This window comes from Muscardinus avellanarius, assembly GCF_963383645.1.
Source record: "Muscardinus avellanarius genome assembly, chromosome: 2".
In the NCBI taxonomy this organism is placed as follows: Eukaryota; Metazoa; Chordata; class Mammalia; order Rodentia; family Gliridae; genus Muscardinus; species Muscardinus avellanarius.
This window is the reverse complement of record NC_137787.1, coordinates 9,529,944-9,601,824: the sequence shown is the minus strand read 5'-3', so window position 1 is coordinate 9,601,824 and position 71,881 is coordinate 9,529,944. Positions and strand designations below refer to the sequence as shown.

The 71,881-nt window shown below is 47.2% G+C and overlaps 1 pseudogene across 1 annotated transcript; it reads right to left on the bottom strand.

Moving 5' to 3' along the window:
* Positions 1-51,691: 51,691 nt before the first annotated feature.
* Positions 51,692-71,320, bottom strand: LOC308258618 (large ribosomal subunit protein uL29m-like; annotated as a pseudogene). Its single transcript has 3 exons — positions 71,286-71,320; positions 68,767-69,330; positions 51,692-51,696 (listed from the first exon to the last, which is right to left on the bottom strand). The product of its transcript is annotated as a large ribosomal subunit protein uL29m-like (transcript).
* Positions 71,321-71,881: the final 561 nt, after the last annotated feature.

Sequence of the window (71,881 nt, the reverse complement as noted above, 5' to 3'; positions counted from 1 at the left end):
CGTGCGCCACCACACCCAGCTTATTTATTTATTTATTTATTTATTTATTTATTTATTTATTTTTGGTGGTACTGGGGTTCCTGGAAGCCCCTCTACCTCCGGGCTACACTCCCAGACCTATTTTTACATTTTCATTTTTGGAAACAGGGTCTCCTAAACCAGCGCGCGCGGCTGGCTTCGAACCTGCGCGATCCTCCTGTCTCCGCCTCCCAAGCGCGGGGATTACAAGCGTGCGCCACCACGCCCGGCTCATTTATTTATTTTTACTTATTTATTTTGCCTATTTATTTAGTACTACAACAACAACTATTAGTAGTAGTATTATTAATATAGTTTAGAGTGCTGGGGACTGAACTCAGGGCTTCCTCCACACGAGGCAAGTGCTCTACGGCTGAGCTACACTTACAGCCTTGTTTTCATTTGTCTTGCACCTTTTTGTTTATGAATAAAAATGGATGAAAGTCCTTAATCACATTTATGGTAAGGATAAGGTTATCAGAAAATGATATGCTTATCAGTGCTTTTTGGGGCTTTTTAGCTATTGGTTTTAAAACATTCAGACAGTAAGTTTAATCATGATAACACCATATCAGTAAAAGAAGATATCAACAAAAACAAACAAACCTCAAATTGTAGCTGGATGGTTCATGTGCCTGTCATCCCTGTACTTGGGAGGCTGAGACAGGAGGAGTCTACGTTCCAGGCCAGCCTCAGCAATTAGCCAGACCCTGTTTCAAAACAAAAGATAATCTTGGTCTGGGGGGGTGTAGCTCGGAGACGGAATGCCCTGGGTTCAATCCCCAGCATCACAAAAACCAACCAACCAACAAGCTCAAATTGCTTTTGCTTGTTAGTAGCCCTCATCTCCCAGCCCCACAGGTTCTGAGTGCTAGGGGCCAAGTCATGAGTGGGAGCCTCTGGGAAGCACCGAGCGTGACGAGGGTACCTGTGACACGAGTACCTGTGAACTGCTGGGCGACTCACTCCGCGGGTGGGCGTGCCCGAGGCTCCCGCACTGACCTGGGGGTGTTGGCCCGTATCCTCTGGTTTGCTGATCTTGTCTGTCCAGAGTTTTCTCTGGAATCCCTTCCCGTACCCACCCAGATCCCAGAGATGATCAGGGGCTGGGGCTGAAATCTGAGAGCAAGGCTCTGTTGAAAGTCTCAGACCCTTGGACATTCAAAGAAGAACCCAAACGGAGCTTTCATGACCTTTCTGCACATCATTACACTCCGCAAAAGTTGCTGACAGATGCTCTGAACTCTATCTTTCTGAGATTCAGCTAAGCAGTTCTGCAGATCTACTAAAAGAAAAGCTCTGGGCCCGGCACTGGAGGTGTTTAGATAATGAAAGCTCTCTGGATTTTGGGGGGACAACCTAGTCATTACAAGAGGGACCTCAGGGGTTCTTTAGATTTTTCCACTACCCCCACACAACACCCCCCACCCCGGAATCTATGAGCACTCAGAGCTGAGAGGGTCCTCTAATCTCTCTAACCCATGGCTCTCTTCCTTCAGGACCACCATCCTGGTCCAAGAGGCAGACATCTTTGTCTGTGGACACTGGCGACGGCTGGTGATGATCTCCTCGGCTCCGCTCCCGGCTCTTGGACAAGGTGAATAACCAGGTCCTGATCCTGTGAAGCAGGGTAGGAGAAATAAAATATTAGATAGAAAGGAGATGAATTGGGAAGGAAAGGGAAAATATAGTTTTTTTTTTTAACATTTCCAAAGTTTATTATCCACATATTGTTACACTAGCAAATGTGATACATTAGCAAAAAGCATATAGTTTTAAAATCTAGAAACTTCATAATCCTTAACTTCACCGCACAGGGTCTGCTCTTTCTTAGACCAAAGCCCTGCATGGGCCACACTTTTAATTATTATAACCCATCTGGTCTGTTCTTTTCATAGGCCCTCAACAGGCCAGGCCTACTGTTTTTAATCATAATGGCCTATTTATACCTAAATTCCTGAGCTGCTTCACAAAACAAACAAATCCCAAAGCATTGTCAAGCCCAGCATCCTATCTTCATATCTCAATTTCCCGGGATGCTTCACAAACAACAACAACAAAAATTCCCAAAAGGATCTGGGTGTCATGGTGCACACTTGTAATCCCAGTACTTGGGAGGCTGAGACAGGAGAATTGCAGGTTCGTGGCCAGCCTCAGCTACTTGTGAGGCCCTTTTGTAGCTTAGTGAGACCCTGTTTCAAAATAAAGAATAAAATAGAGCTGGGGGTGTAGCTTGGAAGTAGAATGCCCCTGGGTTCCATCCCCAGTGCCACACACACATACAAATTTCCCAAAGGGAGTCTCACCTTTTATCAAACCCAGCCACCATCCAGCACCCACCAATGAAATGGGGAGAACCTGATGATTCAAAGAAAGGAGACTGCCCACCCCATGTCACTCCGTCCCCGCCATGTGCCCCAGCCACCCCCTGATGGGGGTCCCCTATAAGAGAAAGATTACAAAGACCCCAAGGGCCTGCCACATGCTCAAGGTAGCCCATGTTCTCCCTTGAATGGGTATCCCCACTTTTCCTCTGTCTTTGTCTCTGACTGGCGTGTGTTAAACTTCTTTTCGCCATCGAGGCCAAGGCCCCCGAGGCCCCTCAGTTGAGTTTCCCATCCCCAAACTTGGCGACTCCTCAGAACTCTTCACAGAATTAGTGTGTTTTCCCATGACACTTAGAAGCATCCGTGTGAGTTTATGCAGTGGCAGGATCCTTGCACACGTGAAGACTCTCAAGGGAGAGGTCGTTCTGGATCACCGAGGCAGGCCCTAAATGCCCCCACAGCTGGCCTTGGAAGAGAAACGAGCTTGGACACGGAGCAGAGAGGGCACCATGTAAGCTGATTCCATAGGTGGTAACCTGCCCCGACACAACGAGAGTCCCGCCGAAGCTGGGCGGAGCCTTTCGATGTGAATCTGCTGAGCGGGCGCCCACACTCACCGAGCATTGCCCTCTGCGAACGGCCCTGGGGTCCCGCTTCTCTGTTTGAGAATCTTGCATTATGCCAACCCTAGATTTTGGCCCATTGATACTGAGTTTCTTCTGGCCTCCAGAACCAAATGGGAATCAACTCCTTTTGTGTTAAGCCACCGAGTTTGCAATACTTTATTTATTATTTTGTGGTACTGGGGATGGAACCCAGGGGCATTCTACCTCCCAGCTACACCCCCAGACCATTTTTTTTTAATTCTTTATTTTGAAACAGGGTCTCACTGAGTTGCAGAGGACCTCACTAAGTAGCTGAGGCTGTCAGCGAACCTGCGATCCTCCTGTCTCAGCCTCCCAAATGCTGGGATTCCAAGCGTGCGCCACCACGCCTGGCTGAGTTTGCAATACTTTATTACGGCATCTTGTGTCATGCTTGTTAGGAAAAAAAAAAAAAAGAGGATAGTGACATAAATACCATGTCCCTGAAATGCCCCTTTCTGTTCCCAAGAACTTAATTAAGTCAAGGTCACCATGGAAGTGGCCACATGTAAGGTAAGTAGTATCTGGAAACACCTGGCTCCTTCACACTTGCTGGAAAGGAGGGTTATCTCTAGAGACTGCTGCCTTGCGATGACACCCAGGGAGGAGCTGCTTGGAATGCTGGCCACGACATGGACCAGCGTAGCCATGCTGCCCCTGCTCACGCAGCCTGAGTGCTAGAGCCCTCTCCCTGCAGTACCTGGTGGCGGCGAGCCCTCTTCCTGCAGAACAGAGCACGGCGGGGACCACAGGTGCTGTTTTCCCATCTGTTGCTACGGGACCTTCCCCACGTGGATACAGGTTTCACTGCTGTCTCCGGGCATTCTCCTTGGTCTATCAGCAGCCTATCCCGCCGCCTCAGCCTCACGGGCTGTGAATCTGACACATCCCTGGGAAACTGAGATACTCCCCAGTCCACTCTCTACACTGGGGTCAGCGTGAACACCTAAACGTGAAAATCAGACCAACTCGATCTCTGGTTAAGACCTACTTTTTTTTTTTTTTTTTTTTTTTTTTTTTGTGCTACTGGGGATGGAACCCAGGGGCATTCGACCTCTGAGCTACACCCCTGCCTTATGTTTTATTCTTTATTTTGAAACCGGGTCTCACTGAGTTGCAGAGGGCCTCACTAAGTAGCTGAGGCTGTCCGCGAACCGCGATCCTCCTGTCTCAGCCTCCCGAATGCTGGGATTACAAGCGTGCGCCACCACGCCTGGCTCTGTGAAGCCATTACAAACCCACCGTCACTTCTGCTCAACTGTGCTGTCCACGCAAGCCGGTCCCAGGCAGTGTGAAGGGTGTGAACACCAGGTGTGAACACCAGGCAGTGTGAAGGGTGTGAACACCGGGTGTGAACACCAGGACGCGAGGACCATCGGGACCGCCTTGGATGCTGGCTAGCGTGCTGGGGAAAACATCAGGCCAAGCTAATCGTAGAGAAACCCCGTACTCTAGCTTATCAAGTCTTGCACAATCTGGCTCTCCTGCACATCTTTCCAAAGAGTCCTTGTCCCCTCTGGTGTAGTCACGCTGAATCTGCAGTTCCCTGGACCTGTCAGGCCTCTCCATCTCTCAGTCAGTAGCTCTTCCTCCTCCTCACTGCATGAGTCTCAGCGTTACCGTCACCTCCGCAGAGGGCTCCTCCCTCGTTCTAAAATAGCCACCTGATGCCACCTCTCTTCCATTCTCTGCACCGTACGTCGCTCTTACTGTGTGATTGGTTTCTGCCATTCTGTTGGTTTTGTTTGTCTTTCCCACTCACATGCTGTGAAAGTGCTTTGGTGTTGATGTCTCTGGATCCCCAGCACCTGAAACGGCACCTGGCACAAAGCGGCACTCCAGGATACCTGTGGGATGACAATGAGCGGAGCGAAAGGGTCCCGGCGGCAGTTTCCCAAGAGTGAACCAGCAGCGGCGGTACCGTGGGGGCCCAGACCACAGCGCGTTGTCCACTTTCCTAACGCTGATGCTCCATCGGGTCATTGCTTCCTGGAGCTGCCACAGGAACTAGATGGATGAACTGCCCTCAGGTGCCCTGTCGCTGGGTCTGACAAATCTCAGGCAGAGCCTAAAGACAGCACAGTCTTTCTGCCGGCAACCATCTGTCGCTACTTGCCACCGGAAATCCTTTGTATTTTCGAGGTGGTCTGGAACCCACCTTGGTCTCCAGCTGCGAGGCGCAGCTGCAGCCCTCTTGACCGGCTGCGGTTTCCTGCTCCTCCCCGCAGCTGAGGTCGCAGATGGTGGCCCTTCAGTTGTCAGGGAGATAGGCATTTTTACACCCTTTAGTCCACAGATACACGCCCACCAGGGGAAGCCTCTTGAGTTTCTAACTCCAGCGACACCCTTAGAGCTGCTGGAGGTAAGAGTCCTTCTGTAGGCTGCCTGGAGAACCACATCTTGGGCAGGGGTCCCTGGGCTAGTTCATTCTTGCTCCAGTCAACAGAGGTTTGGCAGTCTGTGTGTGCCTCGAGCCTGCAGGGGACTCTGAAAAGAGGCTCTTGCTTTCCTAGAGGGGTCTGCATTGGACGGGCGCTGTTGGCAGGAGCTCATCAGGACGGCAGGATCCCAGGCTCATGCAGGAGTCCGCATTTGTGCTTGGTCCCTGGCCAGCTCATTCGAGCATCACAGCACGAGGCGACAACTAGAGTAAAATGCACTGTGAAGCCAGGTGGGGTGGCGCACGCCTGTGATCCCAGGCTGAGACAAGAGGATCAGGCATGGTTGTGATCCCAGCATTCGGGAGGCTGAGACCGGAGGATCATGGTCTGAGGACAGCCTCAGCTACTTAGTGAGGCCCTCTGTAACACAGTGAAACCTGGTTTCAAAATAACAAATAAAAAATAGGGCAGAGGGTGTAGCAGGGAGCTCAAATGCCCCTGGGTTCCATCCCCAGACCCGCACACAAAAAAATTAATTAATTAATTAAAAAAAGCCGGGCAGCCGGGCGTGGTGGTGCACGCTTGTAATCCCCGCGTTTGGGAGGCGGAGACAGGAGGATCGCGCAGGTTCGGAGCCAGCCTTGCTGGTTTAGGAGACCCTGTTTCCAAATAAAAATATAAAATAGGTCTGGGAGTGTAGCCCGGAGGTAGAAGGGCTTCCAGGAACCCCAGTACCACCAAAAAAAAAAAAAAAAAAAAAAAAAAAAAAGCCGGGCATGGTGGCGCACGCTTGTAATCCCAGCATTCGGGAGGCTGAGGCCGGAGGATCACGGTGCGCGGACAGCCTCAGCTACTTAGTGAGGCCCTCTGCAACTCAGTGAGACCCGGTTTCAAAATAAAGAATAAAAAATAGGGCAGGGGCTGTAGCTCAGAGGTAGAACGCCCCTGGGTTCCATCCCCAGACCCTCAAAAAAAGAAGAAAAAAAAAAAAAAAAGGATCAGGGCTTGAGGACAGCCTCAGCTACTTAGGGAGACCCTGTTTCCAAATATAGAATAAAAAATAGGGGTAGGGGTAGAATGGCTCTAGGTTTCACCTTCAGTACTGAAAAAAAAAAAAAAAAAAGCGCTGTGAAGCTGTCCTCTGCCATGGGTTCGTTCCCGGTTAAGGGCTGTCCCCGGGGGAGGGGGACATCTGGCTTACCAGTGCAGTGGGTGGTGGTCCTGCAGTCTGGGGGCACCTCCAACACAAAGACAAATCCTGGCTGCTGGGAGGGGCAGCCATCGGTGAGAAGAGCAGAATGGGAACAGAGACAGCGTGGGCAGAGCGTGGGTCCTGCAGCCACCCTCCTCAGACTCGCCGCGTTCTCTCTCGCTGAGTGACTCGCTACTGCCCCCAGCAGCCTACTCTGAGAAGTGGAAACACTTCAAATACCTGCCAGCCTTAAAACACGTGCGACCAGGTTGGGAGAAGGAACAGGGAGAGGCCATCATAGCAGAGCTGATTTCGTTCTTTAAAAAATGGTGGTGTGCGAGTGTTCAGAAGAGCTGTGATTGTGTTTTGGCAAATCAAGAGTACTTTTTTTTTTTTTTTTTTTTGGTGATACTGGGCATGGAACCCAGGGGCATTCTACCTCCGAGCTGTATCACCAGCCCTATTTTTTTATTCTTTATTTTGAAACAGGGTCTCACTGAGTTGCAAAGGGCCTCACTATATAGCTGAGGCTGTTCTCGAACTGTGATCCTCCTGTCTTAGCCTCTAAGAGTATGGGTTTTGAGGGAATAAATGTAGATGATTATTCTTCGCCTTTATGGGAATCCTCCTGAATTTCTTTTTAATGCATTTCAGTTTTGCTTTATTTATTTATTTATTTATTTATTTATTTATTTATTTATTTTTCTTTTGTAGGGATATATTCAGGTACTGTATTGTTTATTTATCTAATTTTTTTATGGTATTGAGGATTGAAACAGGAGCATTTTACCTCTAAGCCATATCCCTGTAATGGGGGCTGCTTCTGATTCTGGCTGCTAACAGAGGGTTTCTTTCTTTTTTTTTTTTTTTCTTTTTTTTTTTGTGGTACTGGGGATGGAACCCAGAGGCATTCTACCTCCAAGGTACACCCCAGTCCTATTTTTTATCCTTTATTTTGTAATAGGGTCTCACTGAGTTGCCAAGGGCCTCACTAAGTAGCTGAGGCTGGCCATGAACCACGATCCTCCTGTCTCAGTCTCCTGAATGTTGGGATTACAAGTGTGCCACTACGCCTGGCTTCAATTGTTATAAAATTTTAAACAAATAATTATTAAAAGTCTATAATTTCCTCTGAAACTTCTATAAACCCAATATCTTTTTTTCTTCAGTTGCGTTTAACTTTCTGGGCGTGCTTTTATTGGTGCGTTAGAGTCTCACATTATAATGTAAATCATGTTGAAAATGACACCCGTACATGCTCACACGCTTGGTGCCCCTCCCCCATCGCCCTCCCCCCAGTGTGGAGTACCCAGATTATAAACCTAATCTCTTAATGTTAAATTTGCTCTGTAGTTTTTCTGCCTTCTTTTGTGGTGAGTGAGTGAGTTTGTGTGTGTAAAATGGGGCCACACACTTTTATTTTTATTTATTTATTTTTGTGGTACTGGGGGGGGGGAACCCAGGGGCTTTCTACCTCTAGGCTACACTCCCAGACCTATTTTATATTTTATTTGGAAACAGGGTCTCACTAAGTTGCTGAGAGCCTCGCTAAGTAGCTGAGGCTGGCTTCGAACCTACGCGGTCCACCTGTCTCAACTTCCCAAACACTGGGATTGTGTGTGCCAATCCCACAAGTGTGTGCCACCATGCCCAGCTGGTTATGTACTTTTATAAAAATGTCTAAGTGACTCATTTAAGATGCATTCAGTTACTACGCCTGGCTTCAATTGTTATAAAATTTTAAACAAATAATTATTTTAAAGTTTATAATTTCCTCTGAAACTTTTATAAACCCAAACAAGCAAACCTATTGGTTCATACACCTAGAAACTCCAGAAACAAGATTTTGGCATCAGCTTAACTGAGCATCTCAGAAGATTCTTTAAGGACCTGATTTCTTCTTACATCTCTTTTCTGCCTTTTGAAGCATCTTTTTCATTCCAAAGCTGCTTGCTCTTGTGGTGTGGCAAGGCGGTGGCCGATAGCATGCAGGACCACCTGCTCCAGACAGAGGAGTCCTAGGCTTCCCTCTGATTGGATGGTTTTGATACAGGCCTTTCAATGCCATGCAGTGATTGGCTGAGGTCTGGATTAGATGCTGGTCCCTAAACAAACACTGCTTTAAGAGCATGATCTTCTGCTGGGGATGGGGATAGAACAAATTCCATCAAAACTACCCAGATGTTCTCCATGGGATGGATGTAGAGAAGTTCACCCTAATATCCACATCAGTGCTTCCCCCCAAAAAAGGCTGGAAGGATGAACAGCCGTTATCTTCAAGCGGTGATATTTTTTATGATTATATGGAGAGAGAGAGAGAGAGAGAGAGAGAGAGAGAGAGAGAGAGAGAGAGAGTGTCCAGGGACTGAACCCAGGGACATTCTGCCTCTGAGCTAGGCACTCAGCCTTATTTATTTTATCTTATCATATCTTATTTTATTTTATGGTACTGGGGATGGAACCCAGGGGCATTCTACCTCGGAGCTAGATCCCCATCCCCATTAAAAAAAAAAAAAAATATATATATATATATATATATATATTTGTATATATATATATATATATATAATACAATTTTTTTTTTTGCGGGTCTAGAGATGGAACTCAGAGGCATTTGACCTCCGAGCTACACCCTCTGCCCTATTTTTTATTCTTTACTTTGAAACAGGGTCTCACTAAGTTGCGGAGGGCCTTACTAAGTAGCTGAGGCTGTCTGCGAACCTTGATCCTCTGTCTCAGCCTCCCAAATGCTGGGATTACAAACGTGTGCCACCACGCCCGGTTATTCTTTATGTTTTGAAACAGGGTCTCACTGAGTTCCAAAGGGCCTCACTAAGCAGCTGAGGATGGCTGTGAACCAAGACCCTCCTGTCTCAGCCTCCCGAATGCTGGGATTACAAGCGCGCACCACCATGCCTAGCTCCTATTTTGTTTTTTATTTTGAAATAGAGTCTTGCTAAGTTGCTGAAGATGGCCTTAAGCTTACGTTCCTCCTGTCTCAGCCTCCCAAAGACTGAGATTACAGGCATGTGCCACCACTCCTGGTTTATCTGCATTGTATGTGTGCGTGTGTGTGTGTGTGTGTGTGTGCGTGTGTGCGTGTGTATGTAGTGGCGGGGAGGGAACCCAGGGGCCTTCTACCTCTGGGCTACATTCCCAGACCTATTTTATATTTTCTTTGGAAGTAGGGTCTCACTAAGTTGCTGAGAGCCTCACTAAGTAGCTGAGGCTGGCTTTGAACCTATGTGATTCTCCTGTCTCAACCTCCCAAGTGCTGGGATTATAAATGTGTGCCACCACGCCTGGCTTATCTGCATTTTTTTTCTTTTTTGCAGGTCCGGGGATGGAACCCAGGGGCATTTGATCTCTGAGTTACATTCCCTGCCCTATTTTTTATTCTTTATTTTGAAACAGGGTCTCACTAAGTTGCAGAGAGCCTCTCTAAGTAGCTGAGGCTGTCCGCGAACCGCGATCCTCCAGTCTCAGCCTCCCGAATGCTGGGATTACAAGCGTGTGCCACCACACCTGGCTTGCATTTTTTATAATAAGCGCGTTATTTGAACACTTTCAAAGAGAAACGAAGGCTATGAATGTGAGGAAAAGCTGGTGTCAAACACTTGCGATGTAATTAGCAGCTTGAGGGATTGAATGCAAATGTGTTAGCAAACAGAAAATATGACTTTTCAGAACAGTACCAACCACGTCTTGCAGAAGCTCCCAGCTGCTTTCCCTTGTCTCCGTTATCAAATTACGGCCTCGTAACAGACCTGATCTGAAAGCGGCTTAAAACCGCATAGGTTCCAGGGCCTTGAATTTTCCCCTTAGGTCAGGGTGGGGAAGACACTTGAGCTTTCCCCAGAGAGTCATCTTTAAACACCAGAGAGTGGGCCCAAAGCCCAGAAGGGCTCAGTGAGCACGCGCCTCTTTACAGAGGGACCCTGTGTGCAGAAGCGGGGCCTGGCTCCGAGTTCCTCTACTTTCTTCTTGGACAGAAGACATCGAATGCTCTTTCAGGAAGAAACCACCATAAAGAGCCTGTGGCTCGTCTGTCCTGCTCTCTCCATGCTTGAAGCCTAGCCTGACTGCTGGCAGCCGGCACGGTGGAAGGGACCCTTGACTCCAGGCCTCAGGGTCCCTGGGCAAACGCCAGGCGGAGTGTGCTTTTTGGCCCGCCACCGGTACATGCTGGGTACTGGGAGCTCTTCCTGGGATTTGCGAGAGATTCCTGCAACTCTTCCATGGATTTTTTTTCTGCAAAAGAGAACTCATACTGGCAGAAAAGACCTCCATTGGGGAATTGAGGTAAGGATGTCTCGTGTCAGGCTGGACATTAAATTCCCGTTTTGATTTCTGCTGGGAGTTGATTCTCTGCTTGCCTTTCTGGGAACTTGACTGTATCTGCCCTTCTGAGTTATTCTGCTGTGATGTAAGCAGTGCATTGGCATCTTAGTACCATTAGGACAGTGATATTTACCAAGACTGAAGTACTCCAGGTCTCAGTAGGAAGACATCTGTGGGGAGGGAGCTGAGGACAGAAGGTAGCTATAGAATGGTCTTTTTTTTGGGGGGGGGTGGTACTGGGGGTGGAACCCAGAGGCTTTCTACCTCCGGGCTATACTCCCGGATCTATTTTATACTTTATTTGGAAACAGGGTCTCACTAAGTTGCTGAGAGCCTCACTAAGTAGCTGAGGCTGGCTTCGAACCCATGCGATCTTCCTGTCTCAGCCTCCCAAGCGCAGGGATGACAAACGTGCGCCACCACGCCCGGCTTAGAATGGTCTTTAAAGAGCCATTCTGAAGCTGGGCGTGGTGGTGCACACTTATAATCTCAAGACTTGGGAGGATAGCAGGTTTGTGGCTAGCCCCAGCAACCTCATAAGGCCCTCTGACACTCAGTGAGACAGGTTCAAAGTAAAAAAATAAAAGAAGGCTGGGGATTTAGCTCAGAGGTAGAATGCCCTTGAGTTCAGTTCTTAATTATCCCCCCTTCCAAGAAAAGCCATTCTGTGTTTCTGCTGGTAATGCCAGCTGCCCCATGAGAATGTAAACTTCAGGAGAGTCAGGTCTTCACAGATCTTGTTCAGTGTTGCTCCACAGCATGTGGACCAGTCAGAAATACTCAACATGTGCGTGATAGGTGGATGACCGCAAGGCCGGGTAGCTGATGTGCGTGATAGGTGGATGACCGTAAGGCCGGGTAGCTGATGTGCATGATAGGTGGATGACCGCAAGGCCGGGTAGCTGCTGTGCGTGATAGGTGGATGACCGCAAGGCCCGGTAGCTGTGTGGATAAATTGTTCATAATTCTTGAAGGTCCTCCGGGAAATCTTCTCAGCCCTTCTAGGAAGATTAGATTTCCTCTTCTCAGTTTTTGACAGCACTTGAAGTTAAAGCACTTAACTCATGGTATTGAAATTTGTTTTTGCTTCTCTATGTGTCTTTTTCGAAGGACCACGAGCCCCATAGCGGCAGCAATCCTGCCTTGCTTTTCCATCTACCTATGGGCGCTCTGTGAAGGGCCTGGGACGTGGCCGATTCTCCTGGAATCAACTCACATTCCTGTGTTCGGGTTGTAAATCTCTCTCACCTTGTGCAATGGACTTGTCTGCTGGTCGGGCCGTTGTGTTCACCAGGCCCCTTTGCGGTAACAAGCTGCTGCTCTCTGCGTCTCGTGGATTTTAGGGGAACAACCATACCACAAATTTAAGCTGTTATTCTAACACTCTCTATTTGTTTGAACCCACAAAATGTGCAAGATGGTTTCAATAAATTTCGTTCTGAGATCACACTGACCGACCCCTGATGCTACAGAAAGAGGTCCCTTAATCCTAAGAGCAAATGATAACATATCCCAAGGTAGGGTATGTTATTTCCAGGAGGGCCTCCTTGGGCTAGGAATGTTGTTCTTGGGTTATGTGGATTCTTACAGCTTTGGTCCTGCAAGTTGAAGGCCCTCCCGAATCTCCCCACCACTTGGCTCATGCCTTTCCCGGCCTTCGTCCTGGTCCTCGGTCCACAGCCAGTACGTCCTGTGATGTGCCGCCTTGTCCTGACCACATCACTCTTCTTGGGGTTCAGGTGGGGACTTGCATGTCAACACTGTGACTTCCCTGAAAAAGCAGTTGGGAAGCAGGGGCGGGGAGAGGGCTCCAAGCACAGTCTGAATGTGTCCATTTTCAATAAGTGCCACATAAAAATAAAAAATAAATTAAAATAAAAAAAGCAAATGGCTTATGACCCCAGTCTTAGGTCATACAGAAACAATATTCAATGTCTCAAGACTAGTAATCAAAGAATCAAGACATATAGTATGTAATAAACACTGTTTACTTATTAATTTTGGTGGTACCGGGGATTGAACCCAAGGGTGTTCTGTCTCTGATCTACATCCTAGTAACTTAGTTCCAAATCCTGACATTGGCCAGGCTCAAGATCTAGCTAACCATACCCTTAGAACCCCCATGTGTCCTCCAGTTGGGTTCCTTCTTGACCATTTCCCTTCTGCTGGCAACATCTTCGAGTTCTCCTTTACCACACTGGCTCTCAGCTCCTCTCCACAGCCAGCCTTTGCACAGCTGGAGGTCTCCAGAGGCCTCCCCGCCTGCTCTGTCTTTCTCCAACAGCTTTACTGAACTCCCTGGGGCCCTGGGCTTTTCCCAGCAGGTTTCCTTGGCTAGCCCCAGGTCTGTACCAACTAGGATTCATCTCAACATCTCCTGCCTGTGATTTTCCTGAAAAAGAAGGAAGAATCCCTCCCCCAGATCCTCTTCTTGGGAAAAAGAGAAACGAACTTGCCTTTCTCTAATCAAAGATTTCTAGTTCACATACGTTTCCTCTGATTTGAAATCGATGAAATTGGTTATGTGTTTGTCTTCTTTCTTGATAACTGTTCCAGTAATTATTTACTTCTGCCCAAGACAGTGAAGGACCGAGGTCTTGTCTCCGCAGGTCCAGCATTTATCTCAGTGCCTGGCCGTGGTAGGGGCTCAGTGCACGTCTATTGAATGCATGAGTGAGTTAGTGAGGACTGTAAAAGGGACAAGTCAGAACATGAAATGAAAATTCAGATTACCAGTGATTTTCTCATTCAAAAGCAACTTAGCGAGACCGTAGTTGGTTTTCAAAGTTAATGACATTTTTTGTCATCATTAGTTAGAATGTAAGTTCTTTGGCAAAATACAAACTATAGTTTCAAGTAATGTTTGCAAAAATATCATTAATAAAACTAGCATCAATATTTATTTTCTATTTGGGATATCCATTAAATAAAAAAGATTAGATGCCGGGCGTGGTGGCGCACGCTTGTAATCCCCGCGCTTGGGAGGCAGAGACAGGAGGATGGCGCAGGTTCGAAGCCAGCTGCGCATGCGCTGGTTTAGGAGACCATGTTTCCAAATAAAAATGTAAAAATAGGTCTGGGAGTGTAGCCCCGAGGTAGAAGGGCTTCCAGGAACCCCAGTACCACCAAAAAAAAAAAAAAAAAAAAAAGATTAGAATAGCCAGGTGTGGTGGCACTTGTCATCTCAGTACTTGAGAGGCTGACACAGGATGATCACAGGTTTGTAGCCAGCCTCAGCAACCTTGTGAGGCCCACTGCAACTTAGCCAGATCCTGTTTCAAAATAAAAAATAAAATTGGCCTGGAGGTGCAGCTCAGAGGTAGAAAGCTCCTGAGTTTGATCCTCAGTAACACACACACACACACACACACACACACACACACGCACACAATATAGTGGTTGAATTAGAAAAAAGTCACAAAAGATAAGTATTGAAAGAGCCACTTGCTCTATAAATGTGATTTGAACTTTTATGCTAATTCTAAAAGGCAAATATAAATGCTAATGAGAATATCCAGTACTTTAATAGCTGGGCATAAGTGGATTGCACTATGGGAAATTCATGCCCATCCTCACGGTAATAGAATTTGTGGTGAGAGGTGAGCTTATATCCTTGCCAAAGTAGCTTTATATAGGCTTCTTACAATGGGGAGAAATGGCCAGTGGGACCCTGTTTCAAAAATAAAAAGACTGACAAATCTCATTTAGGATTCAAAATGGCAACCGAGGGACACAGCACTTCTCAGTAGCTGAAACAAATAAAATTCAACTACTTAGAAGGCAGCGTCTTAATCAACAAAATAAATATATCCCAGGAACCAAAACAGATCCAGGTATCTCAGCGGAAACCCTGAACTCTAAGAAGAAGAACAAAGATCGGGCATCAGACCTGCTGCAGATACAATCAGGCAGCCCGCCGGCGTCAGCGTGGAGTGCGCGGGCTGCCCGCCCAAACTGCATACCCTAGTCCTGACTGATACCACCGCGGTGAAATAGCCAGAGACTGGAAACGGTCATAGAGCCTCATCTTAAGCAGCGAGCGGCGCCCACGATAGAATCCTGTGCGCCCAACAAAGACTGGACCACAGCGACACAGGGACTCCCACGGACACCGGGACCAAGGAAGCCAGGTACCTGAGTGCATCCAGGGAAGCTGCGGGTTCTATCGTGCACCCCAGATCCAGCACTGGCCCTGGGCTTCTGTCCCACACCACAGAACCCAGCACTGTCCTCGTGCACCCTGTCTGCGCCCTAGGACCCCCGCTAGTTGCCTGAGCCTGCACCACCCTCACCCCTAAACTTGGCGCTTACCTTGTATGCCTAGTCCCTGCACCCTGCTGAAGCTCAGCAGCTGGAGCCCGGGCATTTACCTTGCTGGCGGCCTGCTTCCCAGGCGGCGAAAGCTCTGTGCACCCATATGATCTCCTTGGGCCCCAGCTTGTACGCCCCACTGGAGGCAGAGACCATTGCTGGACACTGCACAGCTCCTGTGCCCCCAGACCTGTGTGCGCCTACGCCGCATCCCTGGCCCACCGCTGGGAGTTTCTGCCTGCCCTGCAGCCTGAGACTCAGCTCTAGTCTAGAGCACAGCCCAGTGCACCCTGGTGGAGCCTAGCAGCAGGCACTAGGCATCTGCACCCACTCACACTGGGGCCAAGTAATAGCAGTACACCCAACCTGCACTCTTGGATCTGGCAATGCTCTGGCATTGCCATCACCCACCCTCAACATTGGAAAAGCTCTGCTGACTGGCCAAGACCTCTAAACTCCTAATACTAAGATTGGTCTAAACGTAATACTCACAAACGATGGGTAGAAATCAGAAAAATAAGACAGAGAACGCTATAAATATGAGAAGCAGGAATAATGAAGAGACAACAGAAATCACGAACACTGACCTACAAGAAATGCAAGAAGGGGAGTTCAGAATCTTGATGTACAATATGATGAAAGGATTTAAAACAAGTATAGAGGAGATGAAAGATGAGATAGAAACACTAAGAAAGAATCAGAAAGAGGTCTGGAATGAAATGAGAGAGTCAATTAGTGAAATGATGACAGCAATAGAAAGAAATTCTGGAAGATTAGATGAAATGGAAAACAGAATATCACTGTTAGAAGACAGTACATCCAAAACTGAAAACACGGTCAGTGATATACAGAAATCTTTACAGCAACAAAACCTAAACATCCAGCAAATATGGGATAATATGAAGCGTCCTAACTTATGGATAGTAGGCATTGAAGAAGGGATAGAGGTACAGACCAAGGGCATCTGTAATCTCCTCAAAGAAATAATCTCAGAATTTTCCAAACATGGAAAGAGACTTGGATCATCATGTGCAGGAGGCATACAGAACTCCATTGAGACAGGACCAAAAAAGGACCACTCCATGCCACATAATGACCAAAATGACCAACATAGAGGCCAAGGAAGGAATCTTAAAAGCAGTGAGAACAAAAGGACGAGTGACATATAGAGGCAAAACAATAAGAATCACCCCAGACTATACAACCCAGGTCAGGAATGCTAGGAGAGACTGGTACGACGTGATTCAGACCCTGGAAGAAAATAACTTCCAACCAAAGCTTATTTATGCAGCAAAACTACTATTAAAAATCAATGGGGAAACAAAAGTGTTTCAGAATAAGCAGAATCATAAAAAATTCATGAATTCAAAGCCTACACTAGAGAAAATTCTAAAAGAAATAAACCATAAGGAAGAAAAAAGAAGCAGACTTCAGAATCAGAGAAGAGAGGAAGTTAATAAGTGGGCCATTTAAGTAAAGAAGAAAGATCACACCACCCAAGAGTAGACAGAACACAAAATGGCAGAAAAAAAATCATATTTCAATAATATCTCTTAATGTCAAAGAACTTAACTCACCAATCAAAAGGCATAGACTGGCAATGTGGATTAGGAAACATAATCCAAATATATGCTGTCTGCAAGAAACTCACCTTACAGCCAAAGACATTCACAGACTGAAAGTGAAAGGATGGAAAAAGATATACCATGCCACCAGTGACCAAAAAAGATCAGGGGTAGCAATCCTGATATCCAACAAAACAGACTTTAAACTAAAACACATCAAAAGAGACAAAACAGGGCACTTCCTTTTATTGAAAGTAACAATACACCAAGAAGACATAATGATAGTAAATATTTATGCCCCAAATGTGGGTGCAACCACATTTGTAAAACAAACCCTTCTGGACATCAGATCCCAAATAGACCCAAATACAATAATTCTGGGAGACTTTAATACACCTCTCACACCACTGGATCAATCTTCAAGGCAAAAGATGAGTAAGACTCTTTAGAACTAAAGGAAACCATAAACCAAATGGACCTAACAGACATTTTCAGATTATTTCAACCAGGAACTACAGAATACACATTCTTCTCAGCAGCCCATGGAACCTTCTCCAAAATAGACCACATCCTGGGACACAAAGAAAGAACCAGCAAATTCAAAAGATGTAATATAATTCCTTGCATCTTTTCAGACCACAACGGAATAAAGGTAGAAATCAACAACAGGAAACTCAAAAGAAATTATTCAAATACATGGAGATTGAATGATACACTACTGAATGATGAATGGGTAAGAGCAGAAATTAGGGAAGAAATAAAGAAATTTATGGAAATGAATGAAAACAGAGACACAACCTACCAAAATCTATGGGACACTATGAAAGTAGTATTAAGAGGAAAATTTATTGCATTGAGTGCCCACATAAGAAGGACAGAGAACCACCAAGTAAAGAAACTAATGACACAACTCAAGGATCTAGAAATTCTGCAACAGTCTATTACCAAACCCAGCAGAAGGCGAGAAATCATTAAAATTAGAGCAGAAATAAATGAAAGAGAACAAAAACACAATTCAAAGAATCAATAAAACAAAAAGTTGGTTCTTTGAAAAGATTAATAGCATTGATAAACCCCTGGCCAACCTAACCAAAAGAAAAAGAGAATCAACTCAAATTATCAAAATTAGAAATGAAAAAGTAGATATCACCACAGATAGTGAAGAAATTCAACAGATTATCAGAAACTACTTTCAAAATTTATACTCCAATAGACTTGAAAACCTGGAAGAAATTGACAGATTTCTAAGCACAGTTAACCTTCCTACACTCAGCCAAGAGGACATAGCAAGCCTAAACCAACCAATAGCAACCAAAGAAATAGAAATGGCAATAAAAATACTTCCACCAAAGAAAAGCTCAGGCCCAGATGGGTTCCCAGCTGAATTCTACAAAACCTTCAGTGAACAACTAATACCAATACTTCATAACTTGTTCTGGGAAATTGAAAGAGATGGAACTCTCCCAAATTCCTTCTATGAGGCCAGTATCACATTAATCCCCAAACCAAATAAAGATACCTCAAGAAAGGAAAACTACAGACCAATATCCTTAATGAACATAGATGCAAAAATTCTAAACAAAATACTAGCTATACGCATTCAAAACTATATCAAGAGAATAATACATCATGACCAAGTTGGGTTTATCTCAGAAAAACAAGGCTGGTTCAACATACACAAATCAATACATGTTATTCACCACATAAATAGAACAAAGAACAAAAACCACATCATCATAGCAATAGATGCTGAAAAAGCATTTGACAAAATCCAACACCCATTTATGTCAAAAACACTCCAGAAAATTGGGATAGAAGGAAAGTACTTCAACATCATTAAGGCAATATACTGTAAACCCAAAGCCAGCATTATATTGAATGGGGAAAAGCTGCAAGAATTTCCGCTACAGTCAGGAACAAGACAAGGATGCCCACTATCACCACTCCTTTTCAATATAGTCCTTGAGACTCTTGCTGCAGCAATAAGACAAGAGAAGGAAATCAAAGGAATTCACATAGGAAGAGAGGAATTAAAATTACCTTATTTGCAGATGACATGATCCTTTATCTGGAAGACCCAAAGAACTCAACCAAAAGACTTCTGGAACTGATTGACAAATTCAGCCAAGTCGCAGGTTACAAAATCAACCTAAAGAAATCAGTGGCCTTTCTTTATGCCAACAACGAATCCACAATGAAAGAAACAAAGAAAACAATTCCATTCACTATAACCTCAAAACCAATAAAATACCTAGGAATTAACCTAACCCAAGATGTAAAAGACCTCTACAACAAAAACTATAAAACATTAAAGAAAGAAACTGAAGAAGACCTTGGAAGATGGAAAGATCTCCCGTGCTCATGGATAGGCAGAATAAATATCATCAAAATGGCCATTCTGCCAAAACTGATCTATAGGTTCAATGCAATTCCCATTAAAATACCAGCGACATTCTTCAGAGACCTAGAAAAATCAATCATGAACTTTATATGGAGAAAGAAAAGACCCAGAATAGCCAAAGCAATTCTCAGCAATAAGAAACATGCAGGAGGCATTACAATCCCAGACTTCAAATTATACTATAGAGCAATAGTAGTAAAAACAGCATAGTACTGGCACAATAACAGATATACTGACCAGTGGATTAGAATAGAAGATACAGAAACAAACCCACACATCTTTAGTCAATTAATCTTTGACAAAGGGGCCAAACTCATATGCTGGAGAAAAGACAGCCTTTTCAACAAGTGGTGCTGGGAGAACTGGCTAACCATTTGTAAAAAGATGAATCTAAACCCCTATATCTCACCTAACACAGGAATCAACTCAAGATGGATCAAAGACTTAGAAATTAGACCCGAGACTGTGAAGTTAGTAGAGGAGAGCATAGGTTCAACACTACAACATATTGGCACAGGCAGTAACTTTCTCAACAAAACCTCCAAAGCTCGGGAAATTAAAGCAAGAATAAACAAGTGGGATAACACCAAACTAAAAAGTTTCTTCTCATCAAAGGAAACTATCAATAACCTAAAGAGGAAGCCTACAGAATGGGAAAAGATCTTTACCAGCCACCATTCTGATAGGGGGCTAATATCCAGAATATACAAAGAGCTCAAAAGACTCTACACTAGCAAAACAAACAACCCAATCAAGAAATGGGCAAATGAACTAAATAGACACTTCACAAAAGAAGAGATACAAAGGGCCAATAGATACATGAAAAGATGCTCTTCATCACTGGCCATCAGGGAGATGCAAATCAAAACTACACTGAAATTCCATCTAACCCCAGTCAGAGTGGCAAGAATAAAGAAATCAAATAACAACAAATGCTGGCGAGGATGTGGGGAAAGAGGAACTCTTTTACACTGTTGGTGGGAGTGCAAACTAGTTCAGCCACTATGGAGATCTGTGTGGAGATTCCTAAGAAAGCTAGGAATAGATCCACCATACGATCCAGCTCTACCACTCCTGGGTATTTTTCCAAAAGGGGTTGAATTCAGAGAAATACAGAAACATATGCATACCTATGTTCATAGCAGCACAATTCGTAATAGCCAAAATATGGAACCAACCCAGATCTCCATCAACAGATGAATGGATAGCAAAACTCTGGGAAATACACACAATGGAATTCTACTCAGCCATAAAAAAGAACAAAATAATATCATTTGCAAGAAGATGGAAAGTCCTGGAGAGCATTATGTTAAGTGAGATCAGCCAAGCACAGAAGGAGAAGGTATATATGTTCCCTCTAATATGCCCAAACTAGGGAACCTAGAGGATACCAGTGGGACTCCAGATAATGGAGGGGAAATACCAGCAAAGCTTGAATGGAAAGATAGGGGAGGAGGAAGACTGAACTTGATTAATGAGGGTCCACATCTGAATATGTGTAAAATTATGAATATGACATGGTTACCTGGGACAATCATTGGTGGGAGGGGGGGAAGGGAAAACAGGGGCGGGGGGGGAGAGGGCACCAAGTATAGTTTAAATGTATACCATTTATGTTCAATAAAGAAAAAAAAACGGAAAACAAAAACAAACAAACAAAAAAACCCCCAAGAAAAACAAAAATAAAAAGACTAAAAAATAAGGGTTGTAACTCAGAGGTACAATGCCTCTGGGTTCCAGCCCCAGTACCACAAAAAAATCACTAAGCCAAGCATGGGTATGAGAGATGTGGGTGGGAATGGGGAGGGGATCAGGTAAGGGCTAATGGGGTGATGTGTGCATGTATATATTCGCAAGTCTTTTATCCCATTAAGATGTATGACTACAATGCATCAATAAAAAATAAAAAAAAAGCAAGTTTCCTTCTCAGGTCTTCAGAGTCAATAACTTAAAAAAATTTTTTGTGTGTTTTTCTCAAGAATGACTTTTTTGTGTGTTTATGTGTGGTTTTGGGGACCCAGGGGTGTCCTACCTCTGAACCATACCCCCAGCCTTATCTTATTTTGAAGCAGGGTCTCACTAAATTGCTGTGGCCCTCACTGGTTGCTGAGACAGGCCTGGAACCTGAGATCCTCTTGGCTCAGCCTCCCAAGTACCCTGCCTGGCAAGAGATGACCTACAGAGGGCATATTGTTGAGACTTTCCCATTTGTAAGGTAATTTTGGTTTTGATATCTTTGATTTGGAGTGGAGCGCTCTTTAAATTGGTGTTTAGAACGACAGCTTATGTCATGAATGAGAGTTCATGACATGAATGAAAATTTATTTTGTGATGTGCAATTGCTTGCACCCACAGGCAAGCTTAAACCTGGGGAAGATGCAGGGAAAGGGAGAGGAAGTGGAGATTAAAGTTACTTGCGTGTAGTTGAGAGTTCTTATAAAAATGTTCGTTTCCCACATATAAATGTGCAATGATACTGAGTTTAAAGTTAGAAAGCGTGGAGGCTTGGGAAATGTTAAGAGAGATGGACTTTGCCAATAGCACTAAAATAATAAATCACTTAAGAAAAAACATGAATTATCGCAAAGTTCCCAAGTCTCTTCCACATTTTACATACCATAACTGCAGCCATATCATTACTGCATGAAATTGTTTCTGGTTATTGCATAGATATGATATACAAGTACATATCTGGGGGGAAAATCTCTAAAAACAAGATCAGAAAAGCATTTCATGGCCGGGCCTTGTGGCACGTGCTTGTAATCCCAGCATTTGGGAGGCTGAGACAGGAGCATCGCAGGTTCTCAGGCAGCCTCAGCTACTACTTAGCGAGGTCCTTTGCAACTCAGTGAGACCCTGTTTCAAAATAAAGAATAGCCGGGCATGGTGGAGCACACTTGTAATCCCAGCATTCGGGAGGCTGAGAGAGAGGATCGTGGTTCGAGGACAGCCTCAGCTACTTAGTGAGGCTCTTTGGAACTCAGTGAGACCCTGTTTCAAAATAAAGAATAAAAAATAGGGCTGGGGGTGAGCTCAGAGGTAGAATGCCCTTGGGTTCCATCCCTAGAACCACAATAAATAAATGAATAAAGAAAGGAAGGAAGGAAGGAAGGAAGAAAGAAGGAAAGAGAAAGAAAGAATAAAAAATAGGGCTGGAGGTGTAGATAGGAGGTAGAATGCCCATGGGTTCCATCCCCAGTACCACAAAAATAAGTATTTAATATGTCTCATAATAAGAAAATGTGGAATTAATCCAGGTCACACTTTAGCAGAAATAAATTTTTGGCTTATTTTATTTGAGAAGGTGAACGTCTGTGGCTGGAACTGTCCACCTGATGGCCGAGCAAAGATACACGTGTGCACAGGAACGGGAGAAGACCGTGCATCGTCTAAGGGCGAGGGAAAGGGAGGAGATGGCAGAGTTCTTGTGAGCCCAGGGACCGTAGGAAGGATCCTGCCTGTGCTTCTCTTTTTTTTAGGCGCAAGGACAGAAGGGAGAGCCGGGATTCCTGCAGCCCACACGCCCACTCTAGGGAGAAGCGGCTTCTGGGCTTGAGAGGGAAGAAGAGTGTCCACCGGGACTGAGTGGGCTCCCGGACACAGACTTCCACAGCCTCCTGTGGGCGTGAGCTCACTCCGCAGGGCTCCACGCATCGGGGAAACTCAGCCCGGGTGCGCACTGGCACACGCTGCGAGTGGCCACGGAAGCGCCTTCCTGGCTCCTAAGAACGCATTTTCCAAGGGGGGGAAGTCTGGAGGGGGAGTCTCTTTTGCACAGAATCCTCTATAAAACTTCCCATTCCACTTTCACAGCCTTGGCCCTAACCTTTCTAGGAGCTGTTTTAGAGTCATTGAAAACCTCCGTGTTGAGCCGGGCATGGTGGCCCACGCTTGTAATACCAGCATTTGGGAGGCTGAAACAGGAGGATCGCCGTTTCCAGACAGCCTCAGCTACTACTTAGTGAGGCCCTTTGCAACTCAGTGAGACCCTGTTTCAATAAAAATAAAGAACAAAAAAAAGTAGGGCTGGAGGTGTGGCTCAGATGTAGAATGCCCCTGGGTTCCATCCCCAGGCCCACCCCCCAAAAAAACCTCCTGTGTCATAACTTGGGAGGAGGCAGCCTTGAGTCGAGCCCCCACTAGGTTCATAAAGAGTTCTAGTGTCAAGCGGGGCGCGGCGGCACATGCTTGTGATCCCAGCATTTGGGAGGCTGAGACTGGAGGATCGTGATTCGCGGACACCCTTGGCTACTTAGTGAGGCCCTTTGCAACTAAGTGAGATCCTGTTTCAAAATAAAGAGGAGTAATAATAATAATAATAATAATAATAATAATAATAATAATAAATAGGGCTGGGGGTGTAGCTTGGAGGTAGAATGCCCTTGGGTTCCATCTCCAGTACTGCCAAAAAAAAAAAAAAAAAAAAAAAAAGGAGTTCTAGTGGCTCTAGTGTCTAAGGAGGTGGGTACTGACAAGAATACTATATTGAAACCTATTCTGGCAAAATTAACTAAATACTCAACTGACTGTAGGGATGGTGGGGTTCATCTCACTGGCACGCACACGAGAGCAGGTAAATTCTGGAGAGTGGGTACCGCAGGGCAGCAGCGATGTGCTGGTAAGTGGCTGAGCGAGACCAGCCTGCTTTAGTCCACGCTTGGTCGGAGCGAGCCTCATCTCCCCACCCGACGTGGCCCCTGGAAGGATGCACGGGGAGGCCAGGTCAAGTGTGACTGGCTCCCACGTGCTGACGTGCGGCCTTAGGAGAGGGGGAGGGAGGGCACCACGCGCTGTGTGAATATACGCCATTGTCAACATGATCCACATTATGTGAGACAGAATGTGCCACGATAACAAATAAAATGAAGGTACTATAATAAATAAAAAAATAAAAAGAAGGTACTATAATAAATAAAAATAAATTAAAAAGAAGGTACTATAATATTGAGTCTATTCATACAAGCTTTGGATATAAAAGACTTTATTTTTTGTGGTTATGGAATGTAATAGGCATTATAAAAATTCCAACTGTACATAAATGTATAATACAGAAAGCAGATATCCCCATAATTCTATCCTGGGATAACTACAGTTGATTCTTTTAGTTTTTTTTTTCCCCCATCACAGGCCTTCATGTTCACATAAATCAGGCTGGGTTCCTTCTGTGCACATTAATTATTAACTAGCATAAGCTCCCTGAAAATCTGAACTCAAACATTTTGTTGGTTTTCCATTGACTAAAGAGTTTATGATTGTCTTACTCCATTCTCTGTGGCTACAGCTGAACACCAGAGACTGGGTAAGCTATAAAGAACAAAGGTTTATTCGCTGCCCCTCAGATCCTGCTCTTGCCCCTTGAGGTATGGTGCTTGCTTTTCAAACTACAGCTCTCTGTTTGACACCTTTGCTTTGTCTTCATCCATCATCCGGATGTCTTTCTAAAGCACATTCTAAATATCAGCAGCTTTTGCCATAATTTTCATCCCGTAGAGTCATTTGCAGCCGGGCGCAGTGGTGACACCTGCGATCCTTGAACTTGGGAGGCCAAGAGAGGATCGCCAGTTTGAGGCCAGTTTCAGGAACTTGTGAGACGCTGTTTCAAAATTAAAAAATAAGATAGGGCTGGGGGTGTAGCGTGGAGGTAGAATATTCCTGGTTTAGTTTCCCAGGACCTGTTCCCCCCAAAAGAAGAGTCATTTCCACATGAATTCTGACGAGACCGGCGCCTGTGCACGCAGCGCTGGGCCTCAGGGGTCCTGATGGTCGCCTCCGGGCGGGGAGCGCACATACGGAAGGTCTGCACCAGGTGGCTGAGCACGGGCAGAGGTTCACCTGCGCTTCACTGCTCTCTTGAGATTTACTCGTGGAGGACAGAGCAAAAATCCTTTCTGGAAGAGAGGAGGAGCCAGTGGATGAGCCTGTCACAGGAGTTAACACCAGGCCTCCCCCTTCCTGGTAAGCGTCTGTGCCCAGATGTGGCGCCCAAGGTGGAACAAGGAGAAGGGTCGGTTCTCCTGGACTTCACTTACTGATGTGATCATTTTCCCAGGCTTTGTCCTGGGTTCTGGGACCACGAGGACTAGTGGCCTCTGCAGGCTTACTCAGGACAGAATCACAAGGCTGGAGGTGCAGGAGAGACTGGCCACAGGCAGGGTGGCCGGAGACGCTGCCCAGAGGCTGGGCGAGCCAAGCCTGTGGTCGGTGTTTATGGGGCTGAGGATGCAGCCGGCTGGCTGCTGCAGGCGCCTAAGTCTTTAGTTAGTTTCTTTCCAGTCCTCCCCCGGCCCCTCCACAAACCACCAGATGAAGCTGCTGCTGCTTTTTTTTTTTTTTTTTTTTTTTGGAGTACTGGGGATGGAACCCAGGGCCATTCTACCTTCGAGTTACATCCCCATTCTTATTTTTTTATTCTTTCTTTTGAAACAGGGTCTCACTGAGTTGCAAAGGGCCTCACTAAGTAGCTGAGGCTGTCTGTGAACTGAGATTCTCAGGTCTCAGCCTCCCAAATGCTGGGATTACAAGTGTGCACTACTACGCCTGGCTGGGACCAAGCTTCTTAAACCTCTTCGAGCTCACACTCCTCGGCGCGCATTTAAAATCCTCACACTGGTCTATGCCACCAGCACCAGCCTGTGCTCCTGTCACCTGCAACTCATTTTCTATGAACATTTAGCTGCGTGTGTGTATGGTGGTGGTGGTGGGGGGGGGTTGAATAGGGGCGTTCTACCTCCAAGCTACACCCCCAGCCCTAATTTATTTTTATTTTGAAACAGAGTCTCTCTCGGTTGATGAGAGTCTCCTACTTGTGGAGGCTGTCCTGGAACCTACAATCCTCCTGTCTCAGCCTCCCGAGTACTAGAATTACAAGCGTGTGCCACCACGCCTGTTTAACCTTTAGCTCTACGTTGTGCCGCGAGGTCTGATGGGACTTTCTTCAGGCTTCACCCCTCCTCCCAGGGCTTAGACCCACCCTATCGCTGGCCATGGTAATACCTCCAGCAGCCGTCCCAGCCTCTCTCCTCTGCAAAGCAAGCTTCGCTTCCAGTTCTTCTGGACTCCCCCCAATCCTTCCCTTGCAAATTCTATTGGTGTGAACCAAGCTCCCTCTTCATTCCGAATGCTCTTCTCAGAGGATCCTGTAAGGAAAAGATAGCTATTCTGGGTCCACGTCGACCCTCTGTGACTTCACTGGCACCTCCAGCTTCTAAATGTGTGCACCTTCCTGGGTTGAGGGACTCCTGTGAGTGGGGACATTTGAAAAAGAGTCGGGTTTCCTTTTGTCTTAGCTTAAAGGAAGCCCACAGCTGCCTGTGTGTTTAATGTGACACTGTGTGTAGCAGGACATGGTCGTCAGGTGCGGCTCCTTGGATGAATCCACGGAGTGCAGAGGTCTGGCTGCTCGTTACGCCACGATGTGGAAATGCCTTCTTGGGAAGCACTTCTGTTTCTGCAGCCTGGTTAGCTGGGTCTGTTTCCTGAAAGGCGACACACACGGGTACTCTCATCTAGGAGCCAAAGAGCAGATGCCCAAGAACTCACCTCGTCTCATTTTCTCCTTGTATAAAATCCCTTTGGCCTGACCACAGGTCACCGGCAGGGTAGGAGATAGAAAGTCCCCAGTGGCACCTTCGGGGTTTCCTGAAAGTAGAAGAGAACGGTCTGGCTTTACACAGTCTTCACTTACTATTTTTCTAGAGGGTTCTCCCTCCAGGCATTGCAACAATAACAACAACAACAACACCAACAACAGCAACAACAACAACAACAACAACAACAGCAACAACAACAGCAACAACAACAACAACAACAACAACAACAACAACAACAACAACAGCAACAGCAACAACAGTAATAACAACCGTTACGATGCTGCAAATGGTATTGGGTAATCTGGCTAATCCGCAGGGAGTCTTCCATTTTTTGGGTGTCAGATGAGCTTTGTGAACAGAGGGGTATCCAGTAACAAACCACCACAAAACATTTTAGTAGAACACACAGGCCTTCTTACAGTGTGTTTCAATTTGCAGCTACGTGGCGTTACTTTTCTGAATGTCTTTTAATTTGCAGCTAATTGGCACCAGGGCAGAAGCCAGCTTATCTCTCTGAACAGACGGAGATTACCTACCTAGAATGCTCCTTGTGTGCATGTAGCCAGGGAACAAGTCTTTGTTTAAAATCTATTTCCCAACTCAAACTAAGATTTGGGGAAGAGACTTGGTAGCACTCGGCGGATGGGTCGGGTTTCATGGCTTGCCATCACTTCTCGTTTTATTGCTTCCTTGTTTCTTTTTTTCTTTTCTTTTTCTTTTTTTGGTATTGGAGGTGGAACCCAGGGGCTTTTCTACCTCCGGGCTATACTCCCAGACCTATTTTATATTTTATTTGGAAACAGGGTCTCACTAAGTTGCTGAGAGCCTCACTAAGTAGCTGAGGCTGGCTTCGAACCCATGCGATCCTCCTGTCTCAGCCTCCCAAGCGCTGGGATTACAAGCGTGTGCTACCATGTCCGGCTCCTTGTTTCTTCCTCTATGAGTGAGAGAAAGCACTAGAAAGTTCTAGATTCATCTGTAAACTGCACATGGGATTTGGCAGCTCAGAGCCTTAGACGAGGGATCTCAGGTTCAGATTCAGGAGAAAGAGCTGTAAAAGGATTTAAAACGAATACGGGCAATTCCTGCTCCTTTCCCTTCCAGCCCTGCTGTGGGCGAGTTCCGAGCAGGGACGTCTCTTGGGGGAGAGAGGAAGGGCTGCGGGTCTTGAGTTGAGTTAGCGAGGATGCTACCCTGAGCGAGCCCAGGGACATCTGGTCCAGCGCGCGCGCTCGCTCTCTCTCTCTCTCTCTCTCTCTCTCTCTCTCTCTCTCTCTCTCTCCTATCTTGGAAAGATACAAGGCACAGAGAGTAACTAAGAGGGAGGTCCCTGAAGGGCGAGGGTGCGACCCCCACAGAACCCAAAGGACGCGCAGCCCCGGGGGGCAGGCGCCGGCGGCCAGGGCAGGCATGGGCTGTAGGAACTTCAGGCGGGAAGAACTTTGTTCCTACGGCTGCCAGCACGCTTCATGGAGTGGCCGGCTTTTGGGCACTTAAATACTGGGCAGCGGATGAGCGCCTGGCCCCGGGCAGCAGACATGGTGCACTTGCCATCCCCAAACCCTGACCTCAGTGCGTCTTACTGTTAGCGAATTCCAGTGGGACAGTGGCTGCTGCAGGTTCTTACCTGGCGAAAGGCAGAGCCACAGGCAGCTGGGACCCCTCTTATAAACCCCAAGGGAGGTTAGCACAGCGGTGGGGACCTTCTACTCCTGTCTCCATGGAAACATCGACTCCAATCCCCATGGTCCATACAGGTCTGATGACGCAGCAGTCCTGATGTGCTCACACAGGCCGGGGCAGTGGGTGGCTCTGGGTGCACGCTGGGTGTGCACAGCACTGGGGTCCCAGCACAGGCCTCCCGCCTTAACCTGCTGCAGCCAGGCTGCCAACGGAGGCGGGTCCCCAAAGCCACCACCCTACCCTGAGGGCAGCTCTCTGCTCCTGCCCAGCCCCCCTGCCCAGGAAGGCTTGAGGGGCTCTCCCGCATCCAGCTGACTAACCTGGATCGCCTTTAATCAGAGTGAGCAAGCAGCCGGGAGCCTGCCAGGACCCAATTAAAGTGCAAACCGAGTTCGTGGAAATGAAGAGCGTGGTGGAGGAAATTAAAAGAGGCATCTGATAGAGACGGGAGCAGGATGGAAAAAACCTAATTAGCCCGCTGAGGACCAACTCCTGGAAACCTCAGAGGAAAAACACAAGGTGGAACTTAGGCCTGGAGGATGAGCGGCCTGGGAAAGGCCAGGGGTGTGTGACCCACACGAGGTCTGCGAGGAGGCAGGGCAGCGATGGGAAGTGACAGGAAGGTGCTAATCACCTCCGGCAGATGGCGACTTGGGCTTAGGTCTGGAGCTCTGGAGGATTATCGGTGGTCATGTAGTGCAGGAGGTAGGGCTGCCTGTAGAATTCGGACACCTAGACTCCTAGTCTAGTGCTCTTGCCATGACATCAGGAACGCCTCAGCAGGACTCCGTGCCACATGGCCAGTGACAGAGTCATCGCCGGGTGCAAGGGCTAAGGAGGCGGGAGAAGCTGAACCTGAGGGACAACTGTCAGCATGCATCTGGCCCCAGCTCCCTCCAGGGTTTCCTGTAAAGACTGGGGGGCAGCGGGGTTATTTACTTACTGTTCTAGTGTAAAGAACAAGGGTTTGGGGTTAGAAACGCCTAGGGTGATTTTAACTCATCAAGTCTCCTCCCTCTAACTGAGTCTGTGAAATGGGCAGGGACTCAGTTATGGTGAGGATTAGACCGTGTAGAAAAAAGTGCTTTGCTCAGTACAAAGTGATACACTCGCTTCTGCTCTTACCGGGGCCTGGGCATGAGGTGTGTGCGCTGTGCACTGAGCAAGGATCACCCTTTAAGGGGGTGACATGAAAAATACAGCCAAGCTGGGCATGGTGGTGCACACCTGTAACCCCAGTACTCCTGACCCGGGAGGAACGCAGGTTTGAGGACAGCCTCAGCAACGTAGTGCGACTACCAGCAACCTAGCAATATCCTTAAAAAAAAAGGGTTGGGAGTGTAACTCGGAGGTATGAGACCTCAGGTTCAGTCCCCAGTTAAACACACACACACACACACACACACGCACACACACACACACACACACACACACACACACACACACACACACTACTTGTATGCTTAGTACACCAATATTCCAGCAGAGAGCAGCAAAGGGCTTGGTTTCAAGCACCAGCTTTGGCCGGGTTAGGGAGGGTTTTATGCAGGGGCGCCAGCTTCCAATTCCCAGAGAAGCACTGTGTGGGCTTTGATATTGGTATTCATTCTGATAAGAAGGATGAGTAATGTTCTGTTACTTGTTTATCCAAGCCCTTTTTAATTTTTTTTGGCGGTGCTGGCAATTGAACCAAGGGCCTTATGCACGCTAGAAAAATGTTCTTCCACGGCTCTATCCCAGCCCTGGCTTGTTAAGTTACAGTCCGCATGGTGTGAAGCACAGAGGAGCTGGACACGGGGCCCGAGGGCAGAGCACAGGGACAATCAACGGCAGCTATGAGAAGCACCAGGAGAAAAGACATGGGCCCGAGGGCGCACCAGAGAGACCGCTCTGCGTGCTGCGACAGGTGACACATACGTCCCAGGGTGTGGAGCAGAGGGGGCGAGGGGGCTGTTTCGGGGTTGTGTGCAGGGAGATGGGCGAGGAGGCCCTGAGCAGGCGGGACAGGGAAGCAGCCGGTGTCCACCTGATCTTCTGAGAAATGTGAGTGGCAAGGGAAGCTCTGGCGCCTGCCGAGGACAAGGCGTAAGCTCCTGCTGATAGACAGGAAGGGTTAGAAGCCAAAGGCTCACGTGTGTGTGTGTATACAACGGCAAAATTTATACATATGTGCACATATATAAATATATGTATGTAGCCGGGCGTGGTGGCGCACTCTTGTAATCCCCGCACTTGGGAGGCTAAGACAGGAGTATCGCGCAGGTTCGAAGCCAGCCTCAGCTACTGAGGCTCTCAGCAACTTAGTGAGACCCTGTTTCCAAATAAAATATTAAAAAAAAGTCTATGAGTATAGGCCGGAGGTAGAAAGCCCCTGGGTTCCACCCCCGGTACCCCCCCCCCCCACACACACACGTATGAATGCTGGGTGTGGTAGCGCATGCTTGTAATCCCAGTACTTGGGAGGCTGAAACAGGAGGATCGCGGTTCGCAGCCGGCCTCAGCTACTTAGTGAGGCCCTCCACAACTTAGCCAGACCCTGTTTCAAAATGCAGAATAAAAAAATTGGGCTGGGGGTGGAGCTTGGAGGCAAAATGTCCCTGGGTTCAATATCTTGTACCATACACACACACACACACACACACACACACACACACACACACACAAATGCCTACATAAAATACAGATTCTAAAATAAATAAAGAGGTATATAGTCTTATTTTATTACATAGAGCTTCTAAAGGAAGCAGCGCATGGCATAGACAATGCTTCTCAATGCCAAGGCAATTTGGTTCCCAAGGGGGTGTCAGGCAATATTTGGAAAACTTTCTGTTTGTCAGGACTGGGAGGCAGGCACGTCTAGTGTCTAGTGGGTGAGCCAAGTGTTGTTGTTGTTGTTGTTGTTATTATTTTTTTGTGTGTGGTACCGGAGGCTGAACTCAGGGGCATTCTACCAGTGAGCTACACACCCAGCCCTATCTATCTATTTATTTATTTATTTTTGCAGAACTTGGGATGGAGCCCAGGGGCATTTACCTCTGAGCTATACCCTCAGCCCTATTTTTAAAAAATTATTCTTTATTTTGAAACAGGGTCTCACTGAGTTGCAAAGGGCCTCACTAAGTAGCCGAGGCTGTTCTTGAACCAAGAACCTCCTGTTTCAGCCTCCTGAATGCTGAGATTACAAGCGTGTGCCTCCATGCCCGGCAATTTTATTTTTTTGAAACAGGGTCTCAGTAAGTTGCTGAGACTGGCCACGAACCTGCGATCCTCTGGTCTCAGCCTCCCATGAATGGGATTACAGTTGTGCACCACCACGCCTGGCTGTGCTACAGTGGGGATTTAAAGTGCCCCCTCAAGCTCATGTCCTGCAGCCGCATCTGGCGGAGGGACTTGGCTGTGGGGAGGGTCCCTGGCGGCTGGGGACAGCGTTTTCCTGGGCCTTCTCGTTCTTCTGCCACTGTTGGCTGACAAGACACTCTCAAGCTCTCTCTGTTCCTGGCCTGGTGCCCTGAGGACCTGCAGCTCTGCTTGGAGGCTGATCTAACATGCACAGGATCTCTGGAACTGTGAGCACGTACAATTCTTCTAGGCGCGCGTGTCAGGTGTTTGGTGAGAATGCTGCCTGAGACAGCAGGGACGCTGTTACAAGTCCATGATGCACAGGACTTGTGCATCAATTCCCGGCCCCAAGGCTCAGTAGTAGCCAAGGTTGATAAACCCTGTTATAAGCCACACTGCTTAAGATAAACTGATTTGTCTATTTATTTTTATTTTATTTTTTGTGGTACATGGGATTGAACCCAGGGGCATTCTACTTCTGAGCCACACCCCTAACCCCATTTTATCTTTTTTTTTTTTTTTGTAGTGCTAGAGATTGAACCCAAGGGCATTCTTCTTCTGAGCTATAAACCCAGCCCTATTTTTTTATTATTATTTTTGGAAACAGGGTCTCATTAAGTTGATGCAAGCCTCACTGAATTGCTCAGGCTGGTTTTGAACCTGTGATCCTCCTGTCTCAGCCTCCCAAGTACTGGGATTATAGGCATGTACCACCACACCCAGGTTAATTTGAAGCAGGGTCTCCCTAGGTAGCTGAGTTTTACAATTTGCTGAGGTTGTCCTTGAATTAGAATCCTCCTATCTCAGCCTCCCGAGTACTGGGATTGAACCCAGAGGCATTCTACCTCCAAGCTACACCTCCAGCCCTATTTATTTTTCATTTTGAAATAGGGTATCACTAAGTTGCAAAGGGCCTCACTAAGTAGCTGAGGATGTCCTTGAACCATGACCCTTCTGTTTCAGCCTCCCAAATGCTGGGATTACAACTGTGCACCACCATGTCTAGCTAGGCAAAATTTTAAAACACAGAATTTTCCGGGCGTGGTGGCGCACACTTGTAATCCCTGCGCTTGGGAAGCAGAGACAGGAGGATCGCGCAGGTTTGAAGCCAGCCTTGCTGGTTTAAGAGACCCTGTTTCCAAATAAAAAATATTAAAAAATTGGTCTGGGAGTGTAGCCCAGTACCACCAAAAACAACAACAACAACAACAAAAAAAAACCCCAAAGCACAAACCAACCACCACCACCACCACCACCACCACCCACACAGAATTTGCTGAGAGCAAAAAGGGACTTCTAGCCGGGCGAGGTGGCAGACACTTGTAATCTCAGCTATTCGGGAGGCTGAGACCGGAGGATGGTTCGCGGACAGCCTCAGCTACTTAGTGAGGCCCTCTGCAACTCAGTGAGACCCGGCTTCAAAATAAAGAATAAAAACAATAGGGCAGGTGGTGTAGCTTGGAGGTCGAATGCCCCTGGGTTCCATCCCCAGACCCGCAAAAAAAAAAAAAAAAAAAAAAAAAGGATTTCTAAGTTCTGAAAATCACCTTGCCTTATCAAAACACAAGCGTGAACATCCAGTATTCCTAGAAGTCATCCGTAGAGAAAACTCAGCCAATGTCAGAAAGCGACTGTCGCCGAGCCTGGGCCGAGGGCTAGGACCTTGCAGTATTTCCGCTGCTGGTCTTTTCCCTTCAAGTCCTCTCCTTGGCTGCCTGCCCTGTGTGCAGGCATCAGAAGGCCAGCTCCTCCAGGCCAGGGCTTGGGTCTGCTGGGCTCCACACGCCCGCCCGCCAGCACTTGGGCGCGGGAGGGGAGTCAGGAGGGCAGAAGAGCCAGCGAGCTGCTCCTCCTCCCAGTGCGGACGGAGCTGAGGTCCTGAGATGGGCAGGAGCACTGGAAGTTCCACAGGACCAAGGCTCCCTTCCAACTGCTATTTGGGAGCCAGCGGGGATCCCTTTCCAGGGTGGCCCGTGTCCCATAAGGGCATGGGATGCAAGAGAATCCTTGGGCCCCTGGTAAATAGTCTTGAGTAAAAGAATAAAGAAAAGGGAAAGGAGAGAGGAACGGGGCGAGGGAAGAGGGAGGCAGTGCAGAAGGGAGGCGGGCGTGAGCTGGTGCAGCGGCTCTGTAACGGGCAGCCGAAAGACGACCTGTTTCAAAGCTGACTTCTCTTCTCTTGTCCTCCCCCTGTCATCAAATATCATGTTCACTGACAGAGGGGAACCTGGTGCCGCGGATCTGGATCAGAGCTGACTCAAGGAAGACTTGGACATAAACTGTGTCGCTTCTGATCAACTCCCCAGCAACACCCTGGCCCAGGGATCCGAAGAACAACTGACTCCAGGAAGTCTCAAGACAGAACTGTGTCTTTTTTTTTCTTCTTTTCTTTCTTGGTGCTGGGGATTGAACCCGGGAGCATTCTATCTCTTGAGTTACACTCCCAGACCTATTTATTATTATTATTATTATTATTATTATTATTATTATTATTATTTTATTTTTTGAGGGTCTGGGGGTGGAACCCAGGGGCATTTGACCTCTGAGCTACACCTCCTGCCCTATTTTTCATTCTTTATTTTGAAACCGGGTCTCACTGAGTTGCAGAGGGCCTCACTAAGTGGCTCAGGCTCTGCTCAAACATGTGACCCTCCTGTCTTGGCCTCCCAAATAGTGGGGTTACAGGTATGCGCCACCACGCCTGGCTGAACCGTGTCCCTCTGATAAACACTGCAGCACACCTTGAGTAAGAACTGACTTGAGAGAGTCCAGCACCACTCTGAAGAACCAGCTCTTAAAAGGAACTTGATTCCTTTGTTTGGGGAGAATCTAGGACTCATTCCTGAACACACGTGTGAACTGGTTTCTCTGACTTGCTAGCAGATCAATAAATATCTTTTCCCTTCTTCCCAAAGCTTGTCCCAAAATGATTTGATTTGGCAAACTAGGGCAAGTACCAAGATTCAGTAACAGCTCTACCACTTGTCTTTTTTTTGGGGGTGGAGGCCCTGGGAACTGAACCCAGGGGTATTTTACCTCTTTATTTATTTACTTTTAAATTTTGAAAGTCTTACAAGGTTACTGAAGGCCTTGCTAAGTTGCCAAGGCTGGCCTCAAACCTGTAAGCCTTCCAAATACTGGGATTATGGACATGTGGCACCATCTCTGGCTCCATGTCTTATTTTGATGTAGTTTTGAAGATGGATTCTCACCTATCTCTCGTGATTGTTAAAATACTCTGTCCTTTCAATTACGTGTCTATGTGAGGCTGGAGTTTCTTCCTATTCTTCAACCAAAGCAATATATCACAACTGATCGAATACACAAGAAACTATAAGGGTCTAGTTGTTTTCTATAAAGCTAAACTTTAATGAGATTTGTAAAGATATGAATGATACCACTCTTCTCCTTAACTTTTTTTTTCTTCTTTTTTATTTTTTGCATACTAGGGATGGAACCCAGGGGCATTCTATCTCCAAGCTACATCTGCAGCCCTATTTTTTATTCTTTATTTTGTAATAGGGTCTCACTGACTTGCAAAGGGCCTTAGTAAGTAGCCGAGGCTGTCTGCGAACCGCGATCCTCCTGTCTCAGCCTCCCGAATCCTGGGATTACAAGTGTGCGCCACCACGCCTGGCTTTCAATAACTTTTTAAAAATATTTATCTTTTCCTAAAAATAGTGTTTTGTGTTAATAGGTAATATTGAGGAGACAGAAAGGAAATAGGCAGATAGGGAAAAGGCCTTGGTAGAAAAAGTTAATTTCCTGAGTTTCCTGAGGGGCGACAAATGCCTGAAATTCCAAAGGCTCAGAGATAAGAAGGCCAGAGCTTCACGAAGCCATCCTGAGTTTCCTAATCAACAAACCCAGCGAGCAAGTCTGGCATTCCTGAAAGGAGACCCTTCAAAGGACTTGCAAATACCCTATGCAAATTCTCCTTGGAATCCCAAAGTCACCCTAACCACAAACGGACTTGCAAGCGGTCAGGCATTGGCCAGTCAGATGGCAAAAGCGGGGACTTTCCCGCTCGGGACCCCCTCCCCTTTTGGGGAGCTGTTCTCTCTCTCTCGCAGGTCAGGTCGTGTTGGCCCTGAGAGAAGGCAGAGTGCAACTGAGGGCACGTGGCTCGGGCGACTCTCGAGTAGTGACCTGAAGGCCTCTGCTGGACATCATGGCTGACCAGGCCCCTAGGGGTGACCTGCACCTCTTTTCTGGCAGATCGCGTGGACTCTGGGACAAAGTAGTTTGCAACTGATGGGCACTTGGCTCAGGCGACACTCGGGTAGTGACCCTGAAGGCAGCTACTGGACCCCGGAGTTCCGACCGCCCTGCGGGTGTCATTCTTCGCTCTCCGTAGACAAGAACTCGCCGGGGTTTTCTCGCAAGAAACCCCCGTTTCAATATGTTTATTATTGTTATTTTTAAGTAAATTAATAAATATTTTCAAATTATTATTTTTAATTTCTAATAGGGTACAAGTGGCTAGACATGAACCAAAAGGCTCTTTGGGAATTCTCAATAACCTTTTTTTTTTTTTGGTGCTGGGGATTGAACTCAGGGGCTTTATACCGCTGAACTATACCCCCAGCCTGAATCTCTTTCCTTCTTTTCTTTCTTTCTCTCTTTCTTTCCTTCTTTCTTTCTTTCTCTTTCTTTCTTTCTTTCCTTTTTGTGGTACTGGGTATGGAACCCAGGGGCATCCTACCTTCAAGCTACACCCCTGGTCCTATATTTTAGTCTTTTTATATTTTTTTGAAACGGTCTCACTGAGTTGCAAAGGGTTTCACTAAGTAGCTGAAGCTGTCTGTGAACTGCAATCCTCCAGTCTCTGCCTCCTGAATGCTGGAATTACAGGCATGTACCCCAACACCCGGCTATTTATTTTTTATTTTGAAACAGGGTCTCACTGAGTTGCAAAAGGCGTCACTAAGTAGCTGAGGCTGTCTTTGAACTACATTCCTCCTGTCTCAGCCTTCCAAGTACTAGGATGACAAGCGTGTGCCACCATGCTTGGCTTCTCAGTAACTTTCAGGAATATAAAGGAGTCCTGAGACCAAAACGGGTGAGAGCTGCTGCCCTGGGCACAGCCGAGGTGAGGTGTGCCTGTGAATACACCTGTTTCTTCAACAAAAGCTCCCAGTGCAATAGACTCTGCTCTCTCTCGCCTCTGGTCACACCACCCTCATTCTCTGCACTTGTCTCTCGTCTGCGGCCCACCTGTGTGGCTCCAGAGAGCCCCTCCCAGCCTGGCCATCCAACGGAGGCCCCAGTCGCCTTACCCTCTGGGCACGCCTTCCGGGCGCCATCGGTCCTTGTCTTCTGGGCCCTCGTCAGCACCTCTGAGTCGCAGGCTGGGTCGTCCTTTCTTGGCGTCACCTGATCCTCCATTGGGAGCTTCCTTTGGATTCCATGCCCAGGTGAGACTGTGCCTGGACCAAGCAGTGACTGGTGACTGCTTTAAGTTGGGGTCCATAGTGGGCCCCTCCTCCCCTGATTAGCGACTTCCTTTTCTGTGCCCAGCCCTCCTCTTTCAGGAGATCTCTGTGCCCCCACACCTCAATTTTCCTATTTCTCTATAATACTCTCTTTTTTCTTGTGTGCACCTTTATACCACCAAGTCACTGTCTATTCTCAGTACAGTTACCATCGGCTGAAATTAACCAGTTAAATTTAGAGGAATCCCGGAGGAATGGGGCTTATTTTCTGAAGTCTGTTTGTGTGATCCCTGCACCAGAAGGAGGCCACGTCTCAATAGAAATGGCTGCAGCTGTGTGGTCTGTTTAGGCAGAGAGGAAGGCGCTTGCAAGCAGGGCCTGTGTGTGTACAGACGCTCTCCAAAGGTTTCTGGGTCCCTTTAATTGGCAAAGTACAAGGACTAAAGGAATTTTATTATTTATTATTTTTTATTTTGGTGGTACTGGTGTTCCTGGAAGCCCTTCTACCTCCGGGCTACACTCCCAGACCTATTTTTACATTTTTATTTGGAAACAGGGTCTCCTAAGCCAGCGCGTGGCTGGCTTCGAGCGTGATCCTCCTGTCTCTGCCTCCCAAGCACGGGGATTACAAGCGCACGACCACGCCTGCCTTCAGGGAATTTTAAAAGCCTATTATCTGTTACATTTAAAATAAAGTGATTCCACCCAGGCGTGGTGGCATACACTTGTAATCCCAGGACCTGGGAGGCTGAGACAGGAGGATCACAGGTTCAAGGACAGCCTCAGCAAGCAGTGAGACTCATCAACCTAGTGAGACCCTGTTTCAAAATAAAAATAAAATAGTGTTGACAGTGTAGTTCAGAGGTTGAATGCCCCTGGGTTCAATATCCAGTGCCACAGAAAAATAAACAAATAAGTAAATAAGTAAATAAATAAATAAATAAATATAGTGATTCCTTAAGAAAACCCTATACACTTTTATTTATTTATTATTTTTATTTTTTTATTTCTTATTTTTGGTGGTACTGGGGTTCCTGGAAGCCCTTCTACCTCCAGGCTACACTCCCAGACCTATTTTTACATTTTTATTTGGAAACAGGTTCTCCTAAGCCAGCGCGCGTGACTGGCTTCGAACCTGTGGCATGTGCCACCCCGCCCGGCCACTTTTTTATTTAAATACAATAAGAAGAAAGGCAAGTCTGTAAGGGTATGCTATCTCCTTTCCATAGCTTGGCAGAAGGAAGCCTCAGAGGCCAGAGTTAACTCCCGGGTGATCTTTTCCATGTTATCTCAACATAGCAAAGGATCTTTTAAATTCCTTCCCTAGTAAGGAAGAAGAATGGTGGTCCCTCTCAGGTATGAAGTTAAGACTCCTCATTCCTGCTTCCTTACTTAACGTGCCGCCCCAAAAGAAAGATTCTTGCTCATCCCCAGCTCATTTTTACACAGCAGCAAGATGGTCTCGTGGAATTTAAGATGGAGCCGCGGCACCGCGCGGCCGGGCTCTCCGCTCGACCCCCTCGCGTTTAGCATCAGAGCCCACGCCAGCCCCGAAGGGCCTCCAGCCTCCTCCGCTTTCTTACCTCTGGGGCAGCTTTTCTTCTGACGTCTCCTTTTTGGAGTTGACCAGATGTTTCTTTTCCTTTTATTTCCTAAAAAGAAAGAATAAAGAATCTTTTATAGTTATAAATACAGATCTGCCAACCTTAAACATCAGTGACATTCAGCTTTGACTTGGGGGTCGTCGGAGCGCAGTGATGGGAGAGGGGTGTCGCTGGCCGCCTTAGGTGATACTGCTTTATGGAGTAACCGGGAAAGGAGAACTCGCGAGTGGCAGCGGAGGGAGGCAGGGAGAGGAGAGGGAAGGGGACAGGGAGTCCAGGAACCCTTTTCTAGAAGCTTGGTTGAGAAACAAAGGAGAGAGCTACGGAGCAGCTGGGACAAGCTGAGGATGAAGAAAAAGCTTCTTTAATGAACCAGGTCAGGCTCCAGCAGGTGCTCCGGCAGGGCCTTGTGTGAGAGAAGCTGAATACCAACAGAGAGCGGACGGGGCATGGATACTGTGAGGGAGACGTGGAAGACTGTCCTAAGGGCAAGGAGGAAGCTGGAGGGGAGAGGCACTATAATAATAATAATAATAATAATAATAATAATAATAGTAATAATTTTCTAGAGATCGAACCCAGGGGCATTCTACCCCCAAACCATGCCCCCAGTCCTTTTTATTTTTATTTATTTATTTTTGTGGTACTGGGGATAGAACCCAGGGGTCTTCTACTTCCAGGCTATACTCAGATCTATTTCATATTTTATTTGGAAACAGAGTCTCACTAAGTTGCTGAGAGCCTCACTCAGTAGCTGAGGCTGGCTTTGAACCTGCGCGATCCTCCTGTCTCCGCCTCCCAAGCGCGGGGATTCCAAGCGTGCGCCACCACGCCCGGCATGCCCTTTTTATTTTGAAACAGGATCCCGTTTGGTTGCTGAGAGTCTGCTGAGGCTGGTCTTGAATTTGCGGTCCTCCCGTCTCAGCCTCCCAAGACGGGGATTACGGGCCTGCGCCGCCACGCACGGCTCAGAACAGGGAATTCTGACAGGTGTCTATTTCAGCATGTCTAAATACCTTCTTGTTTCCTGGAGTTTTCATAAGGCCTCTGAGGAAGGCGCAGTGGGTGGGAATTCAGAGACAAACCGTGCCGCAGCTTAACACAGTGGGTGCTTATGACGGGCCGTGATGGGGACGACAGAGAGCTCTCAATTCTCTCTTCTGGCGTCTGCAGGAGAGAGGAAACCCTTACCTTTCCTCTTTGGAGGCACGCTGCTTGCCTCCTGGGGCTCTTCTGGGTCACTTTGTTCTGGAGAATCATCTCTTATCACTGAAAAGAGAAATAAAATTCATTTCAGAGCGCAAAATGGGCTGAAGAGAAGGTACAGAGGGGGTCACAGGAGGACGGGCGCAGAGCGGCCCAGGGTTCTGCCCTGATCTTAGTGATACTGCCGCCTGAGTGGCCATCGCAGTGATCTTAGTGATACTGCTGCCCGAGTGGCCATCGCAGTGATCTTAGTGATACTGCCGCCCGAGTGGCCATGGCAGTGAGCCAGGGGGCGGCTGCCCCACAGCAGGGGCACAGTTGGATCCATTTGTAGAGATTCCTGTACTGGGAGAAGGGGAAGATCAGGGCTCGGCAGCCCTTGGTCAGGGAACTCAGCTGAGAGCGGTGGCAACTGGTGACACTGAATTCTGGTGGCCACAGGAGGGAAACATCTTTGCCACACGGAGAATACTCATGGCTTGATGTCTCTAACTGCAACGTTTCCATCTGTGACGATTTCAGCTTGAGAAACAGTGAAGGAGGCTAAAAGGATATAGATACATGTACAAGATACCAGGACTGCTGAATAAGGCAGCAGCTAGCTGTGCTTGCTAGCCCTACCTACATGCCAGTTTTTGCTGCAACCAGAAAAACAGAAGGGCTTGCAGCCATAGTCAGTACACGTCCATTTCACATAAGGTGGCCACCTTCTTACACAATACTATAAATTGTCTCAAATTCTGACCTTCTTTAGAACAGGTAACTGATGAACATGGTACACAACTACTGGACTTTTGAAACAATTTATTAATTTTCATGATGCTTTAATCATATGTGAGCCTAAAAACCTCAACAGCCTGGTGATAACTACTGTTGGAACTGGGAGTTCCCCCCGTCAGGGCGGGGACGAGGGTGATCTCCTGTGACACCATTCACCTTCCTGGCCACCCTGTGCCTTTGTTTGTTTGCTTTGTATTTTGGGGGGAGCAGTTTTGAGTATCACCTTATTGAAATGGCCTCAGCAGAGGCCCCGTTCCCCTGTCCTCCCCCTGGGACTCCCACCATAGTCCCCTGTGGCCAATGGATGCTCCAACTTCACAGCTGGAGGCCAAGTCAGCGGGTGCTAGTGGGGGCTCCTGATCCCCAAGACTGACGGTCCTCTTCACATCTGCCTCTCTAGGCGCGCCTCCTTGCCTCCGCAGGGACTCTGCCTCTACTCAGGGGCTCGAGTCCGCTGTCCACCCAAGTTCCCAAACAGCTGGAAGGGGCCAAGATGAGTGCTGAGGACAGAGGGGAGCCCTGGCCCTGAAGATCCAAATGGCTTTTCCTCTTGGTAGATATGAAGACAGAGGCCAACTCTACCCATCTGAGTCAAGACTCCCTAGGATCGGGCCTGAGGAAGTGTGCGACATCCCCAAGGGTCTTCATCTTTTACTTGGGGAATCTGGCTATCGCTGGAGCATGCTGAGTGGAGGAGAAGAAAGAGCGGCGGGTTCTAGGACCAAAGAGGGACCAGAGCGAAGAGGGAGGGAAGGATGGATTCCAACTAGTGAGGGCGATCCTGACAAGCAGCAGGGCCTGGCCGAGCGGGAAAGCCAACAGTTGCTCTCAACTAGCGTGAATTAATTTAATAGCAGGACTGATTTTTTTCTCCCCAAAATTTAGAAGATGGAGCCGGGCGTGGTGGCGAACACTTGTAATCCCGGCATTTGGGAGGCTGAGACCGGAGGATCGCGGTTCCAGGACAGCCTCAGCTACTTAGTGAGGCCCTCTGCAACTCAGTGAGACCCTGTTTCAAAACAAAGAATAAAAAATAGGGCTGGAGGTGTAGCTCAGAGGTAGAATGCCCCCAGGCTCCAGTTTCCATCTCTAGTACCACACAAAAAAATTTAGAGGATGAAATTTTCCATCGTTGGCGTCCTGACGTTGGTGACCTTGTCTGGATGGTGTGATTTGCAGAAGCCCAGGAAACATTATTGGGCTCAAACGGGACCTCAAATTCTCAGTCCCAGAGAGCTCAGAATCCACACTCCCTTTTTTTTTTTTTTTTTTTTTTTTTTTTTTTTTTTGGTGGTACTGGGGTTCCTGGAAGCCCTTCTACCTCTGGGCTGCACTCCAGACCTATTTTTTTATACTTTTTTATTTGGAAACAGGGTCTCCTAAGCCAGCGCACGCGGCTGGCTTCAAACCTGCGCGATCCTCCTGTCTCCGCCTCCCAAGCGCGAGGATTACAAGCGTGCACCACCACGCCTGGCACTACCATTGTTGACAAAGGCCAGTAAGGAAAGTGAATACAACCCCATTATAACCGTGGCTTAGGGGAAACACATGACACGATTTAGGAGCGAACCCAGACATTGAAACATTGTATAAGCTTTCCTAATAACCTCGGCAGTTCTGCTTTGAGAATCTAATTCACAGAAGGATAAAGCTTGCCCGCGGGGAGGCTGCACAGGTCGCTTGTCAGTTCAGAATCGTGTTTTACAGGGGGGGGGGTGTTCTGCACTGATTTGGTGAACTGTCCCTTTGATTTCCTTTTCTTTGTCACACCCGCTCCTTTCCCCCAGGTTCCCGCCACAGCCTCCCCCTGACAGCTGCCAGGTGCGTCCCTTCAGAGCCTCCTGGAGCTAAGGTAGCAGCCCGACCAGGGATACCTTGAACAGAGCCAGGGGTAGGGCTGAGCCTCTCCCGAGAGTTTTCCTCGTTTGCTTCAGCTGTCAAGCTGTTTTTGGTCGCTGGAGGAGGAAGAATATCATTGCAGGTTAAAAGGACTAGGTGTGAGGGAGCAGAGCCAACGGTGGGAATGGCCAGGCAGAGGAGCGGAGGCCCGAGGGGAGTGGGAAGCAGGCGTCCCCGGCTCCACTACCCTGGCCCCTGGCAGTACTTGTGATCCTCTTTGGAAAGGGTTGCGTGGGGGCAGGTGGGTGCCAGAAAGAACCAGACTAGTCAAGGCAGGACGCTGGGCTCAGGCCGCCTGGGCTGGGGGCCTGCGGGTGCCGGGCAGGGTTGCCTCTCACCTGGACTGCTTCTTCTCTTTTGGATGAGCCCACGGGGAGGCCGGGCAGGGTCTGCAGGGCTGGGCGGCTCCTCTAGGATCTCATCAATTTGTTGCAAGGATGCTCCGTGCTTGCTGACGCCAGGTGCCCAGGGCAGACGACGGGGTGGGGGTGGGCGGGACGGAAGTGGCCCCAGTGCGGTCTGCAGGGAGCTCCCTGCTGCGGAGTCCCTGGGGGCTCCCAGCGTGGCCGGGGTGGTCCTGCTCCACTCTCCGTAGGAAGCGCCAACTGGGTTGGGGAAGGAGCAATCACCGCCCCCTGCAGACCCCACACTCTCTGGGGAAGGGGATTTCTATTTTCTCAGTTCTGGGGATTGACCCCAAGGCCTTAATCATGCTAGGCAAGTACTCCACCACTGAGCTACACCCCCAACCCAGGGATTTCTTTCTTCTTTCCTCCCTCCCTTATTTTCTGCCTTTCTTCCTTTTTTTGTGGTACTGCAGATTGAACCCAGGGACAGTCTACCTTCAAACAACACCCCCAGCCCCCTTTTTATTTTTTGTTTGAAAACAGGGTCTCACTAGGTTGCTGAGAGCCTTGCTATGTTGCCGAGGCTGTCCTCAAACCTGTGATCCTCCTGTTTCAGCCTCCCAAGTACTGAGATCACAAGACTGAGCTACCGCACCTGGGCCCCGGGGGAATTTCTTAATACTTGGCTTCCAATAGGACAGGGCCGCAGAGCTATTCCTTCTCCCCCGAGGGCACAGAACCTGCTCGTCATCACACCCGTCCATTTGTGGCCCTTCCTATTTTATTGGGTTTGGAATTCAGCACTGTGATAAGTGCGTCTAACCGCTGATCTGTTACCAAAGTGGTTTCACACATTAAGTTGAATTTGACTTGGTGCCGGGGATTTAGTTTTCTTTCATTTTGGTTTCATCGAATTTAGTCAATTATGTCCAAGCCCTAATTTTAGTAGCCCTCTCTGTTTTATCAGACGTATCTCCCTGGAGCAAATAAGATAACATGAAAATTCCCTAGCAAGGTAGATCCGGACCTTCTCACCCTGGTCTCTGCTCATCCCTGCAGACCCAGCGCCTGCGCCCCCTCTCATCTGTCCACTCCGACCTTCTCTCCCATCCCGATCCCCCAGGCCCGCGGCTTCCCGCACGCCGCTCCCTGCATGGCTTGGCCTGCGTTTTTGTTACGATTCTTCTCTATTATTCATTTCAGAGGCTAGGTCTTCTCAAGACATGGGTCTTGAAAAGAGACTTCTAACTGAATCACAAAGTTGCAGATCCAGGAGGATGCTCGAGCCCAGCCGGGCACGTGGGCCTCTCCGGCTCTCAGGGGAACTTAGCTCACCCTGATGTGGGGAACGGGCCCACACACAGGTGAACCTGCCAGCAGGTGAACTTCTCCTCTTGCTGCCCTCTTACCTCAAGGAGTCCTCTTTAGGGAGGAGCCTTTGATGGGAAGTGTCAGGGAGTAGAGAAAGAGCTGTCGACAGAGATGATTCACCAGTGACAGCGTCCCAACCCACTGTGACCTGGCGGCCCTTCCCTTGCCGTTCTCACACCAGGGACCACATGCTCCGGCCAAGGTGGCTTTCCTCCAGCCGACGTGACCACGCTGGCCTCTTGCTCTTCCTTTCTTCCTCCCAGCTCTCTCTCTCTCACTCTCTTTTCTACTCCTTTGCTCATCTAGCTGCCCTGGTTTGGATATTGAATGACCCCGAGTTGTGCTAGAGGGAGCTGGCGAGCAGGTGAAGAGCTGGGCGGGCGGGAGGTCTTTAGGTCATTGGGGGGTCACGGACTGGACCCTCTCGAACTGTGAGCCAAAAGAAGCCTCTTCTGTTTGTGATTTCTTGAGGCGTCTTGTTATTGCGGCGGAGAGCTGACCAACACGCCAGCCCTTCCCCTCTCTTTCAGTGGACTTCATGTTCTCTTTTTTTCTTGTACCTCTTCTTTCTGTGCCAGTGTCCAGGACTCCCTCCCTTCCTCTTCAGCGACCTTTCTTCCCTAGTCCTCCTTTGCAGTCTGTCTTCATGATGGCCTTTCTTAGTACAGCGGTTACAATCTTGGGCCCTGGTATTTGGAGGCCCAAATAGGACTCCTGGTTCTGTTTCTAAACAGACAAGTAATTTCGGGGAAGTTTCCTCTGAGCTTTAATTTCCTTGCCTGTTAAGTACATTAGTAATGCCTTCCTGGGGTTGTTTTATTTATTTATTCTTATTTTTTCCTAGGTTTTATTTATTTATTTATTATTTATTTATGCGGTACAGGGGATGGAACCCAGGGGCATTCTACCTCCAAGCTACGCCTCCAGCCCTATTTTTTATTCTTGATTCTTTTTTATTTTTATTTTTATTTTATTTGGTGGTACTGGGGATAGAACCCTTCTACCTCTGGGCTACACTCCCAGATCTATTTTATATTTTTTTATTTGGAAACAGGGTCTCTTAAGCCAGCGCGGCTGGCTTCGAACCTGCGGGATCCTCCTGTCTCCGCCTCCCAAGCGCGGGGATTACAAGTGTGCGCCACCACGCCCGGCTTATTCTTTATTTTGAAACAGGGTCTCACTGAGTTGCAAAGGACCTCGCTAAGTAGCTGAGGCTGTCCTCAAACTGTGATCCTCCTGTCTCAGCCTCCCAAATGCTGGGATTACAAGTGTGCGCCACCACGCCCGGCTCCTAGGATTGTTTTAAAGATCACATGAGATGATTCAATAGAGTACATGGCACAATGCACTAATAGTAGTAGTAGTAGTAGTAGTAGTAGTAGTAGTAATAGTAGTAGTAGTAGTAGTAGTAATAATAATAATAATAATAATAATAATAATAAAAGGCACGCCGGGCGTGGTGGCGCACGCTTGTAATCCCCACGCTTGGGAGGTGGAGACAGGACGATTGCGCTGGTTTGGAGCCAGCCTCGCTGGCTTAAGAGACCCAGTTTCCAAATAAAAAATATAAAATAGGTCTGGGAGTGTAGCCTGGAGATAGAAGGGCTTCCAGGAACCCCAGTACCGCCAAAAAAATTAAGATAAAGAAATAAATAAATAACTGGTACTTCTTACTGTGTCTAGCCCTTTGTCTTTCTACCCTGCTCTCCCTGTCTTTCCACCAGACCTGGCCTCTGGAGCTTCCACTTATGTCCTCTGGCGCATGTCCTAGAGATTGTCCAGTACACCAAACATTACTCTTTTCCCAGATGCAAAGAACAGTAAAGACAGAGATTTCTGTCTCCCTTTAGAAATCCATCTCAGGGAACTGGGGTCGAGGTGACCAGGGCTGCCCCTCCAGCCGCACCCACGGCTGAGCGTGGTCCGTACCTTCCCAAGGGGGAGCTAGGACTGATGTGCATATTTCATGCTGGAGACATGAGTAAACTTTCAGCACAGCACCCTCTCCCATGCAAAAAGGACGCCGAGCAAACCGCATTACCACTTCTGAAGCTTCTGAAGATCCCCGTCAGATCGGGGTACTCGCGCAGGTTGACGTGGCTGAACAGCGCCCCCAGAAGGGACAGGTTGAAGGTCTTCTCCAGCTCGGTGAGAACACTGTACACCACTCTGGATACAGGGACCAAATGTGTGCAGGCTTCCAGAGACTCCTTTAAAAGGCAGAGCGATGGATTCATGTGAGTGGCTACGGAACCGAATGGAGAGTTCTTATCCATGTGCGGTTTTCTAAGTTAGAAGAAAGCTACTTTACTCTTTTATGGAACTGAACATAAAATGTAGCGTCAGGTCGTCTAAGGCGGAGGGATCACTGTTCCTCATGTTTGCTTTGCATACTGATGGCTGCCTCGTCATAGGAATAAGTAATTTAGCCTTTTTGAAAATAAGTCTGGTTTGCGCCGGGTGTGGTGGCGCACGCTTGTAACCCCCGCGCTTGGGAGGCGGAGACAGGAGGATCGCGCAGGTTCGAAGCCAGCCGCGCTGGCATAAGAGACCCTGTTTCCTGTTTCCAAAAACAAAATAGGTCTGGGAGTGGAGCCCAGAGGTAGAAGGGCTTCCAGGAACACCAGTACTACAAAAAAAAAAAAAAAAAAAAAAAGAAAAGAAAAGAAGTCTGTTTTGCAAATTTCCCTTTTAGGTGCATTTGAGGGAAAAAAGAAATTTTGAGGAAGGAAAGTAGGAAAGTGGAGTCTAAGAATGTGACTGTAATTAGTTACCTTAGTTACCTCTTTAAGGTACAGGGCAGAAGGCTTCAGCCGCGTATCTAACAGGTGGACACAGAAGCAAGCCTTTGTATCGCTTGCGTTGTGGTTTGGGTTAGGAGTGATTCCTGGGCTATAACATGGCTTGGCTGGATGGTCAGGGACTTGGAGAGGACCCAGACCTGCTGAGGTGCCAAAGGCGGAGGGAGTACAGAAGGGGCAGTAGGAGAAGGTAGCTACAAGTGCCAACTACGGCCATGTAGCCGCTTACAGAAAGAAGGATTGTAACTGTCATGAGGATGTCTTTCCTGTTTTGTTAATAATGTGTTTATGCAGCCGGGCATGTTGGCACAGGCTTGTAATCCCTGCGCTTGGGAGGCTGAGACAGGAGGATGGCACAGGTTCGAAGCCAGCCTCAGTTACTTAGTGAGGCTCTCAGCAACTTAGTGAGACCCTGTTTCCAAATAAAATATAAAATAGGTCTGGGAGTGCAGCCCGGGGGTAGAAAAGCCCTGGGTTCCACTCCCAGTACCATAAAAAACAATATGTTTATGCATATATGTACATATATTAAACAGATGTCTGTTTTCTCTCCTCTCGTATTCTCCTATCGTGCAATGTAATCTTGATGGACAGAATGCATTTTACACTGTGGGACGTCCGTGAAGTTCTGGGGTCAGGGCTGGAGTGTCATGGTTTGGATTTAGAATGTCCTCCCAGACCTAACATAGACACGACAGCCATGTTGCAGGTGGGGCTTGGTTGCTGAGGAAGGATCGCTGGGAGTGTGGCCTTGGGGACTGTGCATGCATCCTTCATGAGCGTGCGCTCTCTCTCCCTCTCTCTCTCTTTTTCTTTGTTGCTTCTAGCCTTCATGATGTGAGAAGAGCCCCTGCTCTCTCTCTTCCTCTCTCTCTCCCTCCCTCCCTCCCTTCCTCCCTCCCTCCCCTTCTCACACCATGCCCTGAGCTCTGCAGACTTCAGCCGGCTTAACATGAAATAAACCCCTGAAATCTCCAGAAATGTGAGCAAATAAATCTTCCTTAATCTACGTTTTTAATCATCAATTTTTTTTGGAGGGGTCACAGTAATGACAATGCTGACTGAAACAGCTTATTAGCACATGTGCATATCTCTCTCTCTCTCTCTCTCTCTCTCTCTCTCTCTCTCTCCCTCCCTCCCTCCCTCCCTCCCTCCCTCCCTCCCTCCCTCAGAATTGAGATGGCTTGAATGGGTTCCAGCCACAAGAGATCATCCAGAGAATTTCTCTGCTGAGAGGATGGACAAAAGGAGAAGTGTGCAGCAGGAGAAAATTGACTGCCCAATACTTAGTGAGCTCCCGCGAGGCTCAGCGAGCGGGTCCTGGGTGCACAGCTGGGCTTAAGATCAGCATGGCGCTGCCCGCATTAGTGGGGTGCTGTGAGGTGGAAAAGATGGGCTTTAAGCAATAAACACAAATTAAATAGATACTCAATTACAACTGAGAGCAGCACCGTGAAAGAAAAGCACAGATTGTTATGAGAGAGACTAGCAGGGGGCCTTGAGAGGATCAGCGAGTCGAGGGGGCCCGCGGAGGCGTGCCATCTGGGCTGCGGTCAGAGTGAGCGGGGGCTACTCAGGCCAACACGGGGGAGGATCATCCCACCCCTGCTGGCACTTTCCTGGCCTGGGGGCTGAAATACTTTTAAAACACAAAAATTATATAAGAAGAGCACCATTTCTGTCCACAGAGGCATAGCTGCCAAGGCTCATGTTACATCTGAGTGTCCTGTGATAAAATAAACTCTCATAAACTGAGATGGTGCCTGCGGTGGAGAGATATGTCCATCCAGAATCTGTGAATGTGAATGGACGAGAACTTGTTTGGAAAAGGGGTCTTTGCAGATGTAATTACGTTTCGAGTCGTGAGGTGAGAATATCCTGGATTAGTGTGGGCCCTAAATAAAAGTATCCTCAGAAGAGAAGAAAAGGGGAGAAGACACAAGAGAGAGAAGGTGATGTCGAGAGGGAAGCAGAGATTGGAAGGATGTGTGTGTACAAGTCAAGGAACACCAAGAATTGCCGGCAGCCACCGGAGGCTAAAACCCTGGCAGGGCCGGGCTTTCCTCAGAGCTTCTAAAGGAACCAACCCTGTCAACACCTGGCGTTTGCCCTTCTGGCCCGCAGAACTGTAAGATAGTAAATTTCTGTTGGTTTGTGGTTGCCATGGTAACCCTTTGGCACCCTAAAACTAACACAGCCCCTGTGACCCCCTACCTCACACCCCCTTCCTCTGTAATAATGGACATGCTAACTGGGCCTTCCAGACTCCAGAAGCCCTGGTGGTTTGTGGTTTGAGTTCTCAGGAATCGGGCATACTTGGTGGGGGCTGGGCTGCCGTGGGAAGGGGTCCACGTGACTCACCCTGTATATCCTCTCGGTGATGAAGGCCTTGTCTCGGAGGGCTTCGAAGAAGGGGAACGGCTTGTTTATGGCATAGGCGATCTCCAGCTTCTGATATATAAAGTGCCGAAGAAGCGCCTCTTCCAGGGCCCTGGTCACAGTGAACATCCTGAGGAAAGGGTGGGATGAGAAATCAGAGGCCAGGACTGCCAGGGTGGGAAGCCGCTCTGTGTCGAGGAGGCCTCTGAAGGTGCTCAGCCTGGAACCCAAAGCATCTCTTAGCAGTCCCCAGAGCAACGCTGCCCCAGAGACTCGTGTGCATAGGAAACAGTGACCAAGACAGTGAAGAGTGACTGAAATAGGCCCAAGTCCCCACAGATATGCTGGCTATTAAGGATAGCTAATATTTGCTGTTCCCTGAATGTCTGGTTTGTTCTAAGGGTTTGTATGCAGTAACTCATCTGATACCCACAGAAGCCTTGCAGGATGCTTGTCATGATTGCATCTGTTCGGTTGTTGTGGACACGGACACAGAGGGCTGATTACGGTCTCTTGCCCTTGGTCGCGCAGATTGGCTGTGGTAGAGTTGGGAACAGATTTGACTTTCTAGTTGTGGGCTTAGCGCTGTGAATATGGGTTCTATGTCACATCTGGTTCAACCAGACGGCCTGGGCTGCAGGGTAAATCATGAACCAGCAAGGCTCATGGAAAAGGAACCACCCAGAAATAGGTAGATGAAAACCCAGTAATGTTAAACGGGCGTGATGGGGCACGCTTGTAATCCCTGCGCTTGGGAGGCGGAGACAGGAGGATCCCGCAGGTTTGAAGCCAGCCCTGCTGGCTTAAGAGACCCTGTTTCCAAATAAAAATATAAAATAGGTCTGGGAGTGTAGCCTGGAGGTAGAAGAGTTCCATCCTCAGTACCACCAAAAAAATAAAACAAACAAAGAAACAAACAAAAAAAAACCTAGTAATGTTTAGAAACTTAAACCATTCACAAAAATTTGACACAAGCAGGTAAAAACATAAATAAAATCATGCAGGAGAAAAGTGTGATTAGTAAAAGTGACTTTATTGATTCATTTATGTACCCATTTCATATCTCAGAATAGACATGCATCTTTCTCCATGACCATGCAATGTTTATAAAAATTTGACCATTTATGGACCATGGAAAATACCAATAAGTTATAGTAGAACATTTGCAGATGGCATTCTTGACAAGGTTTCACAAAAAGGGAAGCACTAAAGAAAAGTTCAATCATGTTCAGAGTTAAAAAAAAAACACAACAGACGTGGATCCCCTTTTTTATCTTCATTTTTGTTATAAATAGAATATTAAACTGCAATTAACGACTATTTCCAGGGATTTAATCCCTGTGGTAGATTCAGTACCTCTGTCCCTTTCTCTTTATTTTCAAATCCTTTAAGTTGGCAAAAGAAATCTTATAAAGAAGAATAAGATTAAGCCAGGCGTGGTGGCGCACACTTATAATCCCAGCATTTGGGGAGGCTGAGATGGATCTGGGTTTGAATACAGCCTCAGCTACTACTCAGTGAGGCCCTTTGCAACTCAGTGAGACCCAGGTTCAAAATAAAGAATAAGCCGGGCATGGGGGCGCACGCTTGTAATCCCCGCGCTTGGGAGGCGGAGACAAGAGGATCACGCAGGTTCGAAGGCAGCCTCGCTGGCTTAAGAGACCCTGTTTCCAAATAAAGTAGGTTTGGGAGTGTAGCCAGGAGGTAGAAGGGTTCCATCCCCAGTAACACCAAAAAAAAAAAAAAAAAAAAAAAGGCAGGAGGGTGTAGATTGGAGGTAGAATTCCCCTGGGTTCCATCCCCAGTACTGAAAAAAAAAAAAAAAAAAAAAAGAGGGACATGGTAGCACATGCCTGTAATCTCAGTACTTGGGAGGCTGAGACAGGAGGATTGCAGGTTCAAGGCCAGTGTGGGGTAACTTAGCAAGACCCTGTTTAAAAATAAAAGGGGCTGAGGGTGCAGCTTAGAGGTAGAATGTCCCTGGGTTTCATCCCTAGCACCACACACACACATACACACACACACACAAGCACATGGAGGAGGAAGAGGAGGAGAAAAGAAAGAAGAAAAATCTACGGTCATACTAAAAAACAAGAAGAGATGGCATTGGCAGGCTTTGAGCCTGAAGAAATCCTAGAAGACAGAGAAGAGGTGGGCAAGAAATCAACTGTCCACAGAACGCACTTGCACCTTGCAAAGATCCACGCAGAGACAGTGAAGCCAGGATGAACACCTCACGGCTCCGTGGAGGAAGGGCCAGGACGGCTCAGGACCACACAACACTCAGGAGAGGAATCCCACGTTCCTCCATCCGTCACGGTTCCCACACGGTGAGAGTGGGACACCCGGAGGTTGTGCCTAGTCCCAGGTCTCCAGTGGCAAAGCAGAGTTCATTGGACTCTAATGTCCTACGTCTAATGTCTGACTGTTTTCAGGTTTTTATTGTATAAAGGATTCTTACAAATGGCTATGCAAAAGACAAATATTTAAGTAGAAAAGAACTGCAAAAGACGCAGGAGGCAATCAGCAACGACAGAAGAATCAGCTGAGTGTGCGTTGACTGAGAAGCACGTGAATTGGCTAGTGTCAGGAAAGTGCAGATGAAGCCAATTTGGCGACATTTTTGACGATCAAGAGGCCGTCTTTGCTTATCTTGGCCAAGACAGCACACCAGCAATCATCTCAGACACTGCAGGTGCAGGTGTGCACGGGTCCTTCAATTGTCCACTTCTAGGAATTTGCTTTGAGAAAAGAGCCACGAATATGCTTTGAAAGATACAGAAAAAGTTCGCCATGCGCTAGAAGTTAGCTCTTTCCCCCACCTCCCCCAGCAGCCACGTGCGCAGCAGGGAATGAGTGAGTGCTGGGTTGTGGGCAGAGCACAGGATCGGGTTTAGGACCTAGGAGGGGCTGAATGCCGTTCCATTCACATTAACAGGTTTATGGGAGAGAGAGCTGAGGTTTGTCAACTTCCTCTGCTCCCATTTTAACAGTCCCCTAGTAGGCCCCACTTACCCTTTCAACCTCTCTGGAAAAACATGATTTTACAAAAAAAGAGCCTCAAGGTTTAAATATCTGAGTTGCAGCCTGCGGCTGCTGCCAAAAATTCATTGTAAAACCCAGGAAAACCAAGCCTGAAGGGTAAAGCAGCGGAGAGAGGGGCGGGTGGACAGAAACTTACCTGGGCGCTGGGTTTGCCAGGGCACCTGCCCCTGCCTAGGTTCCAGGGGCTGGGCCAGGAGTGGCTCCGGGAGCCTGGAAGAACTGCCGAGCCTAATGCAAGCCGAGAAACAGGAAGTCCTCACGCACCCAGCAGGAGGGACCAGGCTGGGGAGAAAAGAAAGTGAAAGTATTGGAGCCGGGCAAGCAGGAAGCCCAGGCAGGGCCCAGCGCAGAGCCTCCTGCTCCGGATCTCCTGGGCCCTCCGTGTCCTGGCAGCGGGGAGCTGGGGAGGGGCTGCTGCCAGTCAAGATCTGCCTGCAGAGGGGTGCAGGGGCAGAGGCTTAGGACCAACCCGGGGGCAATGGGAACTGGGAAGCCACCATCTGACCCAGCCCTGCCCGCCCCCACCCCCCAGGACGTGTCCTCTGCGTTTTGGGGGGTGCTGAACATGTTCTAAAGCTGGATGGTGGTGATGGTTACACAACTGAGTAAATTTACTAGAAATCGTCAAACTTTAACCCACAAACAACTAAAAAGAGTGGGCTTGGGAACGCCTAGCTTGTCAGGACAAGGGGATTCCACGAGAAAACGGAAATAAAAGTTCAGCTGCACGGAAGTCAAGCAGCAGAGGCTCATCTCCAGACAGAGTGCTGAGAGGCGGGCACTGGAGCCTGGGTGTGCGGGTGTGTGAGGGCCAGGGGTGTGCGGGGCTGGGGGTGTGTGGGAGCTAGAGGTGTGCGGGGCCGGGGGTGTGCGGGGCCAGGGGTGTGTGGGAGCTACAGGTGTGCAGGGCCGGGGGTGTGTGGGGGCCAGGGGTGTGCGGGGCTGGGGGTGTGTGGGAGCTACGGGTGTGCAGGGCCGGGGGTGTGTGGGGGCCAGGGGTGTGTGGGGCTGGGGGTGCGTGGGAGCTAGAGGTGTGCAGGGCCAGGGGTGTGCGGGGCCGGGGGTGTGTGGGAGCCAGGGGTGTGCGGGGCTGGGGGTGTGTGGGAGCTATGGGTGTGCAGGGCCTGGTGTGTGTGGAAGCTACGGGTGTGCAGGGCCGGGGGTGTGTGGGAGCCAGGGGAGTCAGGCCAGAGAGTGGAGAACGGCAAGGAACGGGGAGACTGCAAACCCCCTCCCCCACATACCCCTTTGAAGGATTCCTAGTGTGCATGGCCGTGTAGGGTCCACGAGAAACCCCCCAATTTAGAAATCAGTTTGCTTCCATTAATTTTCAAATGCATTTCACCCCGAGTCCCCTTACCCAGGTCCCCACAAACTCTTCAGAAGAAGAGATGAGAGCTATGCTTCTAGGGTTTAGGAAGACGGCACCCAAGGCTGAGCCGCACAGGAGCGCTCTTCTAGGCTCCCTGTGAGCTGGGGACACCCCCCCCCGCCCCCAGACTGAGAGCTGAGCGGCCCGCAGAGGCAGGCGAGCTGACCGCAGCGCTCCAAGAGGCAGGGTTCACGCTTCATTTCCTTCAGCCTGGCACTGAACCTGGGCGACCCTTCACGGGCGTCCGGGGATTCCGCAGAAAGAGCTTCAGATCCACTCAGAGATGTGCCAGGCCAAAGCAGGGGGCAGGAAGGAGCCATAAACAACAGCACCATGTCAGAGCCCGCAGTGACTGCTGTGAGGGAAACCGGCAGGAGCAAATAAGGCTCAAAGATGTTTATTCTAAAGCAACGCAGGCTCAAGATTACACTTAAAATGGGAAATATGGCCCGTTACTTCACATGCAAATGATTTATACAGGGAGAGTCTTTAAAAGGTATAATTCGTTTTTAGGTTGTTTTTCTGGGTGTATAAAATGCACTCTGTGTGTGTGTGTGTGTGTGTGTGTGTGTGTGTGTGTGTGTGGTACTGGGGTTCCTGGAAGCCCTTCTACCTCCGGGCCACACTCCCAGACCTATTTTTTTTTTTTTTTTTGGGAAACAGAGTCTCTTAAGGCAGCGCGGCTGGCTTTGAGCCTGCGTGATCCTCCTGTCTCCGCCTCCCAAGCGCAGGGATCACAAGCGTGTGCCACCACGCCCGGCTAAAATGCACTCATCGGAGACTTCCGGGAAGATGGCGACCGAGAAAAGCGGGGCTTAAGAGTCCCGCTAACAACCAATCTCCATTACCACAAAAAGAGCGCCTTTCATAGCCAGAAAACACCATCACCAGAAAAACAAAAAAACCCACCAGGCTCCAGAGAGAAAGCGGACTGAGAACAGAGCTCAGGGCCACAGAGGAGACACACGCGCCCGAGGACGCGGCAGCAGCGCCATACTGCCGGCGGCAGCGGCGAACTCAACGGACGGCTACAGCAAGCCAGGTGAGCCGCTGCGGAACAGCCAGGCGGGATCTTTCGGCGCAGACAGCATTTAAAGCTCCCAGTGGCTGAGCTCAGCACACGCTGCAGGGATTCAGAGTGGAAATCAAAACCAGAGAAGAAAAAATACGCCAGCCTCATGGCCGAGGGCGTGGCAGAGGCGCCATATTGCCACCGGCGGCGGCAGCAGCAGTGAATTCACCGAGTCCAGTACAGCTACATCTGCGTACTCAAGAACAGTGAGTCAAATTGCGGGCCACAGAGGAGAAATCGCAGTATTGGGCCTCCTGGGACTTGACCCAGTGAGGGAGTGGTGGTGGCAGAGATATCACATCATAGGAGAACGTGCAACCTGGCACCCCCCATAGTTTAAAGCAGCCTCTATCGACTCCCTGGGTCGGAGATTCTGTGATACAACCCAGTAAAGGAGTAGTGGGGTCTGAGATAATACAGACTCGAGATCCAGAGCACCTTAAGTGAAGCCATAGTGACCCAAGGGAAGAACCCAGAGAAGGCACAAACCTCCGAAATCATGGGAAAGAGGAATAACACTGGAGTAATGAATGTGCACAACCCCACAACATCAGAACCTGATAAAACAGAAAATCAGAGATTTCTAGAAGATCAAATCAGGAAAATAACTGTAGAAATAATAGAGGTGCTTCGAAAAGAACTCAGAGAGAGCCAAAAAGAGATAAAGGATGCAATTAATGAAGTAAAGGCCTCAATTCAAAGCACAAACAACCGATTAGACCACATGGGGAACAGAATCTCGCTCTTAGAAGATGAGCAATCCAAAAATGAATGCATAGTTTCTAATCTAGAAAAAAATATCCAACAGCGGGAATCTGACATTGAAGAAATATGGGCCCATCTTAAGAGAGCTAACCTAAGAATAATTGGAATAGAGGAGGGAAAAGAAAGTGATACCAAAGGGATCAACAATCTCTTCAAGGAAGTAATAGCAGAAAATTTTCCAAACATGGAGCAAGAGGTTGATACACAGATCCAGGAAACTTATAGAACTCCCTTTAGACAGGATCGGAGAAGAGGATCCCCACGCCATATAATTGTCAAAATGACCAATGTGGAAGCCAAGCAGAGAATCTTAAAGGCAACAAAAGCAAAGGGCCAAGTGACATTCAGAGGCAAACCAATTAGAATCACTCCAGACTTCCCAAACCAAGTTATGAGAGCCAGAAGGGCTTGGAGTAACATATTCCAAACTCTGAAAGAAAACAACTTCCAGCCAAAAATTTCCTATCCAGCAAAACTTTCTATCAAATTAGATGGAGAAATAAGAAGCTTCCATGACAAACAGAAACTGAAGGAATTTATGTCTTCAAAACCAGCGCTAGAGAAAATACTCAAAGAGATTAACTACAAAGAAGAAATAGGTAACACTCACCAGAACCAGAGAAACAAGAGTTTCCATCCAACAGACAACTAAGATTGGTTATCTGTGGAGATTCATTATTTATGTTAGTCTTTTACCTATCTCTAAGTTGTATTGTTTGCCTTTATTGTTGTTAATTTTTAGGATTTCTAGTTGGAATATTAATATACCTTCAGATATAGCATTTGGAAATATTTTATCCAATTCTATTAGTAACTTTTAACTCTGTTTACATTGTCTTTGGATATACAATATTTTCTTTTATTTTTTAGGGAGTTTGTATATTCTTCTGTTGCCTGTGCCATTGAAATCATATCCAAGAAATCACTGCCAATTTCAATGTTGTGAGGTTTTATGACCCAGATTTTCTCCTAAAAGTTTATAGTCTTAAGATTTATATTTAGGTCTTTTATCTATTTTGAGTTAATACTTGTATATGGGATTAGGTAAAGGTCCAATTTTATTCTTTTCCATGTAATTATTATTTTTCAACAATATTTAGTTAAAAGATTATTATTTCCACCACCAAATGTTCGTGGAAACCTTATCAAAAATAACTTGACAATATAGGGAAGAATTTAGCTCTAGGCTTGTATTTAACTCCAATGGTCTATATATCTGCCTTTAGAACAGTACTACACTGTTTCAATTATTGTAGCTTTATATGGTTTGAAATTAGAAAATATATATCTGCTAGCTTTGTTCTTTTTCAAGATCGTTTTGGGTATCTAGAATTCATATTCCATATTAGGATAGATTTTTTTCTGAAAAATAAATATATAAATATATGATAGTTTCACCTAAAAAAACAGAAAAAAATATGCTCTAGTAAGAAAGAAAGCAAAAAGAAATATTGAAATGCTATCTTTAAATCATCAAACGCTTGGTATCAGACAAATGAAACTGTTATGTGAGATTATCATTTTTAATTTTGGATAAATTGCTATAATACTAGATGTCAACCACTAAGCCAAGCATGGGAAGGAGGGATGGGGAGAGAATGGGGTGGGGATCGGGTGGGGGCTGACTGGGCGATGTGTGCATGTATGTCTACAAAAGTTTGTATCCCACTATGATGTATGAATACAGTGCACCAATAAAATAAAATTTAAAAAAAAGTCAAAATAAATAAAAAAAAATAAAATGCACTCATCTTAAATTGAATACTTTGATGAATTTGACCAAATGTCATCACTGTCTTTTTTTTTTTTTTTTTTTTTTTTTTGCAGGTTTGGGGATGGGACCCAGGGGCATTTGACCTCCGAGCTACACCCCCTGGCCTATTTTTTATTCTTTCTTTTGAAACCAGGTCTCACTGAGTTGCAGAGGGCCTCACTAAGTAGCTGAGGCTGTCTGCGAACCGCAATCCTCCAGTCTCAGCCTCCGGAATGCTGGGATTACAAGCGTGCGCCACCACGCCTGGCCTATCACTGTCTTGATAAAGGCACAGACCATTTCCCCCATGTTAGAAAAGTTCCCCTGCATCCACGTTGCAGAAAATCCTTTCTTCGGTGCCAGCACCAGGCAACCACAGTCCTATTAGTACAGATCAGCTTCACCTACTAAAACTTTATGTAGATGGAAACACATAGCATTCACCTGTTGTGTGGCATTTTTTGCTCATCGAACTTTTTTTTTTTTTGGTACTGGGGATGGAATTTGAATTTCAATTTTGAAACCTCTTCTGCAGGTTATCCCTCTAGCAGGTGGGTCGGACACCTCTAACTCTTCCAGTCTGGTCAGCGTGATGTCACCAACGCAATACATCCACCAGATGTTGGGTGACACAGAAATCATGTTGTGATAGAGGGCAGGTGAGCTAACAGAACCTTAACACAAAATTATAACTAATATTCTTGCATGTTGCACTTGAATGAAAACTATTTCTTTTTTTTTCAGTATTGGGGATGGATCCCAGGGGCATTCTACCTCCGAGCTACACCCCCAGCCCTATTTTTTAGTCTTTATTTTGAAACAGGGTCTCACTGAGTTGCAGAGGGCCTCACTAAGTAGCTGAGGCTGTCCTTGAACCACAATCCTCCTGTCTCAGCCTCCCAAATGCTGGGATTACAAGCGAGCGCCACCACACCTGGCCTCACACCAGCCTTTTCAAACTGTTTCTGATCCTCCTTTCTAATCAGGAAGGAAAGACACGTTCTCTGAATCAGCAGTCCCATACGGTAAACCTGGGGCCTGGGAAATGAGCCAGGCTGGAGATTTTATAGCCTAAGCCTGGGGATCTTGGCCATAAAAAAACAAAATCCTGCAAGGAACCCAGTATACTTCTAAGAAATCGATTCTCCTCCTGTTAGCCAGAGTCATTTTGGTTATTTGTACTCTAAATTTCAACTGATTAAAAAAAATTCACATACCAGGAAAGGAATGGTGAGCAATATATCTTTAAGGCTATGTGATCTGTCTGGGATCAGTTGTTTGATATAATTGGACATAAAGGTAATGAACATCCCATCAGTGTTCACAAACTGGAATATTTGCCAATCAGGGCAAGTTGGCAAATTAAATTATAGCACTAGCCAGATGTGGTGGCGCATGCTTGTAATCCCAGTACTTGGGAGGCTGAGATGGGAGGATCTGGGTTCATGGACAGCCTCAGCTACTTAGTGAGGCCCTTTGCAACTCAGTGAGACCCTGTTTCAAATAAAAAGAATAAAAAATAGGGCTAGGGCATAGTATGGAGGTAGAATGCCCCTGGTTCCAACCCCAGTACTGAAAAAAAAAAAATTACAGCACTAGAATCCACAGATTCCCAAAGTGAGCGATATCATTTCCAGTGGGGTGCTCAGAAAAAAGATAGATATAGAAAAGAATGGAAATTCGCCACTGCATCTGCCTGTTTATCCACTTAAAGTAAATTTTAGCCGGGTGTGCGGATACGCTTTTGCAATCTCAGTACTTGGGAGGCTGAGTCGGGAGGATCGCAGGTCTGTGGCCAGCCTCCGTAACATGTGAGGTCCTCTGTAACTTAGTGAGACCTTGTTTCAAAATAAAGAATAAAACAGGGCTGTGGGTATAGCTTGGAAGTAGAATGTCCCTGAGTTCAACCCCCCTCCCAGTACTGCAAAACAAAACAAAAAAAAAGAAAAAGATTTGCTTAAAGAAGGCGTGCTGAGTAATTTTTTTTTTTCTGAAAAGGGGAGGTGAGTCAAATCAGTTTGGGAATCTATGCATTGGGGTGAAGCCTGAAAAGTTCACTCCCTGATTCCAAGGTGCTGGTACTAGTGCACTTAGTAACTTGGAGAGAAATCCTTCAAGCTAAATGAAAGCATCAACTTCCCTTTAGGGGTTATCACCTCCTTGGCCTGAATCTGGATGGACGAACGGAGCCAGGAGGCAGGCTGGGGTGTCCTCACCCCCTGTCAAGTCAAAGTAAAGGAGGATTCTGCCCTGGTGCCAGGAACCAGGGGCAGGCTGGGTGGTCTTGGCCCAGGCAGCTCATACCCAGGAGAGGTTCTGTAGTGAACACAGGTGCACAGGACAGTGGGAAGGAGGAGCCGGAAGCCGGGCTGTGGCTGCCTCCGCTAATGCCTGAGGTTGCAAAATAGGGTTTGCTTGTAAGCTTGGCAGGAATACCCCTGAAGTCCCGCTCTTCCTATCAGCCAGCCGAGGAACACCAAAGACCTAATGTTTATAAGCAAAAGAACTTGGCACATTTACAGAAATGCTCAGCTCTGCAGTGACCTGGGCCTGCTGCCCAGAGACAGAGAGAGGGAAGGAGGGCACACCAGGGCCTTCAGCTGCTGTATACTAAGCGGCTGACCGCGCAACTTAGAGGAAGGAAGGTTTATTTGTTCATAGTTTTCTTGGGGATTTGGGGTTCACTTCATGTGAAGCTGGGGACCCCCAAGATTGCAGGGTATGGCGGGGTGGGAAGCAGAGACGAGGAGAGCCATGGGCTCCGCTCCTCACATCATGGAGGCCGGAAGCAAGAGGAGGCAGCGAGGGGAGAAGGACCCGCATAGAATCTCCCAGGTGGCGCCGCCAGGGACTCGCCTTCTCCAGTCTTGTCTGCCAGGCTCAGCCACCACCCAGTATATCCATTATAACAGATGTGTCCACCGCTGAGAGGAAAACCAAGCCCTGCTTCCAACAGTGCTACCTGTCCACGAGGGGTAGGGAGACGGTGTAAATCTAAACCATAACACCAGGGGACACCAGGGCCTGGTGTCACCGAGCCAGGCCTTCTCTGGGTCACCGTGTCCCACAGAGGCCACGAGCAGAGGAAAGCTTTACCAGCAGAGGCGGCCCCCACCCCAAAGTTAGAGGGGAAGGAGAAAGACAGAGATACAGATACATAGATGACAAAAGAGTCCCCTACATGTGCGCAGTACATGGTACACGCAATGATCCTACCTCCCCCCAAGGAAATTCAACTCATCAGTGTCCCAACTAGGCTGGGGTTTGTTCCTTGGGGAGAGAGAAATCAGAAGGGGACAGAGGCATAAAAATCTTTTGCACTCTCCATTTAGCAAAATTATGTGTGTAGATTCCCTAGCACATCTATTATGAGCCAGAATAAAACAAAAAAAAATCACTCAGTGGCATCTATTTCAGAAAAGCACCGCCTTCCTCCCCCCCGATTCCCAGTCCTCACGTGAGTGAGCTCACTGCTCTGTCCCAGCCTGGAGCCCCACAGGCGCCCTGGCTCCGATCGCCCTCTGGTTTGACCCATTGTCCTGCCATTTTTGTATGTTGTTTCAAATCCTTTATAGAACGGTCAGATAGAAGTGAAAAAAATTGTATGTAAGTATAAATGGTAGCCGGGTGTGGTGGCGCACGCTTGTAATCCTAGCATTTGGGAGGCTGAGACAGGAGGATCATGGTTTGCAGACAGCCTCAGCTACTTAGCCCTTTGCAACTCAGTGAGACCCTGTTTTAAAATAAAGAATAAAAAATAGGGCTGGGAGTGTGGCTTGGAGGCAGAAAGCTCCCGGGTTCCATCCCCAGTACTGGAAAAAAAAAAAAAACGTATAAATGGAAGGCTGTCACATCCCTCCAAGTCACATTATCCTTGAGGGCCTGGATAACCTCAGCAGTAAACCCTCTCTCCATTCCACCAGAAACCAGTTACCTTCCTCAATATAACAGGGAACTGGTCAAAGGTCATTTTCCCAGACAGCTGGCTGTAGTTGCAAAATGTTCATGTTTTTAAGAAACACAGAATTCCATTTCTGGATTTTCTGCCCCAAGCCTCAGCACTGGCCTTTGATGGAGGGAGTGGGAGCTCTCTCTTACCTGGCTGCTTTCCAGAAACACTAAGAACTTCAGCACGCTGCTTTCTTTGGCTCTTGGGTCTAACTCCTCTCGCCCTGGTTTACTGAGGTGCCTGGCTGGCCACCCGCCTGGGAGGGCATTCGCAGTGCCTGGCTCTCCCTCCCAGCTCTCCCTGGGGCCTCCCAAAGGGGAAGGAACAGTGTGGAGTTTACTCCCTGCTACAAACCCGGCCATCTCACCTCCAAACAACCTCACTCCACACGGTTGAACAGGCTTTCCTGCCCCCTCCCTCAGCAAAAATGAATGGACCCCATCTTCCCGAGCCTCGGAGGGCTGCCCTGCTCCTCTGTGGGCACAGACTGGGCAGAGGGAGGAGGTCCAGTATCCTCGGGAGGAGGACCAGTGAACAAGTGCGGATGTTTCACACGGGCAGTTTCACTTTTCTTTTCTCTTTTTGATGCAAGCCCCAAGGGACACACCGGGCGGCTGATCCACTTTCTCTTCTGGGTTCCAGGAAGGCACAGGGGCAGTGCACGTCTAGCCTAGGTGATCCGAAGCCACGCTCGCAGCCCAGAGGGGCCCTGGGGGGAGGATGGCGGCCGAGGGCAGCGACCGCAGACTCAGGTAAGTCCTGGGTTCTGTCCTTGTCTCTCCCCGGTGAGGCGAACGTGGACATCTGAGACCTCTGTCACTCCTGCTTCGTCCCACAGGAACACAGGGATGAGACTACAAATAAACAGCCCGGGAGCAGGGCTTCGCCGCAGTAGCCTGGCTGTCGCGGGAGCCCCAAGCCACCGGCTTCCTATTTTTTTGGAAGTCACAATTTAAAGTCATGTAAATGTCACTAAGACCGAGTTGGCCACTTTGCTGTTTGGGTTAATGATGCCTTCCTGATTTTCTGCTCTTATCAACTCCGAAAAGAGAAAACACTGCAGCTGTGATAGCAGTGATGCGTCTATTCTCACTGGAGCCATAGCAGCTTTGGCTTTTTTGTGTGTGTGGTCCTGGGGGTGGAACCCAGGGACTTTTCTACCTCTGGGCTACACTCCCAGACCTATCTTATACTTTATTTGGAAACAGGGTCTCACTAAGTTGCTGAGAGCTTCACTAAGTATCTGAGGCTGCCTTCGAACCTGTGCGATCCTCCTGTCTCAGCCTCCCAAGCGCGGAGATTACAAGCGTGCGCCACCACGCCCGGCTCCTATCAACTTTTGTCTCACATAGTTTGATGCTACTTTATTAGTTGTGTACACATTAAAGAGTGTGTGTCTTCTTAGAGAATTGATTTCTTTATAATTATATAAGGCTCCTTTACCTGGGACAATTTTTATTATTATGAAGTCTGTTTTTTGTTTAATCTTTCCATATTTGGGGATTTTCCAGCTATCTTTGTTACTAGTTTCTAGTTTAATTCCACAGTGGTCTGACAGCCCACTTTTTGGGGGGGAAGGGATTGCCAGCCAGGGACACTCTACCTCTGAGCTACACCTTGAGCATTTCCAGCCCCCTTTAAAATTTGAAACAGGTGTTTGCTAAGTTGCTAAGACTGGCTTTGAACCTATGGTCCTCCTGTCTCAGCCTTTGACAGCACAGTGTGTGTGTGTGTGTGTGTGTGTGTGTGTGTGTGTGTGTGTGTGATTTCTATCCCTTTAAATTTTGTTAGGCTGTGCAAGCTGGGCGTGGTGGTGTACGCTTGTAATCCCAGTATTTGGGAGGCTGAGACAGGAGGATCGCAGGTTTGTGGCCAACCTCTGCTACTTAGTGAAGCTCTCTGCAAAATAAAAGGATAAAATTGGGCTGGGGGTATAGCTTGGAGGTAGAATGCCCTTGGGTTCAATCCCCAGTAACACAAACACACACGCACGCATGCACACACACATGTTGTTAAGCGGTGTTTTGTGGCTCAGCGTGCAGCATGTGTGCTTTTCTTGGTGAATAATCCCCGCAAGCTTGAGTGTGTGTGCCCTGCTGCTGATGGCTGCCGCTCATGTCATTAGCTGTCATAGACGTGTCCCGGCCATCACAGGTTTCCTTCGGTTAGTGTCAATACAGCATGCCTTTCTCCATTTCCTCATATTTAACCTATCTGTGGTTTTTATATTTAAAGTGACTCTCTTATTTACAACACATAGTTTTATTTTAATGTACACTGCCTTTTAACTCCTGAATTTAGACCAGTCATATTTAAAGTGGTTATTGATGTAGTGAGGTTAATTCCTACCATAAATGTTTTCATAGTACTTACTGTTTCTCTTTTTCTTCCTTTTTCTGGCTTTTATTAAGCCTTATGATTGTGTGTTTCTCTCCTCTTAGCATATCAGTTGAGCTTCTTTTACAACAATTTTTAGTGGTTTCCCTGGAATTTATGACAAATTAATTTTACAGATGTCCATCCCAAATTACACCCTACCACTTGGTGGGTGGTGGCTGCGTCTCATAACCGAATGTCACACACTCCTTCCCTTCATAACACCCACAGTCCTTTCAATGACCCACACACTGGACTCCCCGGGGCTCTGTCCTGTGGTCACCTTGGACAAACCGCTCTCTCTCAGGGCAGTTAGAATAGAAAAGGAATTAATTGTGCATTTATTTCTTCTCTGGTGTTCTTCCTTTCTTTGCGTAGATCTGAGTCTCTTTTCTTATTTTTCTTTTGCTTCTGTGTGTGTGTGTGTGTGTGTGTGTTACTGGGATTGGACCCAGGGGCATTTTACCTCTGAGCTACACCCCCATACACCCTAAGACCTATTTTATTTTTTATTTTGAAACAGGATCTCACTCTTAGTGAGAATTTCACTAAGTTTCTGAGGCTGTCGTCAAACCTGTGATCTTCTTGTCTCAGCCTCCCAAGTACTGGGATTACAGGCATGCACCACTGTGCCTTGCTAGATCTGAATTACTGACTTGTATTGTTTTTCTTCTGAATAAAGAATTTTTCTTCTTTTTTTGCAGAGTAGTGTTCTGACAATGAATTTCCTCAACTTTCTTTGTTTAAAAAATTTTTCATTTTTTTTTTCACTTGGAAAATTTTATGAGAAAGAGAAGTCTAATTTTTTTTTTTTTCGGTACTGGGAATTTAATCTAGGGGCATTCTACCTCCAAGCTATACCCCCAGCCCTATTTTTTATTCTTTCTTTTTGTGTGTGTGTGTGTGGTACTGAGGGTGGAACCCAGGGTCTTTTCTACCTCTGGGCCATACTCCCAGACCTATTTTATACTTTATTTGGAAACAGGGTCTCACTAAGTTGCTGAGAGCCTCACTAAGTAGCTGAGGCTGGCTTTGAGCCTGTGCGATCTTCCTGTCTCAGCCTCCCAAGTGCTGGGATTACAATTGTGCACCACCATGGCCGGCTATTCTTTATTTTGAAACAGGGTCTCACTAAGTTGTGGAGGGCCTCACTAAGTAGCCGAGGCTGGCCAGGAACCTGAAATCCTCCTGTCTCAGCCTTTCAAGTACTGGGATTATAGGCATGTGCCACCATGCCTCGCTCTAAATTGATATATATTTTTTCCTTTGATCACTTTAAACATTTTCCTTCACTCAGCAGTTTTGTAAGACACCTGAAGGCTGCTCTTGGCAAGAAGCATATAGACTCTTTGCTTGGGCTTACAGATGTCCCACGAGTAACTAAAAGCAGAATCAAAGCTTGGCATCTCTGCCTTCATTTTACCCCTCTATTTTGATCCCATAAACGTTGGGTCAGATTACTGTTGGACTCTGCATGTAAGCATAGTTACCATCTAAGGGACATTTGTTGAAAGCTGGTTATCTTCCCCCTCTGAAGCTGAAGGCACTAACATAACAGTAGCTAAGACATTTCCAAAATGTAGGGGCCATGGCAGCCAACAGATTGTCCACAACCAGCTTTTACAGCACCCTCTTCCAGACCGCTGGGGCGACACCCACAGCTCTCCAGTTGCTGGTCTAACCCGAGGAGGACTCGGCCTTCACTGACTCCTGACCTGTTCTTTCTGGAGTCATTCTCTCCCGCAGTCGCCTTGGAGTCCAGAATCAACAAATCTGACTAATCAACATCTTGTGGGAAGAGCTGAAACTACCCCCAAGCAGCTGCGCCTTTCTTTTTGCTGAGCTGGCCCGGCTCTGCATGACCGATTCTGAGACAATGACCAACCAGAACGCACTTGACCAAAGCTGCTGGACGGTGCCGTGTCCCCAACCCTCCGGCCCCGGCCGCCTCTGTTCCTTCCCTGGAGGATGCTAAAGCTCTTGTCAGTACCCCACAGACGGGACCGAGGACATTTGGTCCCCCTGGCCTCCCCAGTATGGCCACACTGAATAAATTCCTTCCTCACTTCACCATCATTTTTTCTGTTTTTATTTTGTTTGCTTGTTTGTTTTTTTGGACAAGTGGTCAGAGTTGGACTGTCAGGATTTGGAGTTAGACCCTTCTGGCCTACAACTCTATAATAGTCTCACTTTCCTCCTTCCTTCCTTCCTTCCTTCCTTCCTTCCTTCCTTCCTTCCTTCCTGTCTGTCTTCCTGTGTGTGTATATGTGTGTGTGTGTGTGTGTGTGTGTGTGTGTGTGTGCGTGTTCTTAGGGATTGAACCCAGAGCCATCCTATAATGGTGTGAAATGTTGACGTGGGTTCTTGTTCTTAGCTAGTTTAGGAACAAATAGCCAGAACTATACTGCTACAAGCTTAAGCAAATTTTACTATTACAAAGATAGAAAGAAGGGCCATAATCATAGAGCAATGCATCAGAGGGACACAGTGGAGTACCTTGAAAATAAGACACTGAAGTTTTTGAACATGGAACAGTTTCTATAAGGCTTCATTATCTCCCGTCCTACTTGACCAATAGTCTTTCTATCTGCTCCTGACCTGATGTAGGTGTGGGTCCGCCATTATCTCCAATGCAGGCCTTTGGGTATGATTATAAGGATTTACTATCTCCCATCCTGTTTGACCAATGGATAGTCTTTTTATCTGCTCCTGACCTGATGTAGGTGTGGGCCTACCCATTATCTCCAGGTGCAAGTCTTTGTTATGACCAAGATGTGTTACTTGGTTAACAAAGTCAGGGGTCACATGGTATATGCTCTCTTTGATGAAGGCCTATACCATCATCCTGTGACCTTGGGAGTTTTAGCCTATTTGCTAGAAGTTATTTATTATGTAAACTTGTCTTTAAAATATGAAGGCCCTGGGCTACAACTCTTTTGTCCTTGGTAATCACTCTGGTGAAGGGAATTCTGCATTGTAAGGACTGCCTCTCCTCCCTGCCTGAGTGCCTGCACAGCACCCAGGCCCTTTTTACATTTTGAAATTAATACCAAAGCAATTTTCCAATACGGATACAATTCTACCTCAAGCTATACCCCCAGCCTGATCTTTTATTTCTTCTCTGGAAATAGGGTCTCGCTAGATTGATGAGAGTCTCACTACTTGCTGAGGCTGTCCTCAAACCTACAATCCTCCTGTCTCGGTCTCCCAAGTACTGGGTTACAGTCACGTACCGCCACGCCCAGCTTCTGGTAATAGTTTCTGATGAGAAATCTGATGTCATTTTTATTCATACCTCTCCATACATAGGGGTTTTACCCCTTCTGGCTTCTTTCAGTGTTTTTTCTGTCCTTGGTTTTCTGCAGTTTGAGCATGGCATGTCTGGGCATAGGTTATTTGGTTCTTATCCAGCTTGGTGTTTGCTGAGCTTCCTGAGTCTGTGGTTTGTTGCCTGTCACTAATTTCAGAAACGACTTGGTCTCTGTTCTCTCTTCTTCTGATACTGCAGTTACACATCTTGAAATTAGTCCAGCCTCCTTGGGTATTGTGTTTTGTTGTGTTTTCTCGTGTTTTCCCCCCTTGCATTTCAATTTGAAACATTTCCATATGACAGATGTTGTCACTGTCGATTCTTTCCTTGGTGTCTGCTCTCCCAGTGATCTCATCAAAGGAGTTCCTCATTTCTATTACAGTATTTTTGATGTCTAGCATTTCATTTTTTATAATTTCTCTGAGGTCTCATCTTTCTTCCTACTTAACCATTATTCTCACATCTCATCTGCTTTTTCCCCCTTAGAGCTGTTACCATATTAATTAATATTCTTATTATAAATTCCTATTCAATAACTTGAAAATCAGTCGAATCTGAATCTGGTTTTGATGATTGCTTTGTCTCTGCAGTCTATTTTTTCATGTCTATTATGTCTTATTTTTTACTTATTAATTTTTTGGATATCAGACATAATAAATTGGGTAATAGGAATGAAGGCAAATGTGCCTTAAATGTGAGGTTTTGTGTAAGTCTGGCTAGGAGATGGGCTAGGTGTCAAATTCCTCTGTTGTTCTTGCCTTTGTTTTTTCTATTTCTTTTAGGTTTCCCTAAGAGCTCCTTCTTAAATAGTCTGTACTTTGTAGCTCTTTCAGCTATAAACTACTACTTTTATATTGGGGTCCTATTGATGGAAAGATAAGGTATCAGAGTGGAAGTCCTTTGTACGCTTATGGTTAAATCTCACTATTTTAGTAGGACTGTAACTTATAGAAGGATTTCTTATATTCCCCTCCCTTCATCTCATTTAGGTGAGATAGGAAGGCCAGAAGGGGCTCATATACAGTAGATTTTCCCTTAGCACCATAAAGCTTGGGTAATATGCTTTTCTCTATAAAATATGCCTTTATTGTAGAGACTGCTCAGAAACCCCTCTGCTGTCCTCTACCCCTGAATCACAGGGGAATTCTTGGCTCTTCACAGTGAGACCCTGGTGGTGTTCCTGGAGATAAAAATCCACAAATTTTTGGGCTTCCAACATTTATACATAGAACACAGAACTTGACTTCTGGGCTTCAGAAAGATGTGGAAACTTCTCCTGAAGAACTCTCTTTCTTTCTCTCTCTCTCCCCCCCCCTCTCTTTCTTTCTTTTCTTTCCCCAGAGGCATTCTACCTCTGAGCTACACCCCTTGCCCTATTTTTTTTCTTTATTTTTGAAACAGGGTCTCAATGAGTTACAAGGGCCGCTCTAAGTAGCCGAGGCTGTCTGTGAACTGCGAACCTCCTGTCCCAGCCTCCCAAATGCTGAGATTACAAGCATGCGCCACCACACCCGAGCCTTGTTTCTTTTTCTGTAGACTTCCTTTCTCGCACTGATTAAACCTTGTTTCTCAAGTCTCAGTCTGAGAAAATGGTCCACATAAGGCATCACAAAGAATCATTTCCTACGGCATCTTCTATTTAGGAGCCAAGGAATAGGGCTTAAACGTGTGCCAGACGACTCTTCCAAAGATGCCTTTTCTCCGAGGACCAGGTCTGGCTTTTTCCTGACCAGTCTTCTCTTTCCTGCACAACCTTCCCTAATGCATCCAGAGGGTCAGCTACCTTTTCTAACCTCTCCGGACCTGGCATTGGCGGTCACTGCCGCTGGCCTCCTGCTCTAGCGTGTTTCCGTCTTTCAGTAGGACATCCCAGGGCTCGGAGACCTTCGTCACTCTCGTTCCTTACTTGCTGACAGGTCCACGCAGCCCCAGCTTGTACTTGTTCTTCTTCCCAATTCTTTGGGTCATCAAGAAATTCTTCCAGTCCTTTCCTGGACAAAGTGGGATGAAATAGTCTACACTGGTGAAAAGCTGTGGCATGTGGTACATTCTTAAGCGACAAACTAAGAGAAAACCTGCAACTTTATTTTAAAACTATATGTAATCATCCATATGCCACGTTAAGGAGAATGGGTGGAAATTTGTTCATCTCTGAGTGTGCTGATCGTTGTTGATTTATACTTTCTTCTTCAAAATGCTTTACCCCGGCCGGGTGTGGTGGCGCACGCTTGTAATCCCTGCGCTTGGGAGGCAGAGACAGGAGGATCGCGCAAGTTCGAAGCCAGCCGGGCGCTGGCTTAGGAGACCCTGTTTCCAAATAAAAAGTAAAAATTGGTCTGGGAGTGTAGCCCGGAGGTAGATGGGCTTCCAGGAACCCCAGTACCACCAAAAACAAACAAACAAACAAACAAAAACAAAAACAAAAAACAAAATGCTTTACCCCATTTTCCTGAAGTGTTTTGTGCCAGCAAAGGCCTTGGGAGTTATTAACAGACAGGAAGCCTTCGGAGCCCCTGAGACTCTTCTACACAAAATAGCTAAACTGGCCACAGCCATTGTTTTGTATGTGTAACTGTAGTGAATTTTTTTTTTTTTTTTTTTTTTTTTTTTGCGGGTCTGGGGATGGAACCCAGGGGCATTTGACCTCTGAGCTACACCCCCTGCCCTATTTTTTATTCTTTATTTTGAAACTGGGTCTCACTGAGTTGCAGAGGGCCTCACTAAGTAGCTGAGGCTGTCCTCAAACCGTGATCCTCCAGGTCTCAGCCTTCCTAATGCTGGGATTACAAGCGTGTACCACCACGCCCGGCTTTGTAGTGAACTTTTAAGTCTCTTTAAATTTAGATTTTTTTCTTAAACTTTTTAAGTCTTTTGTTTTATTATAATATTATCTTAAAGACAAAGCATGTAACCTGTTCAAATTCTCCTCCTCCTTCTTCATAGATATTAATTCATGACCAAATACATGGCATGTTCTTGTGTGTTTAAGACCAAGAGCTATTAATTAATCAAGTTTGCTAACTTTTTTTTTGGGAACTAGAGATTGATCACCCAGAGACGTTCTATGTCTGGGCTACACCCTTAGCCTGATTTTATTTCTTATTTGGAAACAGGGTCTCACTAGGTTGATGACTACCTTGCTATGTTGCTGAGACTGGCTTTGGACCTGCGATCTGCCTATCTCGCCTCCCAAGTACATGAATAGCTGAATTAGGAATGCATTTTTTTTTATCATTTCCCTTGATGTCTAGATCTATAGACTTTCATAACTACTTTAGATATTTAAGGTTTCAAATATACTTTTCACTTCTTTTAGGGACTCCCCCCTTCCCACATTTTTTCTGATAATTCTGATAAAAAAGTTAACTTAAAAAAAAATTTCAGGCCGGGCGTGGTGGCGCATGCTTGTAATCCCCGCGCTTGGGAGGCTGAGACAGGAGGATCACATGGGTTCGAAGCCAGCCTCAGCTACTTAGTGAGGCTCTCAGCAACTTAGTGAGACCTTGTTTCCAAATAAAATATAAAAAGGTCTGGGAGTATAGCCCGGAGGTAGAAATCCTTTGGGTTTTACCCCTAGTACCACCAAAAAAAATTCAGTTGTTGTTGTTGTTGTTGTTGTTGTTGTTGTTATTATTATTATTATTATTATTATTATTGGTACTGGGGTTCCTGGAAACCCTTCTACCTCTGGGATACACTCCCAGACCTATTTTTCTATTTGGAAACAGGGTCTCTTAAGCCAGCGCGGTTGGCTTCGAACCAGTGCGATCCTCCTGTCTCCGCCTCCCAAGTGTGGGGATTACAAGCGTGTACCACCACACCCGGTTCAGCTATTATTTTTAATCACCAGGCCTTGTGTAATTTTCTGGCTTTTTTTCCCTCTCTGTGTGGCATCTTGGACACAAGATATTCTCATATCTGTCGGACACCATTGATTTCTCAGAGATTCTCCTCTGTACCCTGCACTATCTCTGTTTCTTTGGGGTAGACTTCTGCCCTTTGTCATCCCGATCTACTCCTCCCAGCGTACCTTACCACACTGTCTGTGGCCTGTTGCTCACCCATGTGGAAGGCGAGGTGCTGAAGAGCTAACTCAAAGCACCGGGTAACAAGATGGGCTTGCAAACTCATGTGCTTTGCTGAGGAAACCCCAAATCCCTGCAGGTGAGGCCTGGCCTTTCTCTGTTGGAGAACAGATGGTCCTCAGTTTTCACTCCCATAGTTCCTTTCCAAAGGCTACCACCTCTCCAGGAGCCTGGGCCACTCTGCCTCCTCCTCTGACCAGAGGGGAGCATCCTCTAGCCACATAGCCAGGAGGCGCTCCTCTGGCCACTTTTTCAGATTTTGGCTTCTCATTTCATTCCCACCTCTTTGTCATTGTGACTTCAAGTCTTAGGGAACAGTCTAGAAAGAATAGAAAAACAACTGTCTTCAACCAGCCGTTCATAACCTGATGTCTCTAGTCATTTTTAACCTGGTATCTTTTTCTTTTTTAAAGAAATTCAATGGGGAAATAGGATTTTATCTATCATGATGCCTTTTGGGGGAGTAGGAAGTCCCAATGACCGTCTTATAGTGGCATAAAAAAATTCCATTAGCCTTTACACCATTTAGATGTCTGTTAAG